Source organism: Oncorhynchus gorbuscha, linkage group LG24 (assembly GCF_021184085.1).
Source record: "Oncorhynchus gorbuscha isolate QuinsamMale2020 ecotype Even-year linkage group LG24, OgorEven_v1.0, whole genome shotgun sequence".
In the NCBI taxonomy this organism is placed as follows: domain Eukaryota; kingdom Metazoa; phylum Chordata; class Actinopteri; order Salmoniformes; family Salmonidae; genus Oncorhynchus; species Oncorhynchus gorbuscha.
In genome coordinates, this window is record NC_060196.1 from 9,786,784 (window position 1) to 9,852,482 (window position 65,699).

A 65,699-nucleotide genomic window follows, 5' to 3' on the forward strand; every position below is an offset into this window, starting at 1 on the left:
TGAGATCTGGTGACTGAGACGGCCATGACATAGAGTTTATATCTTTTTTATGTTCATCAAACCATTCAGTGACCACTCGCGCCCTGTGGATGGGGGAATATTTCATCCTATGAGGGCATAGCCATGGTAGCCAAATAATGGACCAAATCAAATCACATTTTACTGGTCACATACACATGGTTAACAGATGTTAATGCGAGTGTAGCGAAATGCTTGTGAATAATAATAATAATAGTCTGCACAGCATTTGTATACAGTGCCTTGCGAAAGTGTTCGGCCCCCTTGAACTTTGCGACCTTTTGCCACATTTCAGGCTTCAAACATAAAGATATAAAACTGTATTTTTTGTGAAGAATCAACAACAAGTGGGACACAATCATGAAGTGGAACGACATTTATTGGATATTTCAAACTTTTTTAACAAATCAAAAACTGAAATATTGGGCGTGCAAAATGATTCAGCCCCTTTACTTTCAGTGCAGCAAACTCTCTCCAGAAGTTCAGTGAGGATCTCTGAATGATCCAATGTTGACCTAAATGACTAATGATGATAAATACAATCCACCTGTGTGTAATCAAGTCTCCGTATAAATGCACCTGCACCGTGATAGTCTCAGAGGTCCGTTAAAAGCGCAGAGGGCATCATGAAGAACAAGGAACACACCAGGCAGGTCCGAGATACTGTTGTGAAGAAGTTTAAAGCCGGATTTGGATACAAAAAGATTTCCCAAGCTTTAAACATCCCAAGGAGCACTGTGCAAGCGATAATATTGAAATGGAAGGAGTATCAGACCACTGCAAATCTACCAAGACCTGGCCGTCCCTCTAAACTTTCAGCTCATACAAGGAGAAGACTGATCAGAGATGCAGCCAAGAGGCCAATGATCACTCTGGATGAACTGCAGAGATCTACAGCTGACGTGGGAGACTCTGTCCATAGGACAACAATCAGTCGTATATTGCACAAATCTGGCCTTTGTGGAAGAGTGGCAAGAAGAAAGCCATTTCTTAAAGATATCCATAAAAAGTGTTGTTTAAAGTTTGCCACAAGCCACCTGGGAGACACACCAAACATGTGGAAGAAGGTGCTCTGGTCAGATGAAACCAAAATTGAACTTTTTGGCAACAATGCAAAACGTTATGTTTGGCGTAAAAGCAACACAGCTCATCACCCTGAAGACACCATCCCCACTGTCAAACATGGTGGTGGCAGCATCATGGTTTGGGCCTGCTTTTCTTCAGCAGGGACAGGGAAGATGGTTAAAATGGATGGGAAGATGGATGGAGCCAAATACAGGACCATTCTGGAAGAAAACCTGATGGAGTCTGCAAAAGACCTGAGACTGGGACGGAGATTTGTCTTCCAACAAGACAATGATCCAAAATATAAAGCAAAATCTACAATGGAATGGTTCAAAAATAAACATATCCAGGTGTTAGAATGGCCAAGTCAAAGTCCAGACCTGAATCCAATCGAGAATCTGTGGAAAGAACTGAAAACTGCTGTTCACAAATGCTCTCCATCCAACCTCACTGAGCTCAAGCTGTTTTGCAAGGAGGAATGGGAAATAAATTCAGTCTCTCGATGTGCAAAACTGATAGAGACATACCCCAAGCGACTTACAGCTGTAATCGCAGCAAAAGGTGGCGCTACAAAGTATTAACTTAAGGGGGCTGAATAATTTTGCACGCCCAATTTTTCAATTTTTGATTTGTTAAAAAAGTTTGAAATATCCAATAAATGTCATTCCACTTCATGATTGTGTCCCACTTGTTGTTGATTCTTCACAAAAAAATACAGTTTTATATCTTTATGTTTGAAGCCTGAAATGTGGCAAAAGGTCGCAAAGTTCAAGGGGGCCGAATACTTTCGCAAGGCACTGTACATGACCCTAAGCATGATGGGATATTCATTGCTTGATTAACTCAGGAACCACGCCTGTGTGGAACTACATGCTTTCAATATACTTTGTATCCCTCATTTACTCAAGTGTTTCCATTACTTTGGCAGTTACCTGTATATCTGAATCAGTGTTCTGGCATGTTGTAGCTGTATGACACAAAAAGAGGCTACATATAAAGTATCATCATCATCATCATTTGTTTATGAGAGTAGATCTCATTGATGACATTCTCCCCTCTCTAGAGAGTACCCAGCTAGAGGACCCCCGGGCTGAGTGGAGGAAGGAGCAGGAGAGGATGTTGAAGGAGTACCTGACAGTAGCCCAGGATGCCCTGGTCACCCAGAAAGAGCTGTACCAGGTGAAATGGATGGATTAGTGAATGGATGGATGGAAGGATATGTGGATGGATTGATAGGTGAATGAAAGAATGACTGAATGGGTGGGTGGGTGAAAGGATGGATGAATTAACAAATATGATGAGTGAATGGATGAACAAACGAACACATGAACAAGACTTATTTCCATTGTGGTCCTCGTTACCAGGTCAAAGAGCATTGTTTAATTGGGAGATCTGATGACTAAGACACACCCCCTATGCTCCTTTGAGACCCCTCTTTCAAAGTCACTGATACCTCTTCTTCCAGCCATGGTGGCCAAAAAAATGGGCAACTAGGCATTTTTATACATGACCCTAAGCATGATGGAATGTTAATTGTTTAATTAACTCAGGAACCACACCTGTGTGGAATCACCTGTTTCAATATACTTTATATCCCTCATTTACTCAAGTGTTTACTTGATTTACTTGTAGGGCGTTGCTATTCCACCCAAAACTACGATGGCAGTCATTCACCATCCCTGAAGTATCCATCAGCGGAGGCTGGCGAGGGGAGGACAGCTCATAATAATGCCTGGATTGAGCCATCCTCTTCTCAGCAGCATCCACTGGTATCCATTTATCAAATGTGACAGAAGATATGGAAGGAAAGTAGAAGCTTGATTCCAGCCTCGGTCAGCAAATCAGATCAAAAGGTCGGGAATGTCCCTGATCTACCAAATTGAGTTTGGAGATAGTCTGAAAAAATAAAAAGACAAAGATGTTTACCAGCAGCGATGTGAGAATGATTTATTTCATCATATTGCGTAGTCAGCAGCACTGCAGAAATGGCAGTCTTTCCTGAGCTATTCTCTCCTCTCCTCCTCCCTCGCTCTCTCTCTTCCTCCCTCTTTCTTCTCCAACTCTTCTTGATCTATTTCTTGCTTTCATCATCTATCAAACTTCCTGTCTTATTTACCACCCCACTGGGCTCACCACGTCATGGATGGACATTTTTGGTTGAGACGTTGATCAATGAGCCTTTATTCACCCCCTCGAAAAGACTGCCATAAGTTTGTTGAATTCCCAATGTGTTATCACTATGCTTTCAACTATCTGAAAGCACAACCAAATGACCTGGATTGTAGTTGACAATACATTGAAAGGTCATTTGCATGTCATCAGTGCTGTTCGAGATTCTGCGGCAGATATTTATATTGTGAAGCTCCCCAAAGACCTGCGACCTACGCATGCTATCTTGAACATACATACTTTCATAGTTACAGTAACCTCAAAATGTGGCCATGGTTTAGTTACTCATTTTAAGGTTGAATAAAAACTGTTACATTAGTTTGTAAGATAGTCTTAACTTTACAAGTCATATCGAATTGAGTTTGGTTGACAACACAACCAAATATCAACAGTGAAGGAGATGTATCTAATGCCTGGATAGTTTCATCTGAGCCACTGGATTAATCCTATTCTTAAACTTTTTTATTTTTTTGTTTAGTCGGAGATGTGAATCCAACATATCATGTGTTAACAAGTTAATAGGTAAGTTAAGATTACATTTGACATCAACCAAAGCTTGAATCTACGTATATGTATTGTCTGTTTAGTTAAACCCTGGGTTGAATTGAAACAATAGCTGTTGAGGACTCTGCAAATGTTACAAAGGCCTAAATGACTTATAGAGTATGGTTAGATTTCATTTTCCCTATTAAGCCTACCCTTTGGAGTGACTTCGATAGCAACGAAGAATCTATTTAGTTATTTTTTATTATTTTTTATTTAACCTTTATTTAACTAGGCAAGTCAGTTAAGAACAAATTCTTATTTACATTGATGGCCTAGGAACAGTGGGTTAACTGCCTGTTCAGGGGCAGAACGACAGATTTGTACCTTGTCAGCTCGGGGATTTGAACTTGCAACCTTCCGGTTACTAGTCCAATGCTCTAACCACTAGGCTACCCTCTCTCAATAATAATTATCATGATTGCACATTGGTTGTAGTCAGTGACAAATATCAAAGCTAAGCAGGACTGGTTAAAATCCTGGATGGGAGACCAAATGGATAGCTGTAGTAGATTAACTCTCCTGTAGGAGGTGCTGCCTAGCCTATTGTTTTTTTCTGATCGTGTTAGATCTTCAAAGTTATATCCACTATTTCAGAGGTACAAATTCAACATATTATATAAGGGTTGTCTAGAATTGAGGTTACCATGATGACGTAAATCTGTGTTGGAAATTTCACCCTCAAAACAACAGATTACTTTTTGCAAATCCAATGTATTATCCACATAGATTCCAAGTCACAATACGTTGACAAATGACATTGAAACAACATAGATTCAAATAGTTCGTGCCCACTGGGACCTCTCATCCATCTCCTCTCCTCCCTCTCTGTCTCTCAACTTCCCTTTTGCTCATGTTCTCTCTTGAATGTCATATCAACAATATCTCCGGCTCTGCCCTACACTAACCCGTCTTCCATCTATTCTCCTCCCCTCTGTATTACTCCACTGCTCTCTTGAATTTCAAACAATATTTCCAGCTCTCCCCTTCTGACCTGACTGCCCTCTCCGTCTCCTCCCTGGTCTGAATGAGCAGCCTGCGAGGCTGATGAGATGGGGAGGGGAAAGAGAAAGGTGCTGTGTACCTCACATCCGAAAACTACATCACACAGACTCTGAGATAGACATATCCCAGCTTTGTTCAGAGAATGAAGTTTTTATCACAAATCTGTTTCTGAAAAGGCCCACCTACAGGGGGATCAAAGGTTCTCTCATAAAGTAAAAATGATTCATATTGCCATGGCCAGAAGTTAACAAAAAGGCAACAATTAGTTGAGAATGGTTGGGAAAAGTTTGAAAAAGAAAAGAACATCCACAGTCTCTGTATTCCTAGAAATAGATTCTCTCACTATAGTTCCTTTTGAAGGGGAGACGTTTTCCGATTATTTGTCCAGAAAATGTGTCAAATTGCATCCTAGCCCAAAGAGAACAGAAGAGCAATTGAAATTGTATGAATAAAACTGGTGTTTTTCCCCCTGGCCCAGAGTTCACTCAAGGCGATGTCTTGTAGCCTACGTACCCTGTAGTGTGACTCCATAATGCCTTGCAGGATTACAGCTGATGTTTAACCACAGGAGTGAAGAGCAATGTGATTATTTCACTAGCCACAAAAACAATGCTGTTCGTCTGTTACTTTTATTATTGATCTATGCGTGAGAATCAGCAGGTCTCTAGATAATCACGTGTATATCTGTCAGGGCTATATACAAAGCTGAAATATGCACTGATTCACCCATAACAGTCAGAAATATAAAATATAATTATATAACATATGCTTTAACGCTGATATATACTGAGTGTACAAAACATTAAGAACACCTTCCTAATATTGACCTGGTCAGTCTGTCATTGAAAGAGCAGGTGTTCATAATGTTTTGTACACCCAGTGTATAGGTCTATAGGTTTATAAGATGCCCTTTACAAAAAGTTCAGGCACAGCACACTAATGGAGTCATTTCTCCCCCTTATTCTTATCACAATGACCTTTTACCAGTTCAGTATAGACACTAATAAAATACTTTTTTGTATTACAGCAATCACAGATTGTCCCTTTAAAGTTATGCAGTTCTGTTAAACTTTCTCTATTATTATGTTTAAGAATTATTTCCCCCAAGTTTATGTAGATATTGAATTATCTGAGGACATATCATATTTTATCCCTGTCACTGTCCCATCATCCTATCTGCCTATATTTTGCAATGGTGCATATTTCACCATTCCAAAACTTTTTCTCCCAGTTCTTGCATAGAGCGACAGCGGCCGATAACACAACTATTTAACGCGGCGTTGCAACGTGTCCCGCTTGTCTGGAATGGGACCGTGGGTATGGGACCAAATACTTCGATTGAACCAGTGTAACAAGTCGACAACACACATATTCCACTGGTGATGTCTTGGAAAGGGTTAAGCCGCAGGAATGCAACACTCAGGAATGTGCATGCAAATAGATTTATGCTAATGATATGCTAATGTCCCGTTGGCTGGGAACGGAGTCAAGTCTGTCTGTCCCGGTCTGTCCAGGCCTATGTGTTCAGCTAGGAACCCAAGATGGAGGACAGGGGAACGCAAAACATGGATCTTTACTGAGTTTTTCGTCGCTTTTTAGTATTCCACTGGATTTTTTTTCTCTACCGTACTTATGGCGGAACTTATAGAAGATGAGCATGCCTAGAAAGGGGAATGGCCAGCTGCCGTTACCCGACGGCTGGGAAGAAGCGAGGGACTTTGACGGCAAAGTGTTTTATATCGACCACAACACTAAACAAACAAGTTGGATAGACCCGAGGGACAGGTAACGAGCAAGAGTGGCTGTTTGCGAAATTTTGCGAAGTTGACAAGGGGCAGCGTTTGTAAACAGTTCATAAACAGTTTATAAACAGTTTATACAAACGTTTACGTATCGAAACAAAAGGAGTTCGAACAAGTGAATGCCTTGAACAGTAACGTTAACTGTTAACTATTACAGTACGTTAGCTATATGTATTATTATAGTGTGAAACTATCAACACGCCTTTGCTAAGTTAGCTAGCATAGCTATTGGTATTGCAAGAACGTGCAGAACGTGTCATTTGAACATATCTAACGTTAGCTATTGCAAAAACGGTGGTAACTGATAGCTAGTTGCATAGTTTATAGAAATAGAATTTCAGCTGGCTATGCCGGATGTAGCTAGCAGCTAGCTATAGTTTGCTAACTGGATAGCTAACTTTCTCATGCCATGGTTTGGAATAAATTCCTTACGATGCTAACTTTAGCTTTAACTGTTTCACAATTTCAATGAGGATTCAACAAGTCATAGCTAGCTTACGTAGCTAGCACCATTATTCTTATGAGCTAGCAAGCTATCAAACCAACGTGCTCATTTTATGCAACTACAGCAAACTCGTGAGCTCTGTTGTTGCTGAGATTCTAGAACTTCTGGGTATGATTCCAACAGAGAAGCAAATAGGTACCAAATAAAAGCAATACTAAAGTTATTACAGTAAAATAAGCTATAACGTTACATCCATTATCCCAGAGAAGCAAATATGTACAAAATAAAAGCAATACTAAAGTTATTACAGTAAAATAAGCTATTTCATTACAGATGGCTATACTTACGATTTAGTGGTCTATGAAAAAGGCAATTAAAATGCTAAGCAGAAACGCTAGTGAAGACAGTGGAGTCTCCTGCAGTCCCTGAAAGGACCCTGATAATTCATCACTCACTTTGAAATGGTAAAATCTATGGCACTTTTTTTTAAAGCTTCAGCTTCCCTAAGTTACCATTTTGGCTTTTGTAAATGTTTAATTAAATTGTTATGAAAAATATGGGAATCTGAGATTATGGGAATCTGAGTTTAGGGGCTCCCAAGTGGCGCAGCTGTCTAATGCACTGCATCACAGTGCTAGTGGCATCACTACAGACCCTGGTTAGATTTCAGGCTGTATCACAACCGGCTGTGATTGGCCCAGCATGGCCAGGGTTAGGGTTTGGACTGGGTAGGCCATCATTGTATATAAGAAGTTGTTCTTAAGCCTAGTAAATCAAATGAAACGTTTCCTCTGGAGAAGTGAAGGCCTCTGGTGCAGATGTATGTTAACTCCTATGATCAAGTCTGCTCTAGCCCACTAATCAATGATATGCTGTGCCTTGGTATTGGATCAATAAAAAAACATTTAACATGTAAAACACAATCATCTTAAACTGTAGCATATTTGATTGCCATATTATTAAGGGCTAATTTCATGGGGAGGAAGAAACCTAACAGCCCATTGCTTTGAATAATAGGCTAATTCTGTACATTAGCCGATATTGACACGCACGCTTAATTCAATTGAGGTCTTTCTTACCAGGGTTTTATTACATAGGGTTCACCACATGCTACTTATGACAAACCATTAAGCTCTAATTATTAGGATAATTCGTCTGAAAGTCCGGCCGTAATGGAAGGATAATGCCTAGCTGCCCTATGGAATTGCGGGATTCGTTAATGCTAATTTAGTTGTACGTTACAGTGTTGAGTCATGCATAGATAGAACATGGGTAGCTTGATTAAACGCTCAATGACTGAACAATTCTAGTCATTAGCCTAAGTTCTATCATTTAAATCAACTTGCTTCATATCAATCGCAACAGTAGTCCTATATTGTTGTCATATTAACGCCTCATATGTATGTCAGATGTGTGTTGCTGATTGAAACCTGAAGAGTTGAAAGAGAAGGCCATGTGACACTGTGCTGAAAACGGATGTTCCAGTCTGTGCTCACTCAGACCCCCCTAAGCTGAACGAGCAAGGGTATAATTGAAGCCAAATGCTGCTATAATGTGTCTTAATGCCTTATACTGTTAGAAAACTGCTAGCCAATAATAGGTGGCATGCCAGCCATTCCTATGAGACCACCACCAGGCATTGTGAATGATGTTCATCAAGTTGCTCCCACTTAGAAACAAGCCAAATCATCATTATCCACGGTTCCCTCCCTCCACCTGAACTGCGTCTAGATTCTACACATTCTAGAATGAAATGAACTTCCCAAGAATGATAGGCTAATACCTCTAATTCTAGAACAGTGTTAATCGGCAAGAACGCTAGGATGCCGTGTCAGGGTGGAAGGGAATCATACTCAGCCCCTTTTCACAATCTTAATCTTGGCCCAGGCTCAGAAATGCTAACGGTATTTACGACCCTAAGGACCTTACCTTATATGTTCAAAGGGGAAGAAATCATATATTGTAAAACCATATTTGACCCATGGGGGTATGTAGGTCTACTATTAGGCTACTATTGGTCCTGGCCCTGTATTGTCTGTCGATACATTGTTGTGAAGAACATAAATGTTATAAAGATGTGTGTTCTGAGATAAGAGGGTTCACTTGACTAATTACCGGCGGCCGTAGCTTTGGCGGCATGCCCTGCTCTTTCCAACTCTGCTACACCTCACAGTCCTGTTCAGGAGAGAAGTTGCAGGTAGGCACAGATCTAGGATCAGCTTACTCATTCGACCTACTATGCATTTTGAGATAGTGATGCACCGATATTACATTTTTGGCCGATACCGGTATCCATTATTTTCCTTGCCCCCAAAAAACGATAACCGATATTTAAAATTAAGGTGTCCTTTTAAGCATTCTAGTACAGTCAAATAGTTAACACACATGGACGCAGCGGTCTAATGCACTGCATCTCAGTGCAAGAAGCGTCACTATAGTCCCTGGTTTGACTCTAGGCTGTATCACATCCGGCCGTGACTGGGAGTCCCATAGGGCGGCACACAATTGGCCCAGCGTTGTCTGGGTTTGGCCGGGGTAGGCCGTCGTTGTAAATAATAATTTTTTCTTAACTGACTTGTCTAGTTTAATAAAGGTTACACACACTCACACACACCACACTGACCAAAAAGTTAATTTTGTTGGCATTTACGTATGTTACCACTACCAGTAAAACATAATCAAAACATATTTCTTTCACTTACTTGCTGTGCTGTTTCATTGTTAATTTGTTCAGTCGTTTCATTTTCAACCAGGATTTCTGTGGAATGCCGTTTGGGTCTTTGCGTGTCAAAAAAGATACACGTCAAATAACACTATTTGATGTGTCAAATAAGCTTGTTGACCAATCAGGACCTGATTATGACTGCACGTCGCATAATAATTTAACGCGTTCATACATTTTTTATGTAGTTATTACACATTGATTACACTGTCACTCGTATTTCATATGTCACAACGATTCATCGATACTTATGTTATGATGCTGGTAAAGTTGTCTCGCTCACCTACAGTGCAGGTCATTAAAAAAGTTAGCTAGTTCATGGATCCAAACAATGTTCTTCCCCAAAAACATAGCAAAGCGACAATCTGTTTCAGTAGCTATTTGATTAATGGTGGCCGGACCCATCTATATGAAGCTAGCCACAATAAGGATAATAGCCACTAGCCATAATAGTGGATTTTGCCTTCAAAATAAAAGTATGTAATTGACAGTGATGAAAATGCATACCAACAGTATAATTATGCCATAATTGAATTGATCATCCTAAACTAGGCTGGAATGTTGTTATATGAAATCAACAAAAGACAATCATTTGTTAATTTGACAAAAAATCTGTTGAAATCACACTGGATGTATTATACTTGGGGAGGCAGGTAGCCTAATGGTTAGTGTTGGTCCAGTAACCAAAAGGTTCCTAGATCAAATCCCCGAGATGACAAGGTAAAAATCTGTTCCTCTGCCATTGAACAAGGCAGTTAACCTGCTGTTCCCGGGCTGTCATTGTAAATAAGAATTTGTTCTTAACTGACTTGCCTGGTTAAATAAGTACTTTAGAATTGCATTGGGGGCATACTTATTTCACTCTATGGATTGTGGATCAATGGCATGGTGTATCAGTCTACTCAGTGACACCCAGAGAACGTTAGCATCGTAGTTCTTATTGCGGGACTCTGAAACAACTGTAAATTGAGCCACATTTATTGTCAACCTATGTGTATTCAACACTATTCCAGAGGAAAAACAATACTGTGTGGATGTTTTGGAGTCTGATAACTCTGAGGGGGATGTTGGGAAAAATATATTGGTTCTTGAGTAGACTGTTACCCCATTTCATTGATCCCAATCCTTAGGTAAAGCTGTACAGTGCCATATGAATTGGGAGGTGATTTCACGCGATAAGAGCTACAACGCTAATATTTGCGTAAACTCTTCACTGTTGTGTTCTGTGGGTGTCACCTAGTCGACTGATATCCCATTTCATTGCTTCACATTCCAACCTTGTTTAACATGATCTAGTCTAAATATGACATGATTCCACTAATTGTAACCTTCTGCATCAAAGTGGTACTATTATTTTGGAGGCAAACCGCAAATTCCACTATTGTGGCTAATTCTTATTGTGGATAGCTTCACAACACAACCTGGTCAGGTCGAGCCTCACAAGCCAGGTGAAGCTAGCTGGATGCTTATGACGTTAGCTTTGGGCAACAGGTCTAAGTAGCTGGCTAGCTATTTATTTTCATGAACTGAAGTTCAATTTCAGTAGGCGAACAACAAGTGGCTATCTAGCTAATACTTACTCACAAGGATTCCTAAATCATTGCTAAGAATAGTGAAAATGACTGCAGTTTCTACTGGTCATTGTTTTCAGGCTGGTTGTATTGGTGCTAGCTAGGTACCAAGCTAAATCTGGCTAGCTACCCCAGAAGTTGCAGTCAAACAAATAATGCTTTATTACCAACGCGGTATTGTAAACACATCGTTCCTGGCGCCGGTGTTTGCTTGTACAGATTTGACAGTGCTACTGATAGTAGTGGTGGCACTTGGCTTGCACATGCAAATTAAGAACACACAACATTCTATAATAGAACTGTGTTATTTAACGTGTCAAATTAAAAGCTTATTTAACGCGTAAAATAGTGTTATTTGATGTGTATCTTTTTTGACACGCAAAGACCCAAACGGCGTTCCATAGTATGTCATGAGGCTTTCAAATGACTGCTCAATGTGTTGACTGCTCGATCCACACTGCAGACATTGTGGGCTAGGTTAGGAATGCTGTGTTGTAGGTGTAGTGCAAAATTTTATGTGGCGTCATTAAGTCATTTACCAACGTTATATAGGTACAAAGTTAGTTCAGGGCCTGTATTAAAAAAATATTCTCATGTTAGCAGTGCTGAACCAGGATCAGTTTAGCCTTTTAGATCATAATCAATAAGATTACATGGACAGAGTGGACCTGTTCCTAGATCAGTAGTCCTACTCTGAGACTCTATGAATATGGGCCCAGGAGAGATTGTGCTGTCTGGCTTGGAGGGCTGGGAATTGCCAGGGACCTCAAGATACGATATTATCAGGATAGTTAGATGTCGATAACATATGTATTGAGATTCTATATGTACTACGATTTGATTCTGTGATTTAATTTTGATTTGATTTTCCAAACACATTGCTCACTATATGTCTGCTGCAGAGAGACCATGAGAAAAGAGAGACCATGAGAAAAGAGAGACCATGAGAAAACGAGTTTTCATCAGTCAGGGAAATAAAAGTGCTGAAAACATGTTGGCTCACTGTTTAAAAAGAAGTTGGAGAACAAGCTATAGGATGAAAAATACTGGAATTCTGATTAAAAATACTGGAATTCTGGCGCAGGTACAGATGACTTAGAGTCAAATATCAATATAATATCATCCCAAAGTAATATTGTGATGTGTAACTGTATCGACCCCTCCCTCCATCACTACTGGCTGGTAGGAATCTAATGCCACTGTAGGCCTATGTACTTAATGGTGTTAATTGCGACCGCTTGTTGACCGCTTGGAAACATTAGAGCGTTTGCCATTTGACTGCACAATGCAAGGACGGCGACTTGATGCATTTTGCTGACATGTTCTATGATTTCCATCATATTATTTGGTTTGGTTGCGTGTAGGGTTGCAAAGGGTCAGAAACTTTCCGTAAAATTTCCAGAATTTTTCCATGGGAATTTAAGCCCGGGACTTTTGCTTAAGTTCATCCATCAATAAAGTTAGTTTATCACAGTGAACCTTTTTTTGTGGGATAACACATAAGGCAATTCTAGGTCTTGTGGCATATTTTGGTTAAACTATCCCCAATTCAATGGAATTGCAACCCTCTGCATGCACAGTGCACTCTTCCATCACATGTGCAGTGCACACATCCATTACATGTACAGCTGATTCTCAAGATCTTGCACACTAATTAAACGCTATTGTGCCCACACTACTACACTATCTGAGCCAAGGACTACATGCTTTCTGGTAAGTTTTGATTACAATACTGGGTGGGGTGAATATATTTTATATGACATACATTATTTTTTGTTAACTAGTAAAGAGTAGCCTACAGCAAAGTGTGTTTAAATAATTTCTAACTTGTTAACAATTTCTGCTAGTTAGTTTTTGCTACCATGTGGGTTTTAGCTTGCTTGAGCCTGCTAACTGAGGAGTGTTAATTCACCTGTTTCCATATATGTTTCATTTGAAAACGTTTATCTTACAAAGGAGTTGTTTAATCTAACTGCTTAACTATTTATCTGTACATGGAATTGTATTTTTTTACTAATTGTTTTCTAATCTTTACAGGAAAATGCCACGGGCACTATCTGATGTGTGAAGACATTTCACTGCAGCTAATGTAGAAGGAAAAGCTGTGTACATTTACAAATACTGTGCCAAATCATACGTGAAGAATGCAACAAAGATGATGAATCATCTGGCCAAGTGCATAAAGTTCCCTCAGGGCTCACAACAAGCAACCTCTGACAAAAGTCTACTTCTATTTGAGGTGAAAATGATGAGTCAGACACCTTATCGATAGCAACAGCTCATGGTCCTGCTGGAATCAGAAGTTTTTTTGACTCAATGGAGGAACGTAGTCAGAGAAATGCTGATGAATGTCTTGCTCGAGCTGTGTATGCAGCTGGTTCACCTCTGATACTCACAGGCAATGTGTATTGGAAGAGATTTCTGAATGTTTTTCGTCCAGCATACACCCCTCCAACCAGACATTCTTTATCTACTAATTTGCCGGATGCAGAGTTCAACAGAGTTCAAGTGAAGGTTAACCAAATCATAGAGAAAGCAGTCTGTACTGCAATCATCTCTGATGGGTGGTCGAATGTTCGTGGGCAAGGAAGGTGACCAAATAATTATTTTCCACCATAATTTGCAAATAAATTCATTAAAAATCCTACAATGTGATTTTCTGGATTTTTTCCCTCATTTTCTCTGTCATAGTTGAAGTGTACCTATGATGAAAATTACTTATTCTGTCTGATGTTCAGACTCTGCTTGCAGATGTAAGATAAGAAATCTGTACTGCCCTGCCCACTTCACTGTTGCTCCAAGCAGAGGAAACTGCAGTTCTGAAATACATCAAAAAGCATGAAGACTTCTACCTGAAGCCCATACACGCCGCAGCGTACATGTTGGACCCAAAGTATGCTGGCAAGAGCATCCTGTCTGGTGCAGAAATCAACAAGGCCTATGGTGTTATCAGTACCATGTCTCGCCACCTTGGCCTGGATGAGGGCAAGGTTCTTGGCTGTCTGGTGAAGTACACTTCCAAGCAAGGGCTTTGGGATGGAAATTCAATATGGCTGTCATGCCAACATCAGCCACCTGGGGGAGGAGACTTTGTGGATCTGAGGCTCTTTCCACTGTTGCCTCCATCATCCTCCAAATCCCACCGACATCAGCCGTTTCAGAGCGCAACTGGTCCTTGTTTGGGAACATACACACCAAAGCACGCAACAGGCTGACCAATACAAGGGTTGAAAAATTGGTGGCCATCCAGGCAAATTTGAGGCTTTTTGAGCCTGACAACGAGCCATCCTCAACAAGGTTGGAAAGTGACAGTGAAGATGAGGCCTCAGAGTCCAATGTTCAAGAGGTGGACATTGAGGAGGTGGACATCCAGGGAGAACACATGGAAGCTTGAGAGGAAGACAACCAAAGCTTTAGTTTCTAGACTATCATTTAACAGATGTATGTTGAAAATGTTTTTGGGAGATTCAATGGATCATTGGGGATCATTCAATATTCCCTTTCTTTTGTTGTTCAGTGAAATCATCCCATGTGAAGAGTCAACTCATTTAATTAAAGTACAATTCGTAACTAAATGTCTATCGGAAGGATTTAATAATTTGCAATTATGTCTACTGATGATAAGGTAAAATGTTTCTGTCTCCATATGATATGGTAAATATATCCAATGCAAAAATAAAATCTACATTCAAATGGTATTAATATGAATTTGCATATTTCCATGAATTCCCATATATTGCCATTAATTCCCATATATTCCCGTTAATTGCCACGGAAAGTTTCCACCTCTGAATATTCCCCAAAATGTGCAACCCTAGTTGCGAGGTACCGGTTCAGTGCATCATAATAACCATGACGTGATGGATAGATGGAACAGAGACATGCATAGTGTGCCACAAAGAATAACTCACTTCATCCGTATAATTTGTCCTGAAAATGATTCTCCATTGACATAGGATGGAACTTTTTGTGTATGGGAATTGGGAAAACTCCCATTGCCAGATAGCAGCAGGTGTTTCATATTTACAAATGATTCACCCCTGTACTCTGGTATTATGAAGTAAAGTTGGAAAGCACGAACCCTGTCAACGCAATATCCCCCAATTCATCCCAAAAGGATGCGTTTTGAAAAGATTTTGGTGTGTGCGTGGGTGTGTTATACTTGGAATCCAAGTGGACCCTCCCACCTTTAGCATAGCACCCCGCCAAGCTTCGCCAAGACTGTCTCATGCTTCATCTGCACGTCATCCCCTCTCATCCCTATGGTTACAGTCAGGCCAGGGACTAGACCTGTTCTATTCAGTCAAGCAGAGGGGACCCTGGCTGTCCAGTGGAGGAATACACATTTTTGGCAGAAAAAAAGGAATCCCTCTTTTTTTCCCCCACCTTTCTCCCTTGCTTTCCCTCGCCTCTCAAATTCACATTTAAATGAGCGTCATTGGCCAAGGCCTAACTGACAGGAGTGATTTAACGTTGTGAAAACAATGTAGGTTCTACAATATGGTTGACAAATTATTTCAATCTCTCTCGCTCTCCATCCTTCTCTCTTCTTTCTCACTCCCCCTCTCACTCTTCCCCTCTGCCTCCCCCTTTCTATTTCCCTCCTTCTTTCGCTCTCCTCCCCCTGACGTCTGACAGGCCCAGCCATCCAGATCTCGGATTTATGAGAGGGGCTGAGAATAAGAAGCAGTGTCAGAGTGCTGCACCACATTCCTGAGCCCTCCCTCCCTCCCTGTCTAAATCCCCCAGAAAAGAGAGAAATGTAAATGCCTCCCTCCTCACTGCTCCAGCCCCAAAAATGTTTATTTCCAGAAGAGGAGGCATAGATAAGACTCCAGCCCAGGTTTCTCCCCTCCCATACACACACAGGCGCGCGTACACATGCAGACACACACGCACAAATGATCTTGGCCCTCTCAGTTTGGAGCTTGACCTGTTTAATTGGGGCGAATTTGTAAAAGCATGGCCTCTGCCACAAAAGTCTTCCCTCTCGCTCTTTTTTCTTCTTTACTTTTTTTGGCGCTTTGTATGACGTGGTTGGCACGGTAGGGGGGGAAAGAGACAGGAGAAGACCGATAATAAAAGAAGTGATGTAAATCGTGGCTTTTCACAGCTGCTGGCGTCTGAACGAGAGGGAGAAGGGAGAGGAAAGGGGAAATAGAGGGACGACAAAAACAAGAGTGTGTGGTAGCCTTGGAGACCAGAAAACATGGCCGCGTCCTGTAATGTGCGCCACACATGGCCGTCCACAGGCCACGGTTTCCTGCTCCTCCACTGGCCGGCCAACATATTCCTAGGGGCTATGCTGAATGCTTTCAATGTGTCTCTATCTAGTAGCCTGCCACTGTATGTTTTCACTTGTATTCAGCTAACCAAGGTTGTAGCGTTCAGTTGAATTTAGGTGTCAGTGCTGGGCTGGAACAAAAGCCTGCTCACCTGTCACGCCTCTTCTGTAGAGCATCTCTTGACACAGAAGTCAGCGCTCTAGTGTGAAAGTGAATTTCAACAAAGTAGGCCCGTGAGACGTAGCAGCTAGTTTGTATTGTTGTGGTCTGATAGGCTAATTGCTTAGGTGCAAAATTAGCTTTGGCCAGAAAACAAAGCCCCAACTCACATTGTTTACATTGTTAGGACGGTTACAGCTTGTTTCTCACATCCATTCAACCCTTCAACAATCAGCCTGTTCTGTTCTGGAGATGCTGTCAGAGACAGTGACTAATGGGAGTCTCTTTTAGTCTCTTTATGTCCCCTCAGCCGACGCTGTGGTGAGAAATAGGCCCAGGCCTAAAGACATTGGATCATTGTTATCATGACGACAGTGGACAGTGTACCGTCCAATCATCCCATTCCACCTCCCCTGTCTTCCTCTTATCTCTCCCTCACATATCTCCTCTGACGTTTGGCTCCTCTTCTGTTGGTCGGGACGCATCAAAAGGTGCTAGTCAGTCAGACATCTTATCTCAGCCACAGCAACAAGCCCCAGTCCAGGTCTTTGTGTCTGTCCCACTGCTGACTGTGTGGCTGGGAACCTTAATGATTTGTCCTCAGATGTGTGAAGGGATTTAACACTTTTCTCTCTTTTGGACATGACGTCATTTGTAGCCGTCTTGGTTATTGTGCAGAGGGGAAGGAGGTGCCCCGAGGTGATGTATGGGGCTGATGAAGGTGTTGGGCTGGCCGTGTGTGTGTGTGTGTGTGTGTGTGTGTGTGTGTGTGTGTGTGTGTGCGTGTGTGTGTGTGTGTGTGTGTGTGTGTGCGTGCGTGTGTGTGTGTGTGTGTGTGTGTGTGTGTGTGTGTGTGTGTGTGTGTGTGTGAGAGAGAGAGAGAGGGTTCAGAGCATGAATGTGAATGTGTGACATGGCAGTTGGGTGAGGTGAGGACATGTCATTGCGGGGTGGGTAGCCAAGGTGTGAGTGAGTTATCAATTTCTGGAATGTTGTACACACACACACACACACACACACACACACACACACACACACACACACACACACACACACACACACACACACACACACACACACACACACACACACACACACACACACACACACACACACACACACACACACACACACACACACACACACACACACACACACACACACACACTGAGGGGCAGACTACTAGTCAGAAGATTTCTCAATAGTCACGCCATAGTGGAGAGGGAGGAGGGCGGTCCCTGTCCTGTCACTTCAGTACGGCCTCTATTTTCACATTGCTTAGTGTTGCTGCTGACCTGACTGAGTGTTGTATGAGGACATTTCTCGGTGATGGGCCTGTGTCCAAACAGTAAAGTGTTGGTTTGATCAGTGTGATGTTAGTGATTGGTCTACTGATAATGTAGAGGTTTTTAGCTTTTCAAACACTTGGTTCATGCATTCGTTCTTCAGTTGAACAGCCACTCTGATGCTAAACTGATAGCATAGTAATAACTGTAGATAATAGTAGGCCAATACGAGGATGATAGGACAGTGCGAGGACAGCAGACCAGTCCAGAGACTGGCTTCTGAGTTCAAAGGTCGTCGGTGGTGTACGGAGTGCGATAGTCGGCCGACACAGCCGAGGGGGCATACCAGGAATACCGCCTGTCTAATTTTTAACGTTTACAGCCGAGGGAGCGTGCATACCAGACTGACAGCCGCCCAGGCCAAGAGAGTTGGCCTGTGTGTGTGTGTGTGCACCTGTTTGTTAGCATTAGCGTTTGTGTGTCTTAGAGTGCACTGAATAAACACAGTGAAGTACGCCGGGCGGCATGCTGGCTTGGCTTAAACTGCTACGTTAATACCCATTGCCCACATTCTTAGACTTATTCAATATAGATTCTGTCCCAGTTTCTCAAACATTTTTTGGAGTTTCAAAGATACAACACAATCTTCCAAAACCGCTCTCTCCCTCTCACTCCTACACCCGTTCTCCACCTCCATCTTGTCATGACCCTGCCAGTGAACTTGGTTGTCTCTCGTCTACTGTCTACATGGGCCAAGTCATCCAAAATACCAGTAGAAAGGAGAGCGAGAACAATGTTCAGGCAGCCACCCAGCCAGTCCTTGGGCAACGCATCCCAAATAGATGGAACAGTGGTTTAGTGTCCCTTCTCTCTCCCTGTCTAGCCAGACTTCCCCCAGCCCACAGCCAGCCAGCCACACTGAGCTGAGTGAGTGGTACCACAATGCCAGTTTTAGACTTTGGTCCCTCAGGAATGTGTCACTGTTACTGCTGGATGCTCCAGTGGCGTTCTTGTTGTTTAGTGGCTTGTCTTTCTGAACTCTAGTTTCTAAGGTCACTAGGTCTCTCACATGGAACGTTCTAGACAGTCAATGGCCTCTGACGGAGGTCACTATAAACCAGCGTTGTAGTAATGGATGATTCCTTTATGGCTTTTCTTTTTACTCGTCTTTTTATATGAATGAACCACCTTATGTAGTTTATATATTGGTTACGATATGCACTAGCTTTACGTTTCATGTGTTTCTGTGTACAGATACTGTATGCTTCTGTGTACAGATACTGTATGCTTCTGTGTACAGATACTGTATGCTTCTGTGTATAGATACTGTATGCTTCTGTGTACAGATACTGTATGCTTCTGTGTACAGATACTGTATGCTTCTGTGTACAGATACTGTATGTTTCTTTCTCAGGTTGACGAAGCCCCTGTCGTTTGCGGACTGTGTGGGAGACGAGTTACCGTGGGGATGGGAGGCCTCATACGACCCTCAGATTGGCATCTACTACATTGACCACATCAACAGTAAGTTGACAGGTTTACCTCAGTGTTACCCCAGTAACATTATGTCTGTGTCAAAACCATCTGGGCCTTCCACCCGGGCAATCACTGTACTGTCCATCCTAAACAAAGGACCCCAGGCTGTTTCATCCAAGATTACATCTCAGATGTTTTGGATATTTCCCGACACTGGATTTGATTTTCTCAAACACAACACAGAGAAATGAGTAGAACGGCAGAAAGGATGTCGATTTATTTTGGTTTTCTTTCTCTGAATTACCTATTAGTATTTAGGAACTGAAAACCACTGGAACTTAATTTTATTATTTTTAGTCAGAGCGCCATGTTGTTTGATATTGATGAGACGTACGATCATTCACCTAGTGTCTCCGTCGAATGATGAATGTATTATTTGTATTGACTGAACTTTGAGAAATAATCGAGTTAAAGTCGAGTCAAAATCCTTACTGTGGCCAAAATCTTTACCCGGCCCTTTCTTTGCTCGGGAGTCTTTTGCTGAGTTTTATGCTTTTCATTTGTCAAGAGTTTTCAGTTGTGAAAACCTGTTTTCTAACTGATATGGGCTAAATAACACTAATCTGATGATATCCAGAGATATTATGAGTGTGGTGGTTGACTGCCAGCAGTCTTATCAGTGACATTAAGTAAGCATGTTAAAGCTTAAAACATGTTGCAAACTCACAGATGTCATTCTTGGAAGTGTCAGGCCAAGACAATAAGCTATGTTGAATTTATCAAAATTGTCAGCAGGTTGATCTTGATATTAATATTGTCAAGGAATTTTTCATATGAATTGTACATATTGATATGGTATTCCCTCACCTTTGCAACTTATTATGCCACATCATTTCCAGGAATCAGAGTAGGCAAACAGAAGAAAAACTGAATACGGAGAGAGAGAGAGGGAGGGAGAGAGAGAGAAAAGTTTTCAAACTCATCTCCACTAAATTAAATAATTTTATGATTCAATTAGTCACGTTCATTTCAAAATGAGCAGATTAAATTCCACACGGACCGTCTGTCTCCTGCTGATCCCTTAGGAAAACACTCACATTAAAAATAATTTTATTAACTCCATTCAATTAAATCAGATGTTTGTTTTCTCCCAATACAGATTAAATCCATTTCCCAAATGTTTTTCCATTGTGCTGCCTGGCTTTAGCCGCAGGGTTGAGATGTGAGCTAGCTGCTGCTGCTGCTGCTGTTGTTGTTGTTGTGTGGGCTAGAGATTCTATTTATCTGTTGCTCTCACACACATTTCTACTGCGATTTAGCTTTGTTTGTTTGTTTGTCTAACACCGGTGGGTAAACATACCCAGTCAGCTGTCAGTCAGGATTGGATGATTGTGTGGAGACTCCTTAGCTTCGGTGTATTAAGGCTGGCCCTCCTGTGGGTGGTTGGATACAGTGTATTTCTGCACTTCTGAGCAGTTTAGTTTGAATCAGAGTTTGGCTTGTTGCATTGTCTTTTTTTCATTTGGTCTGGTTGGTTTCACATTGGCGAATGTCAAACAAACTAAAATGCCTCAACAAAACCATAAATCATTTGTTTATTGGAGGTAAATGCGTATGTTAAATCCATCTATGATTAGGAAGAGGCGTAACTTGTGTCCCAAACTTCATATTACTTTCGCTTTGGTCTTCCAACAACATGCAGAAGGAAACAGCTCAATATCCCCCCTGACTGCGAGGTGAATAGGCTATATTCAGTAGCCTATTAGTGTTGTCACGATACCAGAATTTGGACATCGATACCAGGTTAAGTATCACGATTCTCGATACCGTCACAATACTCAATACCAAAACGATAACACTGCAAAAAAAGAAGGCATTTGAACCTGAGTCACAGAATGGCACTTGATCCAGACAGATAAACACAGCTCCTGCTCTGTTCAATCGTTGGGCGTCTTTTGAGTTCAATATCATTCCATTTGACATTTTTTTGCATCAACATTTTTCAGAGACAGCCATGCATCCATTAATGAATCAATTATACAATCATACAATCAATTTGACTTTGTTTTTACAATCTAACTACATAACAACCTAATGGTCATTTTTCATTTGAATGGTACATCTCTATTGATAAACTGGGTAAATCAAGATGTAGCCTAGGCCTATTCACACGGAGGCATATAATCAATAGGAGTGTGTGCGTGCATTGAGTTATTGAGCTTGTTTTGGCCGATTTCATGGGGATACAGATGAACAGAACGATCTGTTTCCTTCCCGTTTTTGTTTTATTGTACTGACAGACAACATTCGCATAGGAGTTGCTCGTTTGATAAAAGTGTGCACTGTCTCTTTAACCAGTAATGACCTCATTCACGAGGCAAGAAGGGGGTGGCCTGGGGTCAGTTCACTGAGGAAATAGATCATCTTTGGGAGAGATGCGAGAGAGAGACTGATTAAGTGAATGAATAAAGTTTTGGTGGCAATCAGTGTTAAAAATCGGCATATTTTCCATTATGGTTTGCATATTAAAACAAACAAAGCTGTTAGCTAGCAAGAAAAGTTAGCCTACGAAGCTGGAAGCTACCGGTATCGGCATGCATTGTAAAGTGTTCTATCCTTTATAGACATTGTTTTGCGAACAGTAACGACATTGACAGTAACGACACGGCATGTAGCTTCAACATTTCTACATGCCGTGTCGTATTATTCAAGTGTGTTAACCTCTGTGCAGCATGAGTGGGGAGCTAACATGGTGCAGCCCAGACGCTGAGATCAGGCTAAGTGGACCACACACAGTACTTTCGTACTATAAGGGGGACGTTGGCTACGCTGACAGAGTTCATCTGGTACTGAACCGTTTTTCATGTTCTAGTATAGAAAAAGTTCTGAACTAAGGAGGAAAATGCACCAGAGCAAAACCTCTCCAAACCAATTTGGTGTGAAAGCCTCCTTATCGAAGTGATACACTTTCCTTTCTCAACAAACACCCCAATGACCATTTGTCAATGTACACTACCGTTCAAAAGTTTGGGGTCACTTAGAAATGTCCTTGTTTTTGAAAGAAAAGCAAACATTTTGTCCATTAAAATAACATAAAATTGATCAGAAATATGGTGTAGACGATGTTAATGTTGTAAATTACTATTGTAGCTGGAAGCGGCTGGTTTTTAATGGAATATCTACTTAGGCGTACAGAGGCCCATTATCAGCAGGCCAGCATCCCGGAGTCGCCTCTTCACTGTTGACGTTGAGACTGGTGTTTTGCAGGTAATATTTACTGAAGCTGCCAGTTGAGGCCTTGTGAGGCATCTGTTTCTCAAACGAGACACTTTAATGTACTTTGTCCTCTTGCGCAGTTGTGCACCGGGGCCTCCCACTCTTCTTTCTATTCTGGTTAGAGCCAATTGGATCACAGGACTGATGGTTGCTGATAATGGGCCTCTGTACTCCAATGTAGATATTCCGTTAAAAAAATCTGCCGTTTCCAGCTACAATAGTCATTTACAACATTAACAATGTCTACACTGTATTTCTGATCAATTTGATGTTTTTCTGATGGGCAAAAAAATGTGTTTTTCTTTCAAAAACACAGACATTTCTAAGTGACCCCAAACTTTTGAACGGTACTGTATATTTCATGTCTAGCTCAAGGCCATCATACTCTCTTCAGACTAAACCTCCCTTCACCTGTCTAGGCTGTATCCCAGATACCTGTGAGGTGAGTGGAGAATGTTGACTGATTGATAAGGCCCCAGAGTCTATCCTATGCAGGTCTGGTGTTCTGGGGGGGAAAAAAACTCCTGGCCCTAGTTATGGCAAGACAGGGCGGCTGGGGTGTTAGTCTGGGTGGGTACCTACTTCTCCCTGTCGGTCCTGTCCTAGCTTCTCCCTCCCTTCCCAGGCTGTCCCCCGCCCAGCAGGCCTCACTTCCTTATTATGTAAACCCTGCTGCTGCCCTGTGGCCTCCCTGCATTGTTGGAGTGGAGGGAGGGACGGGACGGGGGTTGATAAGGGTCTGTTATGTGTGGTGATTTGCCTTCTTTTATGTAGCGTAGATGGGCCCAGAGAAGCGTGGTTGCCTAACCTAGTGGGAACTTACCCTGACTTCACATACCCACTCAGGGAGTTGCTTTGGGTTCCCCTGTCTTAGTGGAGGTCCTGTTGAAATGCTGGGTTTATTATACATAGAGGTAGACAGACACATGCTCTCCCTCGCACTCTTATAAGCTCTCATGAAATGGCATTGTAGGCTGTAGGTGGACACACACGTGTGTGTTCTGTATATCAGGCGTGTGTGTGCCAGTCAGGCATTCATTCAGTCAGATATTCAGTCACATCCTGAGAGTTGAGGTGGGTGTGTTCTGCCCGTGCAGGCAGGAGTGTGCTGTCAGATACCAATGACGAAACAATAGACTGACTGTGTCAACACTGTCCATTGTGCTCTAGCCACTACCTCATACCTTTTAGGGTTGCTCATCAGCATGTGGCTTTGTGTTCCCAAGTGTGTGTATATGTGTGTGTGTGAGACTCAAATAATTTATCGTATCATACAACCACTTCTGTAGGACATCGATACAGTGTCTAGCCAACATGATTCACATTGATTCACATTGATTCATTCGATTTGTAGGGAACCGTTACCAACCTCAGAGCGCAAGAGCAACTCCCAACATTGACCACAAGTTATATAGCAGATCAGAAACAAAACATTACTTAGGGCCTAACCGAGGATTATCCTACCCAGCAAACTGGGAACGTTCCCAGTACATTAGCTAAGATTCTCAGTTCTCGTTATGTTTTTTTATATAACATTAGGATGATAGCAAATTATTGTAATATTTTTTTATGGTTTAAATTAAATATATTTGGAATGTTCTCCTAACATTTACTAAAATGTTGTGCACATCTGTAACAACCACATTCTCCAAACTTTCTCATTAGGTTTCCAGGCAATGTAATAACACAATGTACGAGTAATGTTTTTCCAGCAAACCAAAATTGGTTCTGTGGAAGTTCCCAGAACATTCGTTAGGTTTCGTCAAACATTCTCATAACACAGATACTGCCAAGTCGTGCTGATGATTATACAATGTTTGTATCAAATATTTTGTTTTTGCGTTATTAGAACATATGCCGCGAGCTAACAAATGTTCTGGGAAATTTCACATAACCAATTTTGGTTTGCTGGGTAGCCTACACCCTCAGCAGAAGAATACACAGGGCTGAGAGCTCCATAGAGAGAGGGAGACAGAGAGAGCGGGAGAGTGGAGACACAGGCACAGTCACACACACACACACACACACACACACACACACACACACACACACACACACACACACACACACACACACACACACACACACACACACACACACACACACACACACACACACACACACACACACACACACACACACACACACACACACACACAAAATCCTGCTGGAGTGAAATCCGGTTATTCCTCATAGCAGCCAGTCTCTGCATTGCTGACATACTTAGTGTGGCACGGAGGGGGCCGTGCTCTTAGTGTAGAGACTTGTTGTTTTCCACACAAAGGCTGTGTCTCCCAAATGGCACGCTATTCCCTATATAGTGCACTACTTTTGACCAAAGCCCTATGGGCCCTACTCTACATAGGGAATTGGGTGGCATTTGGGACACAGTCAAAGTACAGTAAGGAATGAAGGATTAACCCTTTCCTTCCCTGCCACCGGACAGAGTTGTGGGCTAACCCAAAAGAGAGGGTAAGAGACAAACAAAAGAGGGCAGAGACAGAGAACGAGAGAGGGAAAGGAGTGAGAGAGAGTGGGAGCAAGAGTGAGGGGAAGAGAACGAGCGAGTAGTGTTGTGATTGATTCAGATGGATTGCTTCCTCTGCTCTCCCACTGTGCCTTTCTCTTTCCTCAAAACAACCCACTGTTAAGATGTGGGTGTAGGCCTGCTTCGTTTGCAGTATACATTTCCTTCAGAAAGTATTCACACCCCTTGACTTTTTCCAATTTTTGTTGCGTTAACAGCCTGAATTTAAAATGGATTAAAATGTAATGTTGTGTCACTGGCCGACCCACAATACCCCATAATGTCAAAGTGGTGAATTATTATAATACATTTTTTAAACAAATTAATTAAGAATGAAAAGCTGAAATTACTTGAGTCAATAAGTGTTCAACCCCTTTGTTATGGCAAGAATAAAAAAGTTCAGGAGAAAAATTTGCTTAACAAATCACATAATAACAATACAATAAGTCCAATACAGCAAATGAAAGATAAATATATTGTTAATCTACCCATCGTGTCCAATTTCAAAAATGCTTTACAGCAAAAGCACAACATATGATTAAGTTAGGTCAGAGTCAAGTCACAAAAGCACACACAGCCATTTTCCAGCCAAAGATAGGAGTCACAAAAAGCAGAAATATAGATGAAGATCATCAAAGTTTAGTGATTAATTTTATCAGATGACACTCATAGGACAGACATCATGTTACACAATACATGTATGTTTTGTTTTGTAATGTGCGTATTTATATCCAAAATGGTTTACATTGGCGCGTTACCTGCAGTAATGTTATGATTTCAAAACATCCGGTGATTTTGCACAAATACTCATAATAAACATTGATACAAGATGCAAATGTTATTCACAGAATTAAATATAGCCTTATCCTCTATGCAACCGCTGTGTCAGATTTCAAAAAAACTTTACGGAAAAAGCATAATCTGAGAACGGCGCTCAGAACCCAAAACAGCCCGAGGAATATCCGCCATTTTGGCATCAGCAGAAGCTAGAAAAAACACTATAAATATTCACTTACCTTTGATGATCTTCATCAGAAGGCACTCCCAGCAATCCCAGTTCGACAATAAATGACTGATTTGTTCCATAAAGTTCCCTAAAGCCCATCATTTAGCCACTTGTTGTTAGCATGTTCAGCCCAATAATCCATCTTCATGAGGCGCGAGCACTTCCTCCAGACAAAAACTCGAAAAGTTCCGTTACAGTCTGTAGAAACAAGTCAAATGATGTATGCAATCAATCTTTAGGATGTTTTTAACATAAATCATCAATAAGGTTCCAACCGGAGAATTTCATTGTCTGAAGAAAAGCATTGGAACGAGTGCAAACTCTGCCGGGAGCGCGCATCATGAGACCGAGTCTCTCTGCCAGCCCCTCACTCAAAGAGCTATTATGAGCCCCTCCTTTATAGTAGAATCCTCAAACCAGTTTCTAAAGATGGTGACATCTAGTTGAAGCCCTAGAAAGTGCATTCTCATTCATATCTCACTGGGATTTCAGTAGGCACTGTTTTGAAAATTGATTTCTCACTTCCTGTTTGGATTTCTTCTCAGGATTTTGCCTGCCATATGAGTTCTGTTATACTCACATACATCATTCAAACTGTTTTAGAAACTTCAGAGTGTTTTCTATCCAATACTAATGATAATATGCATATATTAGCATCTGCGACAGAGCAGGAGGCAGTTCAGTCTGGGCACGCATATTCATCCAAAAGTGAAAATGCTGCCCCCTATCCCAAAAAGGTTAATGATATTGATATTTTGATATATGATATTTTAATGACTCCCCCATCTCCAATTATATGTAAGGTCCCTCAGTCGAGCAGTGAATTTCAAAGAGAAGGAGAAGAAAACATGATGGATCAAGAACATTGTAGTTACTCCACAATACTAACCCAAATGACAGAGAGAAAAGAAAGAAGCCTGTACAAAATAAAAAAGATTCCAAAACATTGATCACAAGGCACTAAAGTAAAACTGCAAATAAGTTGCCAGAGAAATTAACCTTATGTCCCGAATACAAAGCGCTATTTTTCAAACAATTCCAACACATCATTGAGTACCACTCTTCATAATTTCAAGCATGGTGGGGGCTGCATCATGTTTTATTTTTTTTGTGAATTTTTACCCTGTTTTTCTCCCCAATTTTGTGGTATCCAATTGTTTTTTAGTAGCTACTATCTTGTCTCGTCACTACAACTCCCGTACGGGCTCGGGAGAGATGAAGGTTGAAAGTCATGCATCCTCCGATACACAACCCAACCAAGCCGCACTGCTTCTTAATACAGCGTGCATCCAACCCAGAAGCCAGCCGCACCAATGGTCGGAAGAAACACAGTGCCCCTGGCAACCTTGGTTAGCGCGCACTGGCCCGGCCCATCGCTGGTGCGCGATGAGACACGGATATCCCGACCGGCCAACCCCTCCCTAACCCGGACGATGCTAGGCCAATTGTGCGTCGCCCCACGGACCTCCCGGTCGCGGCCGGTTACGACAGAGCGCGAACCCAGAGTCTCTGGTGGCACAGCTAGCGCTGCAGTACAGCACCCTTACCCACTGCGCCACCCGGGAGGCCGGGCTGCATCATGTTATGGTATGCTTGCCATTGGCAAGGATTCGGGAGCTTTTTAGGCTAAAAAGAAACGGAATAGAGCTAAGCACAGGCAAAAGCCTAGAGGGAAACCTGATTCAGTCTGCTTTTCAACAGATACTGGGACACAAATTCACCTTTCAGCAATAACCCAAGGTTGTTTACCAAGATGACATTGAATGTTCCTGACTGGCCTAGTTACAGTTTTGACAAATCGGCTTGAGAATCTATGTCAAGACTTGAAATGGCTGTCTAGCAATGATCAACAACCAACTTGACAGAGCTTGAATAATTTTTCAAATAATAATATTGTACAATCCAGGTCTGCAAAGCTCTTAGAGACTTACTCAGTAAGACTCACAGCTGGAATCGCTGCCAAAGGTGATTCTAACATGTATTGACTCAGTGGTGTAAATACTTATGTAAATGAGATATTTCTGTATGGATTTTTAATCAAAATGGAGACAAATTGAGTGTGTTGTATTTTAGAGAGTCTGACTGGTGTCTGATGTGCTTACCTTTTGTGACTAGGGGGAAGTATTTTCATTTTTGGAAAAATAACATTCCCATAGTAAACAGGATATTTTGTCAGGACAAGATGCTAGAATGTGCATATAATTGACAGCTTAGGATAGAAAACACTCTAAAGTTTCCAAAACTGTAAAAAATATTGTCTGTGAGTATAACCGAACTGATATTGCAGGCGAAAGCCTGAGAAAAATCCAATCCAGAGGTGACTCTATTGAGCAGTGAATGGGCTATCAACCAGAATACTTCTTCCTCTGTATTCCCCAAGGTGTCTACAGCATTGTGACGTAGTTTTACGCATTTATGTTGAAGAATACCCGTAAGCGGCTACATTGCACAAGTGGTCACCCGATGGCTCTCAGAGTGATTCTCGGGTAAAATACAGAGGTAGCCATTATTCCAATCGGTCCTACTGAAAAACCAATTGTCCCGGTGGATATATTATCGAATAGATATTTGAAAAACATCTTGAGGATTGATTATAAACAATGTTTGCCATGTTTCTGTCGATATTATGGAGTGAATTTGGAATATTTTTTCTGCGTTTTCGTGACTGCAATTTCCGGGCGATTTCTCAGCCAAAAGTGAAGAACAAATGGAGATATTTCGCCTACAAAAATAATATTTTTGGAAAAAAGGAACATTGGCTATCTAGTGAAAACATCCGAAGCTCATCAAAGGTAAACGATTTAATTTGGTAATTTCGATTTAATTTCTTGCTTTTCTGAATCCCGTGACCAAGTTACCTGCTGCTAGCTGGACAAAATGCTATGCTAGGCTATCGATAAACTTACACAAATGCTTGTCTAGCTTTGGCTGTAAAGCATATTTTGAACATCTGAGATGAAAGGGTGATTAACAAAAGGCTAATCTGTGTATCAATATATTTCACTTGTGATTTTCATGAATAGGAATATTTTCTAGGAATATTTATGTCCGTTGCGTTATGCTAATTAGTGTCAGTCGATGATTATGCTCCCGGACCCGGGATGGGGAGTTACTAGAGGTTTTAAAGGAATAGGAACATTGTGTAAAACACACAGTGAAATGCCATTGTTGTTTGTGTCGATTTTCTTTGGATAGGATTGACCTGATGAAAACGTCAACCATGAAAAAATGTAGTAACTGCCAAAATAAAGGAACACAACATGTCTTAATAGGACGTTGGGCCACTGCAAACCACCAGAACAGCTTCAATACACCGTGGCATGGATTCTACAAGTGTCTGGAACTATTAGAGGGATGTGACACCATTCTTCAAGAAACACAAGAAATTCCATCATTAAATGTTTTGTTGATGGTGCTGGAAAACGCAGTCTCAGGTGCCGCTCTAGAATCTACCATAAGTGTTCAATTGTGTTGAGATCTGGTGACTGAGATGGCCACGACATAGGGTTTATATATTTTTTATGTTCATCAAACTATTCAGTGACCACTCGCACCCTGTGGATGAGGGCATTGTCATCATGTGGGGGCATAGCCACGGTAGTCATAATAATGGCCAAAATAATAGCCTTCACAGCATTTTTATACACAACCCTAAGCATGATGGGATATTCATTGCTTGATTAACTCAGGAACCACGCCTGTGTGGAACTACATGCTTTCAATATACTTTGTATCCCTCATTTACTCAAGTGTTTCCATTACTTTGGCAGTTACCTGTATATCTGAATCAGTGTTCTGGCATGCTGTAGCTGTATGACACAAAAAGAGGCTACAAATAAAGTATTATCATAATCATCATTTGTTTATGGGAGTAGATCTCATTGATGACATTCTCCCCTCTCTAGAGAGTACCCAGCTAGAGGACCCCCGGGCTGAGTGGAGGAAGGAGCAGGAGAGGATGTTGAAGGAGTACCTGACAGTAGCCCAGGATGCCCTGGTCACCCAGAAAGAGCTGTACCAGGTGAAATGGATGAGTGAATGCATGGATGGATATATGGATGGATTGATGGGTAAATAAAATAATGACTGAATGGGTGGGTGGAAGGATGGATGAATGAATGAACAACTATGATGAGTGAATGGATGAACAAAGGACCTCATGAATGAATGAATGAACAAGACTTATTTCCATTGTGATCTTCGATACCAGGTCAAAGAGCAGCGGCTGGCCTTGGCCCTGGATCAGTACACACGCCTCAACGACGCATACAAGGACAAGTCCAGCTCACGCACCAGCCGTGAGTAGTGAACCTGAACCTAGTTCTAAACCCATTGTCACACACAAGTGTGTTCTGTCCTTCACACACTAACGGTCCAGGCGGCTCTCTCTCCTCCAGTGTTCTCGGGGTCTTCGTCCAGCACTAAGTATGACCCTGACATCCTCAAGGCTGAGATCTCCACCACCAAAGTCAGGGTAAGATGCATGTCTCTCTTTCTCTCTCTCGCTCGCACTCACACCTCTTCCTAACTAGTGTCTTCTTATTTATTTTTTGTTTTGTTGTATTTTACCCCCTTTTTCTACACAATTTCGATCTTGTCTCATCGCTGCAACTCCCTAACGGGCTCAGGAGGCGAAGGTTGAGTCATGCGTCCCCCAAAACATTACCCACCAAACCTTGCTTCTTAACACCCGCCCGCTTAACCAGGAAGCTAGCTGCACCAATGTGCCGGAGGAAACACCGTTCAACTGAAGTCAGCCTGCAGGCGCCCGGCCCGCCACAAGGAGTTGCTAGAGCGAGATGAGCCAAGTAAAGCCCCCCCGGCCAAACCCTTCTCTAACCCGGACGACACTGGGCCAATTGTGCGTCTCCCTATTGGACTCCCGATCATATGACACAGCCTGGAATCGAACCCGGGTCTGTAGTGATGCAGTGCCTTAGAACGCTGCGCTACTCGGGAGGGCAACTAGTGTCTTCTTGACTGTCTGCGTTTATGTCGTTCTCAATCTTCGTTCGTTTTCTCCCTCTACCTCTTTCTCGTACTCTCTCTCTTTCTCTCTCTCTCTCTCGCTTTCTTTCTCTCTCAATTCAAAGGGGCTTTATTGGCATGGGAAACGTATGTTTACATTGCCAAAGCAAGTGAAATAAACAAGAATAAACAAGAACAAAACACACCTCTCTTCTCAATGAAAGTGCATTCCTCTGTGTCTCTGTTAATGTGTGTCTGTACTCTGGTTTTAACATTTGTATTTTTCCACTACTGTAGGTGAATAAGCTGAAGAGAGAGCTCTCCCAGATGAAACAGGAGCTCATCTACAAAGAACAAGGCTTTGAAACCTTGCAGCAGTAAGTCCCCTTTTCACATTGATTACACCTGTCTGTCACATGTCTGTCTATTAAACACACGCACACATACAGCTGTGTATTGTCTGTTGCTCTGTGAATGTTGTGATTTTACAACTTTAGTGTTATGTGTCTGTTGGACTTGGTAGTGCCTGGGGGTGATCGTAGAACAGGTTGATTACATTACTCTGGTGCAGGAGCACTAAACTACAAAAATTGCCATGAATCATATTACACATAATAATTCACTATTCCTGTTGCTATAGGGTTATTTTCCTGCTGTAGCAAACTGGCTCAAATTAAGATCCGACATCTGTAGGAACCTCTACAGTCTACTAATGGGAATTCACGTTTGTAGGGAGAGAGATAATGACCATGAGATAGGAGGTAAAGAGAGAGGGAGAGAATGAAGGGGGGAAGGGGGTTGATAGAAGGAGAGACAGAATGAAAGAGGAAGAAGGAGAATGGGAGATGTAGGGAGAGAGAGAGAGTTATGGGTTATGGGTTATGTTGCTCACATGGCACCCTCTGGATTAAGCCCTGTCCAAAGCAGCCACTTTTTATTACAATAATTGAAACAATGAAGCATTGTCGTTCACCCTCCACACACACTCCATCCGCTCAGGAGGCACACACAATAAAGGAAAAGAGTGAAAAGGGGGCAGGAACACACACACACACACACAAACTGCACGTTAGGAAGGTCAGAAATCATGCATGGCAGCTTAACTAAGGCTGCTTGTTATGTCATTTTCTCATACTACACTATTAGACAAACACTCAACACACATCGCTCAACAAAGAGCTTGTGTGTAAGTGAAAATGCGTGTAGACGTACGTATATATCTGAACTTTAACACCCATATAGACATCGATGTGTTCACATTCAAACTGATCTATCCAGAATCCAGATCATTGGAGATTCTGATATTTGTGAACAAAACTTGTCTTTCTTTGGACTCTTGTGTGCGCTCTCTTCTGCAGGATCGACCAAAAACTGTGTGGCGAGCAGAGTGGATACCGTCTGAAGGAGGCCAAGGCCATCGTGACGGAGCTCAAGTCTCTCCGCAGGGCCATCAGCTCTGGAGAGAAGGAGAAACAGGACCTCATGCAGGTACGTGTGTGTGTGGGAAATATTTTGGTCTGTGTGTGGATTCCTATATCTGCTTTTTGAGAGCTCCTGGCAAGGTCATGTTCATTAGGAACCCAACAAAAGGAAACAGACTGAAACAGGAAGGGACTGGCTGAACTTATCCGATTTAGAAATGCTAATTTTCGTTTTTCCGTTTTGGTGAGGTGTGCCTTTCAACCCTGAACTTCCCTCTAGACCCACCCCACCCCTAGAGTCTATACCCACCCCATGTTCTCCTCTCTCCCATAGTCTCTGGCTAAGCTAAAGGAGAGGTTCCACACGGAACATAACATGGGCCGTTCAGAACCAGACCTCCGGAACCCAGTGGGCTCCAGACAGACGCTAGAAGCCGGCTCCCAGACAGACGTCTCTGGAGAGGTGAGCACCACCTCTCATTCTCTCCTCTCTTTCACTCTCACTTTATCTCCCCTTATTCTCTTCAACACTATCTTGCTCCCACTCTCACTCAACAATTTGTGCCTTCCCTCCCTCCCTCCTCTCTCTCTCTCTCTCTCTCTCTCTCTCTCTCTCTCTTACTTTCTCTTCTCTCTCTCTCTCTCTTGCTTTCTCTCCTCTCTCTCTCTCTCTCTCTCTCTCTCTCTCTCTCTCTCTCTCTCTCTCTCTCTCTCTCTCTCTCTCTCTCCCTCTCTTGCTTTATCTCCTCTCTCTCTCCCCCCTTCTCTCCCATGTCCCTTCTTTGTCTTAATAAAATGCCTGTGTGTTACTGAGAGGAATGTCCCCGCCCCCCTTCTGTGGGCCTTCCCTAGTGGGACTCTGGATTCCTCTGTACACACACACACACACACACACACACACACACACACACACACACACACACACACACACACACACACACACACACACACACACACACACACACACACACACACACACACACACTGGATTCCTCTGGTTCCTCGGAGCAGATGATAGCTGCTAGGGGCCCGGCCGGGCAGACTGGGCTCAGGGTTAGAGGTAGAGAGGCAAAGCTGCTTACTACACTGGGGCTTTTCTCCCTCCCTACACACACACACACACACACACAAACAGAGCGAGACATTCACCGATGGAATGCTAAATGGAGGGAGGGCAGAATGAGGGATGGAGAGGTGGAGGTCTCTCTAATGTTATTAAACCCAGTCACTTGAACTTCAAGCAGGTACATGTGATGTTTTTGTTCTCTCTGTCTCTCTCTCTCTCGCTCGTTCTCCCTCCGTTTCGCAGGCTGGTTTGAGGAGCAGATCATCCTTGGCTGAGAAGGTTAGACTTAGTCTCCAATATGAAGAGGCCAAAAGAAGGTAATCTCTCTCTCCATCTCTCTCTCTCTCTGTTTTTTTTACTGCAGACATTCCTTATGTGAATATGCATATCACCTGACCACAGAACTGCAACAGTAAACTCAACTCAATAGAGATAGAGAAAGCCTGAAAGCACTTCAACATGGGCCTTAGATGACATTAACATGGGCCTTAGATGACTTTAACATGGGCCTTAGATCACATTAACATGGGCCTTAGATTACTTTAGCATGGGCCTGAGATCACTTTAGGATGGGCCTTAGATGACTTTAACATGGGCCTTAGATCACTTTAGCATGGGCCTTAGATCACTTTACATGGGCCTTAGATCACTTTAGCATGGGCCTTAGATCACTTTAGCATGGGCCTTAGATCACTTTAACATGGGCCTTAGATGACTTTAACATGGGCCTTAGATCACTTTAGCATGGGCCTTAGATTACTTTAGCATGGGCCTGAGATCACTTTAACATGGGCCTTAGATCACTTTAGCATGGGCCTGAGATAACTTTAGCATGGGCCTGAGATCACTTTAACATGGGCCTTAGATCACTTTAACATGGGCCTTAGATCACTTTAGCATGGGCCTTAGATGACTTTAGCATGGGCCTGAGATCACTTTAGCATGGGCCTGAGATAACTTTAGCATGGGCCTTAGATCACTTTAACATGGGCCTTAGATCACTTTAACATGGGCCTTAGATGACTTTAGCATGGGCCTGAGATCACTTTAGCATGGGCCTGAGATAACTTTAGCATGGGCCTTAGATCACTTTAACATGGGCCTTAGATCACTTTAACATGGGCCTTAGATCACTTTAGCATGGGCCTTAGATGACTTTAGCATGTGCCTTAGATTACTTTAATATGGGCCTTAGATTACTTTAACATGGGCCTTAGATTACTTTAGCATGGGCCTTAGATGACTTTAGCATGGGCCTTAGATCACTTTAACATGGGCCTTAGATCACTTTAACATGTTGCTTAGATCACTTTAACATGGGCCTTAGATCACTAACATGGGCCTTAGATCACTTTAACATGGGCCTGAGATAACTTCAGCATGGGCCTTAGATTACTTTAGCATGGGCCTGAGATCACTTTAGCATTGGCCTTAGATCACTTTAACATGGGCCTTAGATGACTTTAACATGGGCCTTAGATGACTTTAACATGGGCCTTAAATGACTTTAACATGGGCCTTAGATTACTTTAGCATGGGCCTTAGATGACTTTAACATGGGCCTTAGATTACTTTAACATGGGCCTTAGATTACTTTAGCATGGGCCTTAGATTACTTTAGCATGGGCCTGAGATCACTTTAGCATTGGCCTTAGATCACTTTACATGGGTCTCAGATCACTTTAACATGGGCCTTAGATCACTTCGTAATGGGCCTTAAGTCCCATCCGATCTGACTTCAGATCAGAGCAATTAAGGGTCCATGTCCAGCCATTAAATGGTTATGCATTATCAGTCACAGGCGGTGACTTGGACGGCTGTCAGTTTCACACATTAGCGATGTGATCTGGGACCACCGTGGGCAGTTTTAGGCTCAGTGAATAAAAGGCAGGTAAACCCCTCCTCCCCTTATGGACGATAATCCCTGACATTTGGGCTTTGAACCGTTTTCTAATCCGCCGGTATAGAACAGGTGTTTCTACAGAGAGCCGGCGGTAGAGTGTGGCAGCATGACAACTCCCAACTCCCTTAAAGCATGAAAGTCTCGGGAAATAAGAATGAAGATTAATCAGTCATCTACAGAGCTCCATCAGTTCAAGCTTGCTATTGGCTAGCTCATGATTTTATAAGGAAGCATTGCGACCACCAACCAAACAGATTGCAGATTAAAAAGACTGACAATACACTTTATAGCAATGTTAATTCCTTTCGTAGATGTGGGCTTGCTGCTGGCTTTAGATCCCTGAGAGTGTGTGCCAGGAGAAAGGAGTTCAAGACAAGCATTTTCACTGTATTCCCTTATGAGCGCATGTGTATTTATATAAGGGTTAAAATAGACTACATGGCCAAAAGTATGTGGACACATGCTCGTCAAAAAATCATGGGCATTAATATGGAGTTGGTCCCACCCCCGTTGCTGCTATAACAGCCTCCACTCTTCTGGGAAGGCTTTCCACTAGATGTCGGAACATTGCTGTGGGGACTTGCTTCCATTCAGCCACAAGAGCATTAGTGAGGTCTGGTGTTGGGCGATTAGGCCTGGCTCGCAGTCGACGATCCTATTCATCCCAAAGGTGTTCGATGGGGTTGAGGTCAGGGCTCTGTGCAGGCCAGTCAAGTTGTCTATGGAGATTGCATGGCTGTGTGCTCGATTTTATACACCTGTCAGCAACGGGAGTGGCTGAAATAGCCGAATGCACTAATTTGAAGGCGTGTCCACATACTTTTGGTGTATATAGCATCCCTACCCTCTGTTTCTGTTTCTCTCCTTCCTCCCACAGTATGGCCAACGTGCAGGTGGAGCTGGCCAAGCTGGAGAGCGAGGCGTGGCCGGGGGCGGTGGACGTGGAGCGGGAACGTCTCCTCCTGGTATCGGAGAAGGAGGAGCTCCTCAAGGAGCTGCAGTTCGTGTCGCCACGACGACGCACCCCGCAGGACCTCCAACGTCTGGAGGCCCAGAGGCTGCAGCTGGAGCAGGACCTGCAGGCTGTCAGGAACACCCCCAGCCACGCCCTGGCCCAGAGGTGAGACCCACAATCCCTGGCACCTTCCCTTTAAAAACCCGGTAGTTGCCTCGCAGCTAGTCGTAGCCGTGCAGTTCCAGACGTTTAGACAGAGGGAAGTCTAAAAAGTCCCCCGGACGTAGGCGATACATGAGGCCGTGTGTATGTCGTGTTTATGTGTGAGTGCCCCATGTGTTCCTCATTGACATCCATCAGATAACAAACAAATTGATTTGCCCGCCCACGCGGTTACGGCCTTTTGTTTTCCTAATGAACGACGCAAACGCTCCAAAGGGTAAACATTGTGGGTAAACATTGTAAGGTGCCTTTAATTATCGTTCATTAGCATACCAATTGTTACTCACCCACACACTGAACACACACACACTGTGTGGTAATTGTCTTGTTTTGGAAGCAGACTGTGCCACTGCAACATCGCGTCACATTAGAAGGCAGAGCGACTGCCGTAATTGGAAACATGGCGCTTGTATGGGTTGTAATTGTAATTACATATCGTCACACACACACACACACACACACACACACACACACACACACACACACACACACACACACACACACACACACACACACACACACACACACACACACACACACACACACACACACACACACACACACACACACACACACACACACACACACACACTACATTTGAAGAAGCCCTATAATTGTGTCTTGAGCTAATTAGGCTCTGTGTAATTGCTCGATAAATGAAGACAGTAATTAAGGTTAGTGTTCTTGAAGCTTAGTTTGTAGAATAGAGGGGATTCCTACCAGAGGGAAGGGGGCATGTTGTCTATTTAGTATTTATTAGATCAAGAAGTCTCATTGAGGTCAGAAGACCACTTTCCCAATAGATATGTGTTCTGTTCCAGACATAGATATGTGTTCTGTCCCAGACATAGATATGTGTTCTGTCCCAGACATAGATATGTGTTCTGTCCCAGACATAGATATGTGTTCTGTCCCAGACATAGATATGTGTTCTGTCCCAGACATAGATATGTGGTCTGTCCCAGACATAGATATGTGTTCTGTCCCAGACATAGATATGTGTTCTGTCCCAGACATAGATATGTGTTCTGTCCCAGACATAGATATGTGTTCTGTCCCAGACATGGATATGTGTTCTGTCCCAGACATAGATATGTGGTCTGTCCCAGACATAGATATGTGTTCTGTCCCAGACATAGATATGTGTTCTGTCCCAGACATAGATATGTGTTCTGTCCCAGACATAGATATGTGTTCTGTCCCAGACATAGATATGTGTTCTGTTCCAGACATAGATATGTGTTCTGTCCCAGACATAGATATGTGTTCTGTCCCAGACATAGATATGTGTTCTGTCCCAGACATAGATATGTGTTCTCTTCCAGATATGTGTTCTGTTCCAGACATAGATATGTGTTCTGTCCCAGACGTAGATATGTGTTCTGTCCCAGACGTAGATATGTGTTCTGTCCCAGACATAGATATGTGTTCTGTCCCAGACGTAGATATGTGTTCTGTCCCAGACGTAGATATGTGTTCTGTCCCAGACATAGATATGTGTTCTGTCCCAGACATAGATATGTGTTCTGTCCCAGACATGTTGTACCAGTAATTATTTAAAAAAAGATGTTACCTTTATTTAACTAGGCAAGTCAGTTAAGAACTAATTCTTATTTTCAATGACGGCCTAGGAACAGTGGGTTAACTGCCTGTTCAGGGGCAGAAAGACAGATTTGTACCTTGTCAGCTTGGGGGTTTGAACTTACAACCTTCCGGTTACTAATCCAACGCTCTAACCACTATGCTACCCTGCCGCCCCAGTAATGACTTGTCTCTCTAGGTTGAAGGTGCAGGAGAGGAGACGAGTCCTGGTGCAGAGACTGGAGGAATCAACCAGACTGACCACACTGCTCCACTCTCAGCTCAAGAGGTTTGTGTGTGTGTGTGTGTGTGTGTGTGTGTGTGTGTGTGTGTGTGTGTGTGTGTGTGTGTGTGTGTGTGTGTGTGTGTGTGTGTGTGTGTGTGTGTGTGTGTGTGTGTGTGTGTGTGTGTGTGTGTGTGTGTGTGTGTGTGTGTGTGTGTGTGTGTGCTTCACACTTGTATCCCCATACTCAAATACACTCTTGCTCTAAGGCTGCAGTTACAAAGGAAGCCATATTCTGATCTTTTTTCACTAATTGGGTTTTGACAAATTATATCAGTTCTGAGAAAGATCTGATTTCAAAAGATCTGATGTGATTGGTCCAAAGACCATTTAGTGGGGAAAAAGATCAGAATTGGGCTGCCTGTCTAAACTCAGCCGAAGTGTTCCTCCGATACATACTTGTTCATGGTGCGTGTGGCTGTGTGTTTAATGTGTGTTCTCTCTCTCCCTTACAGTTTGTCGGCCAGTACCCTGTCCGTCTCATCAGGCAGCAGCCTGGGTTCTCTGGCCTCCAGCCGTGGCTCCCTCAACACATCCTCCTCCCGCGGCTCCCTCAACTCCCTCTCCTCTGGAGACCTCTACTACACCCCCGCAGAACCCCCCTCTCCCCTGGACCTGGACTACCAGTGTAAACTGGACCTGCTCCTCCAGGAGCCCTTGACCCCCTCTGGGATAACCTACAGGCGGGGAGACCCCCCAGGAACTATCACCACCATCCACGAACACGAGGTGGAGAACCCACACCCACACAACACGTCGCTTCACACACACGCCGTGGGAACCGGTACCACCGACCTGGTCCCATTAGCGCCGCTGGTTGCGGTGTCCTCGAAACCGGCCGAGCCGTCCAAGTCGGTGACATCGCTTTCCTCGAGGTCGTCGTTGTCTTCTCTCTCGCCGCCGAGCTCGCCGCTGGTGCTGGAGGGGGTCGGTGCGTTCCCGTCGGCGGGCCCACAGGACTTTGGGGACGGCGACGTCGGTCTGGTGGTGTCGGACTTTGGCAGTCTCAGCCTGGGATTCTACGACGGCCAGGGGATGGGGATGTTTGAGCCGGAGACGGGGGAGAGGGACAGAGGAGGGGAGGGGGGGAGGGAAGGGAGAGGGGCACTGGCCACCCTCAGAGAGAGTATTACAGGTGAGACGTTTGCTCTGTTCAAATTCTTCCTTTCTTTTTTTTGTGAACAATGTTTTTTTATTGGGTCACAAGGGCAATACAATCATACAAATAAACTTTTACACTTTCCCCACCCTTTTTATTTATTTTGTAATTTTTTTTCTACAATTCCAAACATACCCCTGGTGGACCCACCCAATCCACAACCTTGGACAACCCATTATATATATATATATATAAAGAAAAACAAGTTATTCAAATTAACAACCTGTACTACACTAGAATGTTCTTGAGTCATTTGCTAATACAACACCGTCAAGTAAACATTTGACATCACACACCTACATCATATCCAACAGTTTAGAGATTTCTGAGGCGGCTACTTTCCGTGTTTCCAGAGAACTAGGACTGGCTTTATTCATACGGGGAAATTCTTCCTTTCTTTCTTCCTCCCTTCATTGGAATTTACTACTGATTAGAAATGCCTTGCGCTGCATGGCGCAACGCTGCCACCTAGCAGCTCAAAATGGAGCTGCACTGAAACAGCACACATTCCCATCGCCAGTCCTCCGGTTCCCCAAATACCACACATTTGTATTGTATCCCCGAACAAATACTCTGCATTCAACTCAAGGGCTTGATGATTAGTTGACAAGTTGAATCAGGTGTGCTTGTCCAGAGTTACAGCTAAAAGGTGTACTGGTGGAGGGACTGGTGGAGTGGAGTTAGGAAACGCTGAATCACTCATGCTGAGTTTATAGGCTCCCATCACATCTATGGCTTACGCCTCGGATGTGTCTCATAGATATGCGAAAACACTTAATTGTTTTCCTTTTTAAAACATTGAATGAATGAACCAATGCTCATTGACATATCAACTGTGGTGTCTTACTTCATGTCTTGGTCTGTGTAGTTGTCAGACGTGGACCTCCAGAGGCCGGGGGAGGGCAGGCCCACCTGTGTGTCAGCAGCCCCCCCCCCCCCCCCGGCATATTAACTGTGGTGTCTTACTTCATGTCTTGGTCTGTGTTGTTGTCAGACGTGGACCTCCAGAGGCCTGGGGAGGACAGGCCCACCTGTGTGTCAGCAGCCGTGTCAGACGAGTCCGTGGCCGGGGACAGTGGGGTGTACGAGGCCTCTAATGTCAAACGGTGGGTCACACTCACTTCCAGCTCTTTTCATTATTTCGATCGATCGCACTCGCTCTCTCTTCAGCACTCTCCATCTCTCCCTTCGCCTGCCTTTCATTTTCAACCTCTGCCCCCCCTCGTCCTCCACCTCTTCCCCACCTCTCCTCCCTCTCTCCTTTATCTTGAGGTACTGCTGTTCCCAATAGTGTTGGTCCACTCTAAGGGTCATGATGGATCTTTTAACCTCCTATTCCTCTCCTTTATCTCCATTTAACTGAATGCTTGCGATGTTTGGTGCAAGATGTGATAAGAAAATCACAAGACCTCAATTAAAACACCAATCTGAAGGCTCCTCAACTCACCAGACACACACACACACACACACAATTAGCTTTGTCTCTTTTGTATCACACAGTTGGAGAGAAAGCTAAATCTGATCTTTAATGACTGAATGTAAGGAACCCTGTCTGTTTGTCAAACGATAGAGATGTTTGAGATGCAGACACAGAGTTCTGTTGCCCAGTTGTGTCTTCCTAATTAGAGTGCATGGGCTCTGTTGCCCAGTTGTCTCCCTAATTAGAGTGCATGGGCTCTGTTGCCCAGTTTGGCTGTTCGTGATTAGAATGGCCTCATTGATGTCTGTTTTTCCACACTAAAAATGCTCCTATGGTCAAACTCTTTCATCTCTTGCCCCCTAAAGGGGTGCTTTGATGCTGATCCCTTCAACCAGTGTGGTGTGGACTGTCTCTCTCAGCTAGCTTTTTCCCTCCTTCCCTCGCTCCCCTTTTCTCTCTTTCTTCATCTCTGTCACTTGCTCTCTGTCTCTGCTTGCTCTTTTTTTCATACCCTCTTCTCCTCCTGTCCTCCCTTGCTCTCCCCTTGATTTGATTTAATTAGACGATGAGCCAAGGACACCTTTTCCACTCTCTCTCTCGCTCTCTCCTCTGCTCCCTCTTGTCTCTCTCCTCTCCTCTGCTCCCTCTTGTCTCTCTCCTCTCCTCTGCTCCCTCCTCTGCTCCCTCTTGTCTCTCTCCTCTGCTCCCTCTTGTCTCTCTCCACTGCTCTCTCCTGTCTCTCCTCTGCTCCCTCCTGTCTCTCTCCTCTGCTCCCTCTTGTCTCTCTCCTCTGCTCCCTCCTATCTCCCTCCTCTACTCCCTCCTGTCTCTCCTGTGTCCTTCCTGTGTGCTTCCTCTCCTCTGCTTCCTCTTGTCTCTCTCCTCTGCTCCTTCCTGTTTCTCTCCTCTGCTCCCTCCTGTCCTTCCTGTGTGCTTCCTCTCCTCTGCCTCTTGTCTCTCTCCTGTCTCCCTCCTCTCCTCTGCTCCCTCCTGTCTCTCCTGTGTCCTTCCTGTGTCCTTCCTCTCCTCTGCTCCCTCTTGTCTCTCTCCACTGCTCTCTCCTGTCTCTCCTCTGCTCCCTCCTGTCTCTCTCCTCTGCTCCCTCTTGTCTCTCTCCTCTGCTCCCTCCTGTCTCTCTCCTCTGCTCCCTCCTGTCTCTCTCCTCTGCTCCCTCCTGTCTCTCTCCTCTGCTCCCTCCTGTCTCTTTCCTCTGCTCCCTCCTCTCCTCTGCTCCCCACCTCCGTTCTCTGTTTTATATTCCAGACGTTCTTTTTGATTGGTAATAAGGAAAAACCTGCTGTGTATGTCAGTAGGTCAATGGAGTCTGATGAACCGGTGGTGTATCTGGAGGACGAGCCTGTCCTTCCTGAGTCTGCCCAGGTCCAGATAGGCCTGAAGTAAGAATACAAACACACACACACACATTAAGCTACGCAATGTCTATAACTCCATCCTACCCTGCTGTCGGACAAATTAAAGATAGTGTTGTTGTTTACAGATATGATGCTGCCAACTCCAGTTTTGTCATGGTGATCATGCAGCTGCAAAACCCTGCTGCCCTGTCAGTCCCCTCCACTACCAGAGTGTGAGTATTCACCCATTCATCCATTCATTCGTCCAGTCACTCATTCATTCCATCTTTCCTTTCATTCATTCGTACATGTGTGTGAACTAACTAGACTCTGTCAGTGTTGCGTTGACACAGACAGCATCGCAGCGTGTTACAGACCACGTGGACTTTGAGAGTGCCGCTGGGCTCAGCCTGTCAGTGTTGAGTTGACACAGACAGCATTGCAGCGTGTTACAGACCACGTGGACTTTGAGAGTGTCTCTGTGCTCAGCCTGTCAGTGTTGCGTTGACACAGACAGCATCGCAGCGTGTTACAGACCACGTGGACTTTGAGAGTGCCGCTGGGCTCAGCCTGTCAGTGTTGAGTTGACACAGACAGCATCGCAGCGTGTTACAGACCACGTGGACTTTGAGAGTGTCTCTGTGCTCAGCCTGTCAGTGTTGCGTTGACACAGACAGCATCGCAGCGTGTTACAGACCACGTGGACTTTGAGAGTGTCTCTGTGCTCAGCCTGTCAGTGTTGCGTTGACACAGACAGCATCGCAGCGTGTTACAGACCACGTGGACTTTGAGAGTGTCTCTGTGCTCAGCCTGTCAGTGTTGAGTTAACTTGGCACCTGGAGGCGTTAGAGCTGCTCTGGGTGTCAATGTTGAATCTAGAGAGCTCAATACTGAGCTGGCTTTATTTATGTCATTTCAACTTTATTTAACTAGGCAAGTCAGTTAAGAACAAATTCTTATTTACAATGACGGCCTACCAAAAGGCAAAAGGCCTCCTGCGGGGACGGGGGCCTGAGATAATAAATAAATAACATAAAAATATAGGACAAAACACACATCACGACAAGAGAGACAACACAACATAACTGGTGTGATGTCCTCACACACACACACACACACACACACACACACACACACACACACACACACACACACACACACACACACACACACACACACACACACACACACACACACACACACACACACACACACACACACACACACACACACACACACACACACTCTCTGTCTCTCTCGCTCTCAGAGAAGTATGAGACTGACTGAGATGAGGATAGGAGGGACAGCCTCACACACACCTCTCTGTGAAACACAAACTCTCTCTCACACACACCTCTGTGTGAAACACAAACGCTCTCTATCACACACACACACACCTCTCTGAGAAACACAAACGCTCTCTCTCTCTCACACATACATACACACCTCTGAGAAACACAAACGCTCTCACTCACACACACCTCTGTGAAACACTCTCTCTCTCACACACACTCACACCTCTCTGTGAAACACAAACTCTCTCTCACATACACACACAAACTTCTGTGAAACACAAACTCTCTCACACACACACACCTCTCTGTGAAACACAAACTCTCTCTCACACACACACATCTCTGTGAAACACAAACTCTCTCTCACTCACACACATCTCTGTGAAACACAAACTCTCTCACACACACACACCTCTGTGAAACAAACTCTCTTTCCCACACACACACACACACACCTCTGTGAAACACAAACTCTCTTTCCCACACACATCTCTGTGAAACACAAATTCTCTCTCACACACACACACACACACACACACACACACACACACACACACACACACACACACACACACACACACACACACACACACACACACACACACACACACACACACACACACACACACTTCTGTGAAACACAAACTCTCTCACACACACACATCTCTGTGAAACACAAACTCTCTCACACACACACACCTCTGTGAAACAAACTCTCTTTCCCACACACACAAACACACACCTCTGTGAAACACAAACTCTCTTTCCCACACACATCTCTGTGAAACACAAATTCTCTCTCTCTCACACACACACACACACACACACACACACACACACACACACACACACACACACACACACACACACACACACACACACACACACACACACACACACACACACACACACACACACACACACTTCTGTGAAACACAAACTCTCTCACACACACACACATCTCTGTGAAACACAAACTCTCTCACACACACACACCTCTGTGAAACAAACTCTCTTTCCCACACACACAAACACACACCTCTGTGAAACACAAACTCTCTCACACACACACAAACACACACCTCTGTGAAACACAAACTCTCTCACACACACACACCTCTCTGTGAAACACAAACTCTCTCACACACACACACTTCTGTGAAACACAAACTCTCTCACATACACACACATCTCTGTGAAACACAAACTCTCTTTCCCACACACCTCTGTGAAACACAAACACTCTTTCCCACACACATCTCTGTGAAACACAAACTCTCTTTCCCACACACCTCTGTGAAACACAAACTCTCTTTTCCACACACATCTCTGTGAAACACAAACTCTCTTTCCCACACACACACACCTCTGTGAAACACACACACACACTTCTGTGAAACACAAACTCTCTCACACACACACACCTCTCTGTGAAACACAAACTCTCACCCACACACACACACCTCTCTGTGAAACACAAACTCTCACCCACACACACACACCTCTCTGTGAAACACAAACTCTCTCTCTTACACACACACACACACGGTGCACCCAAATACTACCACTGTCGAGAGCGTCCTGACCAGTTGCATCACGGCCTGGTACGGGAATTGCTCCATCCTCCAGCGGGTGGTGCAGATGGCCCTGGAAACTGAGACCGTGCTTTCACCCATCCAGGACATCTTCTGGAAACGGTGCCCGAGGATGGCCCGCAGCATCATCAAGGACCCCACACAACCCGGCCACCAGCTGTTCACTCACCGTCGGGCAGACGGTATCGGAGCATGAGGTCTGATACCAACAGGCTCAGAGACAGTTTCTATCTACAAACCATCATACTGCTGAACACTTGAACTGGACTGACCACCTGCTCTGATTCTTTGTACCTTGACACACATTCACACATCTACACACACATACACATCCACACACACATCACCACTGCTGCTACCAGACTCCTATTATGATTGCTAAATACCGCACAATTTAAACACTTGCCCCCCCCCCCCCCAAATCAAATGTATATATATAGCCCTTCGTACATCAGCTGATATCTCAAAGTGCTGTACAGAAACCCAGCCTAAAACCCCAAACAGTAAGCAATGCAGGTGTAGAAGCACAGTGGCTAGGAAAAACTCCCTAGAAAGGCCAAAACCTAGGAAGAAACCTAGAGAGGAACCAGGCTATGAGGGGTGGCCAGTCCTCTTCTGGCTGTGCCGGGTGGAGATTATAACAGAACATGGCCACGGTGTTCAAATGTTCATAAATGACCAGCATGGTCCAATAATAATAAGGCAGAACAGAAACTGGAACAGCAGCACGGCCAGGTGGACTGGGGACAGCAAGGAGTCATCATGTCAGGTAGTCCTGGGGCATGGTCCTAGGGCTCAGGTCCTCCGAGAGAGAGAAAGAGAGAATTAGAGAGCGCACACTTAAATTCACAGAGGACTCCGAATAGGACAGGAGAAGTACTCCAGATATAACAAACTGACCCTAGCCCCCGACACATAAACTACTGCAGCATAAATACTGGAGGCTGAGACAGGAGGGGTCAGAAGACACTGTGGCCCCATCCGAGGACACCCCCGGACATGGCCAAACAGGAAGGATATAACCCCACCCACTTTGCCAAAGCACAGCCCCCACACCACTAGAAGGATAACTTCAACCACCAACTTACCATCCTGAGACAAGGCCGAGAATAGCCCACAAAGATCTCCGCCACAGCACAACCCAAGGGGGGGCACCAACCCAGACAGGAAGATCACATCAGTGACTCAACCCACTCAAGTGACACACCCCTCCTAGGGACTGCATGAAAGAGCCCCAATAAGCCAGTGACTCAGCCCCTGTAATAGGGTTAGAGGCAGAGAATCCACGTGGAAAGAGGGGAACTGGCCAGGCAGAGACAGCAAGGGCGGTTCGTTGCTCCAGAGCCTTTCCGTTCACCTTCACACCCCTGGGCCAGACTACACTCAATCATATGACCCACTGAAGAGATGAGTCTTCAGTAAAGACTTAAAGGTTGAGACCGAATTTGCATCTCACACATGGGTAGGCAGACCATTCCATAAAAATGGAGCTCTATAGGAGAAAGCCCTACCTCCAGCTGTTTGCTTAGAAATTCTAGGGACAATTAGGAGGCCTGCGTCTTGTGACCGTAGCATACGTGTAGTTATGTACGGCAGGACCAAATCAGAGAATAGGTAGGAGCAAGCCCATGTAATGCTTTGTAGGTTAGCAGTAAAACCTTGAAATCAGCCCTTGCCTTGACAGGAAGCCAGTGTAGGGAGGCTAGCACTGGAGTAATATGATATTTTTTTGGGGTTCTAGTCATGATTCTATCAGCCGTATTTAGCACTAACTGAAGTTTATTTAGTGCTTTATCCGGGTAGCCGGAAAGTAGAGCATTGCAGTAGTCTAACCTAGAAGTGACAAAAGCATGGATACATTTTTCTGCATAATTTTTGTACAGAAAGTTTCTGATTTTTGCAATGTTACGTAGATGGAAAAAAGCTGTCCTTGAAATGGTCTTGATATGTTCTTCAAAAGAGAGATCAGGGTCCAGAGTAACGCCGAGGTCCTTCACAGTTGTATTTGAGACGACTGTACAACCATCAAGATTAATTGTCAGATTCAACAGAAGATCTCTTTGTTTCTTGGGACCTAGAACAAGCATCTCTGTTTTGTCCGAGTTTAAAAGTAGAAAGTTTGCAGCCATCCACTTCCTTATGTCTGAAACACATGCTTCTAGCGAGGGCAATTTTGGGGCTTCGCCATGTTTCATTGAAATGTACAGCTATGTGTCATTGGCTCAGCAATGAAAGTTAACATTATGTTTTCGAATGACATCCCCAAGAGGTAAAATATATAGTGAAAACAATAGTGGTCCTAAAACGGAACCTTTGAGGAACACTGAAATTTACATTTGATTTGTCAGAGGACAAACCATTCACAGAGACAAACTGATATCTTTCCGACAGATAACATCTAAACCAGGCCAGAACTTGTCCGTGTAGACCAATTTGGGTTTCCAATCTCTCCAAAAGGATGTGGTGATCGATGGTATCAAAAGCAGCACTAAGGTCTAGGAGCACGAGGACAGATGCAGAGCCTCGGTCTGATGCCATTAAAAGGTCATTTACCACCTTCACAAGTGCAGTCTCAGTGCTATGATGGGGTCTAAAACCAGACTGAAGCAACCAGACTGACCCCCCCCCCTTTCCCCAAAACACGTGTAAATATCGGACAATAAATTGTGCCTTCCCGTATTATACTGACGCAAAAATGTCTATTATATTCTACTGAGCCTTTGACCTTATGTTCCTATTCTTATCTTGTATTATTTCTTATTGTTGTTGCATTGTCCAGAAGGAACCTGCAAGTTAGCATTTCATTGGACCTAGAAGCCAGTTCCACTGCATTTTTCATTGTTCCCCTCTAATCAGGGACTGATTTAAACCTGGGACACCAGGTGGATGCAATTAATTATCTGGTAGAACAGAAAACCAGCAGGTTTCGGACCTCGTAGGGTAAGAGCTGAATAGCGCTGGTGTATACCATGTGTATCCCGTACACACGACTAATAAAGCTTGAGACACACACACACACTTGCCCTTACATCACACAGGTGTGTCTTGTCTACTCTCTGCAGGGGTGAGTGTGCTCTGTCATGTTATTATTTATCGAGACCCCTCGCGGCTTTCTCTCCCGCCAGCAGACCCTTTTCCTGTTTCTTTTATGGCCGACAAAAATGAAAAATGAAGTTAATCCACCCTCTCATGTTCCCAGGCTTGAAAAGGCATTCGTGTCCAATCGAACAGCGGGGAAACGCCTTTGAATCCCTCACACAACATTCAGCTGGAATATCTCCCCCCAAAATATGATACAACTTAGCAGGTGGTATCTAGGCGTTTTAACTCTGTTATTTATTATTATGATTTTTTTCTTCAACCAAACTTCCTTCATCGTATTCTCATTCAACTCATTTGAGTGAAAATGTGGTCTCCTTTGTAGTTTGTGAAATATGCATATGCAGATGAGTCTGCTGCGTGGGGGTTCGTTTGCGGGTGAGAGGAAAGGAGTCTTGCAGAGAGCAGAGAGGTTTTTTTTCCCGGGAAGTGTTTGAGTCAATGTTAACTGGAGCAGAGAGAGAAATCCTCAAAGATGCTCGAGGCGCTCTGGCCGGAAGCTACAGAACAGCAGGCAGAAAGGGAAGAGCACACATCTCAATAACACAACACACCAGAGGTAACCAGCCTCCCAACAGTCCCCAGGCCACGTTCACTTTTCCAACCTACTGCCTCTGTCTCCACATTAACTCTCCGAGTTTAAGAATATTATGTTGTTACTGGACGACATGACCTCAACAACATTGAAATGTCTTCTTCTAGAACTCAAAGTTGCTTGTGAAAATGTCTCGGTTTCATTTGAAAGTTTTTTTGTATAACTCGCTTTTCTCTCTCCCTCCTGCCCCCCCCCCCCAAAAAAAAAGATACATCCGGGTGGCGCTCCTCCCATCTTCCAGTGACATCAGCAGTCTGTTCAGGACCCGCGTGGTGCCCGTGGCGCTGCCCGACAGCGTGACGTTCAACGAGGTGTTCAGGGCGGCCGCGCCGCACGGCGTCCTCCGGCACAAGACGCTCCGCGTCGATGCCTGCACAGTGGGTCCCGGACGCACCGAGGACTGTCTGGTACGTACACAACGCACAGCACAAACACACTTACCAACAGGCTTTGAGCACCTACCAACACTCAGTTAACTAAATACAGAGCTGACACTACACCTCCACTGTAGAATTACCACGCAACAACATATTGCTTGCTTATAACAACGTCACCCATTACGACTGGGACAGGGTATAGAATGTGACCAAAGATGGGCAGACGAACTGACAGACACTTTCTCGTGCACACTCTGTCACTTTCTGTCATTATCTTTCTCCTGACCCTCTCACTCTCGCTAGGCTGGAGCCCATGTGAGTCTGGGAGAGCTTCCAGTGAGTGGGGATATGACCCGTGTGTGGTACAACCTGTTGACCAGTGAGAGGACCAGAGAGATAGAAGAGGCCAGCCAGGAGAGACCCGGCCCTGGGCCAGAGCAGCACCCTGCAGGGCCCGTGGACATGGTGAGTCCTCTTCCACCACTTCAGACCACTTGACACTGCCTGCCTCAGTCTACATGTTTCTGGATATGCCCTCTTCACTCTGATTGGAGATGAGTTCAAATTCACTGCTGCATGCAGGTTATGTTATGCAGAATATGCATTCTATTCTACTGAAGGGGAAATGACTAGTGGAGGCCTCAATCGCCAAGCTGTATCGGCCTCAGATGGCAGCACACAAAAATCAAATGGAAAGTGGTTGTTGTAATTTGACCCCCTTTTTCTCCCTAATTTCATGATATCCAATTGGTAGTTACGATCTGGTCTCATTGCTGCATCTCCCCAACGGGCTCGGGAGAGGCGAAGGTCGTGTTATGTGCCCTCCGAAACAGGACCTTCCAGGCCGCGCTGCTTCTCAACACACTGTTCGCTTAACCTGGAAGCCAGCCGCACCAGTGTGTTGGAGGAAACACCGTTCAACTGACGACTGAAGTCAGCTTGCAGGCGCCTGGCATGCTACAAGGAGTCGCTAGAGTGCGATGAGCCAAGGAAAGCCCCCCGGGCCAAACCCAGAGGCTGAAGTGGCGCCTCGTTCCAATATTGTGTTGTGTGTATGTTGTCAGGATGCGGTGTCGGCCCTGCTGCAGAGGACCTCCAGCGAGTTGGAGGCTGTGGAACAGGAGCTGGCCTTGGAGGAGAAGGAGAGAGCGAGCCAGCTGGACATGGACGGACACCAATGGTACTGACCCACTGTCCCTCACAGCCTACTCTTTTTACTACCATTACAAACACCATTACTTTCAGGACACACACACACACACCACAGGTGGAGCCACCTGGGGATGGACAGAGACCAATGGTCCTGACAGCTCCCTCACAGATGACACTTTATAACCATTGCAAACACCTTTTGACTTGGTGGGAGGTCTGTCGACGTGACCTTGGGCAGGGCGCTTGGTCCTGATTGCTCCTGTGGGTCACTCTGGATGGGAGACTGTTAGATGACTGGATGGAATGTAAGTGTTGAGTGGCTTCACTGCAGGTAGATTGTATGTTTTAATATTCAATTAAACGTTTAAAATACTTTTTTTTAAACACCTTAGGGGGACATTTTCCTCTTGTAAAAACACATGTCCGTCTTACTTTCAAGACGTACAACATGGCTACATCAACATTTGACTCAAATATACCAAGCCAGGCAGGTTGTACTGCATGTAACAATATGGCTGACCCCTGACCTCTCCTCTCATGACAGGCTGAGCATGCTTGGAGAGGACAGCCCTCAACTGGTCCTCGGACTGGAGGAGGAAGAAGAGGGGGAGGAGGAGAGGAAGGATTCTGTCAAGGCAGAGAAGAGGTTTGCTGGCTCTGGGCAGGCGTACGGAGGGGAGGAGAGGGAGGAGAAGTGTCGAGAAGAGCCAGCCAGAGAGGAAGAGGAGAAGGAAGAGGAGGAGAGGAGATGTAAAGAGAGACGCCCTCAGGCAAATAAAGGACCAACGCTGGTAAGCCACGTTTGCTCTGGCACACACACACACATCAAGCTGAATGAAGAAATCTAGCCTCAAAGAGGTGTGTTTAATGTGGAACCCAGAGCCGTTAGATCTAGACACACACACACTTCAAAAAGTCCACTTATTTGGTGAACCCACATCTCTGTAGCTGTAATATACTCTAACCTTCTCCAGGTGGATGCGGAGACGAACACAGAGATGTGTGGTGTGGCGGTGAGGCCTAAAGACAGACCCAGCCTGGGACCAGGACCACGCAGCGCTCAGAGAGGCTTCGTACGTAACAGTATGATCATGAGGTCTCAAACCTTCTCCCCTGGGGAGCGCAACCAGTACATCTGCAGGGTGAGTGAGTTGTATACATACAGTGAGCACCATAATTCATTGGACAGTGACTATTTTTTTGTTATTTTGGTTCTGTAGTCTAGCACTTTGAGTTTGAAAGAACACAATGACAATGAGGGTGAAGTGCAGACTGTCAGCTTTAATTTGAGGGTATTTTCATACATATCGGATGAACCGTTTAGAAATGACAGCACCTTTTGTACATGGTCTCCCCATTTTAAGGTACTACAAGTATTTGTTGAATTGGCTTCACAGAAGTGTGTCGTTAGGCAGGTGTATTCATTTGTGTCGTTAGTGAATGCAGGAGAGCTGTTAATGAATAGTATTGATTATAGACTTTGCTATTGCCTTTGGAGGTTGTTGTTGGGGTGTGACAACATGAGGAAGACAGCAGTGTCGATGCAAATGAAGCTGGCCGTCATTAGGCTCAGAAATGAACATCAATCAATCAGCAACATTGCAAAAACCCTGGGCATGCCCAAGGCAACAGTTTGGTTCATCATTAACAAGACAAAAACAACAGGTGAACTCAATTATGTCAAAAGACCCGGTAGACTGAGGAAGACCACTGTAGTGGATGACCGGAGAATACTCTCTATGGTGAAGAAACCCCCCCCTCCCCGACAACAGCCCAAAAGATCAAAAACAGTCTCCTGGATGCAGGTGTAGATGTGTCAAAGTCTACCATACGTAGAAGACTACACCAGCAGGACTACAGAGGAAACACTACAAGATGCAAACCACTGATAAGCCTGAAGAACAGAAAGGCCAGATTACAGTTTGCTAAAAATGCACCTAAAAGAGCCCCAAGAGTTCTGGAAAAAAAGTATTGTGGACAGATGAGACAAAGATTAACATGTACCAGAGTGATGGAAAGAGGAAAGTGCGGAGGAGAAAAAAAAGACATGCCCATGATCCAAAGCATACCACCTCATCCGTGAAACATGGTGGAGGGGGTGTTATGGCTTGGGCCTGTATGGCTGCCAGTGGAACAGGCTCACTTGTCTTCATCGATGATGTGACTGCAGACAGAAGTAGAACAATGAATTCTGAAGTCTACAGAAATATTTTATCTGCTCAGATCAACTCATTGGACGGCGCTTCATCACGCAACAAGACAATGACCCTAAACATACTGCTAGAGCAACAAAGGGGTTTTTGTTGCCAAAAAGTGGAACATCCTTGACTGGCCGAGTCAATCACAGGATCTGAATCCAATTGAACATGTATTTTACATGCTGAAGAGGAGACCGAAGGCAATAAGTCCCCGAAACAAGCAGGAACTGAAGATGGCTGCAGTACAGGCCTGGCAGAGCATCACCAGGGTAGATACCCAGCATGCAAAGGATATGCGACCAAATATTAACAATGATTACTTTATTCTACCTTATGTTAAACTGTCCAATGTTTTTTGATGCCCAAAAATGGGGAGGGACTATGTACAAAAGCTCCTATAATTTCTAAACGGTTAATTCGATATGTATGAAAATACCCTCAAATTAAAGCTGACGGTCTGCACTTCACCCTCATTGTCATTGTATCCTTTCAAACTCAAAGTGCTAGAGAACAGAACCAAAATAACAAAACAATGGTCACTGCCCAATGAATTATGGTACTCACTGTACATGCACACACACACACACACTGAAATGTGTAAGTACTGCATGAATTTTGCTCTGACAGGATTTACATCTACAGCACACAGAGAGGGAAACGGTTCTTAGAAATCCAGTTGAAACCCCAGTTGGAACCTAGTTAAAACCCCAGTTGAAACCCCAGGTGGAACCCAGTTGGAACCTAGTTAAAACCCCATTTGGAACCTAGTTAAAACCCCAGTTGGAACCCAGTTGGAACCTAGTTAAAACCCCAGTTGGAACCTAGTTAAAACCCCAGTTGGAACCTAGTTAAAACCCCATTTGGAACCTAGTTAAAACCCCAGTTGGAACCTAGTTAAAACCCCATTTGGAACCTAGTTAAAACCCCAGTTGGAACCCAGTTGGAACCTAGTTAAAACCCCAGTTGGAACCTAGTTAAAACCCCAGTTGGAACCTAGTTAAAACCCCAGTTGGAACCTAGTTAAAACCCCAGTTGGAACCAATGGGTAGAGGTGTCATTTTTTAGATACAGAAACACACACACCCTCACACACCCCAATCCCAGACCAAAGACCAAACTACCACAGAGCTTTCCCAGACTAACAACAGTGGATGTTTCTGTTCTCTACTCTTCCCTCTCTCTTCCCACTCTCTCCATCTCTCCTTCTTCTTACAGTTGAACCGGAGCGATAGCGACAGCTCCACATTATCCAAGAAGTGCCCGTTTGTCCGGAACACCTCGGAGAGACGCAGCCTACGGGTTAAGAGGGTGAGTTTAACATGTGTCCTCTCTTTATCTTGCACTCGGTTTCAGTTAACTTCATGGTGGTGATTTGGTCAATAAAGGGGGCCATTTTCATCAGGCAAAAGAGCACAGATCTTTGCAATAAATACCATGAAACTCATCATAATCTGAAGAGCAATGTTGAGAATGTTCTTCAACAATGTGCAATATATTCCATACAATACCTCCAATAGAAGTCCAATGTTTTACAAAATATGGCAGCCGATACTGGATAAAATGGTCTAGTCCCGCTTCATAACTGGGCTGATGAACTGCTGCTACCCTGCGCTGTACTCCACTCCATGTTTATTTTGGGTTTAGCTAGACTGATTGTAATTTCTATATGCTGTCTTCTTAACAGCATTTACATTTTCTGGGATATATGAGTTAAGTTTTGTTATGTCCTCTAAATATGCCATTCCAGTCAACAGAACCGTACACTGAATGTCAATGTATCTTTGTCTTCTTTTTTTTATTGGAAAATAATAAACATATTATAAAAATAAAATATGTAGTATAAGGAACTAACTATTTAGGCATTGCTCTTTCATTCTCTCTCCTCCCTCAGACCCTGTGCCAGCCGGTGGTGGTGCGGAAGCGTGGCGGAGCCGGGGAGACAAACACCCGGACCTCCCTGGACTTGGAGCTGGCCCTCCAGGCTTCGCGAACGCGTCAGAGCCGTCTGAACGACGAGCTCCAGGCCCTGAGGGACCTGAGGGCCCACCTGGAGGCCTTGAAGGCCCGGGGAGAGACGGAGCTGCCCGAGTCCGTGCTGCACGACCACCGGTTTCACAGGCTGCTGGAGCAGGCCGAGAGACAGGCACGTGGCTGGATAGACATATGATAGATACAGTATGCACATGCATAAACACTGCTAATGTCCAGCTGTGATAGAAGGACTAGGCCAACGCCATTCGACATCACCATGTTTTGGAATGGTTTGAATGGCACTCAGGATCTGGTGGCTTGTGTAAGGATACCCTCTACCCCCTTATGCCCGTCCAGGCACTCTACCATGCCATGATGCCATCAGCCACTCTCACTAATAGCAGCTAACGGCGGTCAATGCCAGGTCTCTGGCCCCAGGTTCTCTCAAGCTTGATTAGGCACTGAAGATACTTAATGGCTGTATAATCTGGTGCTGTTCGCTTTCACCTGAAGTGACCCTTTTAAAATAAATAAAACGTTGCCCAGGTCGCAACGTGAATAGTAAGATTTGGCATAAAGAATGAAACCATTAGTTTGCAGAATCCACATCAGTTGGAAAACACTGTATCCTGCATTTCAGAGCAACTGAAGTAAAATGCTTTCTTGCTCTCACTTTTATGAAATTCTCTCTCCAATCTATCAGTCTCTCTCATTCAATGAACACTTTCTCTGTCTCCCTCCGTCCCAGGCGGAGCAGTCTAAGGAGCAACAGCGTCAGGAGCAGCGGGCTGAGAAGCTGATGAGGAGGGCCTCCAAAGACGTGTGTCGGCTGAGAGAGCAGAGCCAGAAGGTCCCCCTGCAGGTCCAGTCTTTCAGGTGAGACAGACATTCCTTCGTCCAGCCCTTATTCCTTTATGGACAACTATTTGACCATAGGGTTTGAACTGTTTGTATCTTGTCTCGCCATCTTGGATAACTGACCCTACTGGTCATGTAAGCCCTGTTTATACCTGCCGCTAACATGCGTCCTGATCTTGTCCTGATCTTGTCTGTTTACACTTAGAAGATCTGATCACAATCAGAACACAATACGTATTTTAATCATTTACACATGTCAAAAAATATGGGCACAATCAGAATGTGAACAAGATCATGTTAGAACCAGGTATAAACAGGCTATAGTCTCTGAACTTGTTATGCTCCATCCTGATAGGCCTTGATGGTCAGGTTACTGTAAAAGCACTATGTGAACAACTGCTGGTGTAAAAAGGGTTTTATAAATACATTTGCTTGATTGATAGCCATTTCTTCTCTCTTTGCAGGGAGAAGATGGCCTATTTCACACGAGCTAAGATCAATATACCATCCCTACCGGCTGATGATGTATGATTACATAGTGACACAATGAAGTATTTTTCCAACTTTTATAGCAGAGTATTTTAATAGTGTAGTTTCTTTGAATGAAACCAATCGAATAGTTTGTACACTATAGTTTATGCATTTGTATAATAAGTTGTAATTGAATACTATCTTGTAAAAAAACAAACAAAAAAACTAAATAATGGCTTTCTTATATCAGGAGAAAACCCAAAATAGAGGTGTTTTGGTACTTGTATTCTGCTCGTGATTTTTCTGTACAGTTTTATAAGGTGTGTTGGAGAGTGATGTGTGTGTGGGGTGGAGGAGAGAGTGTGTGTGTGTGTTTGTCGCCCTCTGGTGTCCTGTGGTGGAACTGCACCACGGGGCAGGGTGCGGGGTAGATTGAGTGAGTCTCACTCCCAGTCCCAAATCAACCCCGATCCCCTACGCCCTATGCACTTATGGAGATCTAACAGGATTGGATAGGTGTAAGTTATATGGTAATAACGCCACTTTGCCTTCTGCTAGTCTAGATGGAATGTTCACTGTATTTCATCCATGTATCCAATCCTCTCTGATCTCCAGAGGTGTATAGTGGGTAGGGGCTAGGGGTTGATTTGGTATTGGGCATCAGTGTTAGCTAAGTGTGCGTATGTGAGAGAGAGAAGGCGACCTACTACAGTATATCATATATAATGTCCTCTGTCCAAAGCTGGTGCTCTGCTAATTTTTCTCTCTCATTCAGAACAAAACAAACATAAACCTTGTGAATGTAATGTAACTGCTTTTCCACTTCTATCTATGTCTGAGATACTGCACTGATACTGTTCTGTGGCTTCATGCTTTTTACACCGACCCGCCGCAACGCTAATTATTACTGCGTTCACTGGGCTCTCGTCTCAATTTTATAGTTAAATGTTTTGTCAGTTACTAGCCTGGTCCAGGATATGTTTTTGCACAAACTGATCTGGGACCAGGCTATTTTGTAGTTCACTCTGCAACTTCATTTGTGAGATTGGTTTTCCTTTCCCACCTGTTTCCCAACTGTTGAAGTATTTATTCAAAGGATGAACATAAAACCTCTGTGTTAATGCCTTTTGTTACAGATTGGTTCTCTGGACTAGAGAAAAGACCATGCAGGAAACATACTGGAACCAATTCATGTAATTTCCAGCCTTCCAGTGTTTTTAAGGGGTCCGAAATAGCACCCTATTCTCTATGTAGTCCACTACTTTTGACCAGAGCCCTATGCGCCTTGGTCAAAAGCACAGAGCCATATGGGCCCTGGTCAAAAGCACAGAGCCCTATGGGCCCTGGTCAAAAGCACAGAGCCCTATGGGCCCTGGTCAAAAGCACAGAGCCTTATGGGCCCTGGTCAAAAGCACAGAGCCTTATGGGCCCTATGAGCCCTGGTCAAAAGTACAGGGGTCAAAAGCACAGAGCCCTATGGGCCCTGGTCAAAAGCACAGAGCCTTATGGGCCCTGGTCAAAAGCACAGAGCCTTATGGGCCCTATGAGCCCTGGTCAAAAGTACAGGGGTCAAAAGCACAGACCCTATGGGCCCTGGTCAAAAGCACAGAGCCCTATGGGCCCTGGTCAAAAGCATAGAGCCTTATGGGCCCTGGTCAAAAGCACAGAGCCCTATGGGCTCTGGTCAAAAGCACAGAGCCCTATGGGCCCTGGTCAAAAGCACAGAGCCCTATGGGCCCTGGTCAAAAGCACAGAGCCCTATGGGCCCTGGTCAAAAGCAGTGGGCTATATAGAAAAAGTCAAATCAATACTTTTTTTGGTTTTTATCATAGACATGCAAGCTATAATATTCAGTATACATCAGTTTCTTTGTATAATAATGGGTTGTTATACTCCAGTAATTCATTATATTTATTATTTCCTGCTCTATTTTTCTGAATAATAGGACAACGATTGACCTTTGTGGTTTCTTCTCTTTATTTTGTATCTAATGTTTTGTTTGTGTGTCTGTAAACCAGAGAACAAACAGTATTGTTTTTACTTTGCCTTTGTAACAGCTAATAGCTAAGGAACAATAAGGCTTGTATTCAAAACGCTTCTCAGAGTAGGAGTGGTGATCTAGAATCAGTTTTGACTTTTAATACATAATGAATAAGAAGGGGGATCTGATTCTAGATCAGCACTCTTACGCTTGAACAGGAGCTAACATCTGATTGAACTGTGAGCATAAACAGTATCTGTGGTATCGTACTTAGTTTGTATAGCTACCCCTGGATTCAAGATATATATGGCACTTCCAATTAAATTTGTTCACATCCGTTTAGTTTACCAATACAATGTTGCTTCACAATATCGACAACGAAGATGAAAACATGGATTTGTATTGTGGGTAGGCGGAAAAGTTTGGACTTTATTTTTCCTGTGTATTTATTTTTTGTGTTTGTATTATTTATGTTTTGGTTCTGTACAGACATGCCCCCCTCCGAACCTTTTTAATTAGCAACGTATGGATGGTTCAAATGTTAACTCACTGTTTCCCCGCTGATAATCAACTAGTTTAGAGACACACCGATATCAAATATGTTTTATACAGCTGACCTACAGTGCCTTCAGAAAGTATTCACACCCCTTGGCTTTTTCCACATTTTGTTGTGTCACAGCCTGAATTTAAAATAGGTTCACTTGAGATTTTGTGTCACTGGCCTACAGACAACACCCCATAATATCAAAGTGGAATTATGTTTTTCGATTAATTTTTTACAAATTAATTAAAAATGAAAAGCTGAAATGTCAATAAGTATTCAACCCCTTTTGTTGTGGCAAACCTAAATAAGTTCAGGAGTATGTGCTTAACAAGTCACATAATAAGCATGGACTCACTCTGTGCAAGAGTTTAACATGATTTCTGAATGACTACCTATACTCTGTACCCCACACATACAATTATCTGTAAGGTCCATCAGTCGAGCAGTGATTTTCAAATGCCGATTCAACCACAAAGACCTGGGAGGTTTTCCAATGCTTTGCAAATAAGGACACCTATTGGTAGATGGTTACCAAAAAAAGCAGACATTGAATATCCCTTTGAGCATGGTGAAGTTATTAATTACACGTTGGATGGTGTTTCCATACACCCAGTCACTACAAAGATACAGGTGTATTTCCTAGCTCAGTTGCCAGAGAGGAAGGAAACCGCTCAGGGATTTCACCATGAGGCCATTGGTGACTTTAAAACAGTTACAGAGTTTAGGGGCTGTGATAGGAGAAAACTGAGGATGGATCAACAATATTATAGTTACCCCACAATAGTAACCTAATTGGCAGAGTGAAAAGAAGGAAGTGTGTACAGCAGTAAAGGCTGCTGAGGGAAGGACGGCTCATAATAATGGCTGGGATGGAGTGGTATCAACCACATGGAAACCAAATATCTGATGTGTTTGATACCATTGATGCCATTCCAGGCATTATTATGAGCCATCCTCCCCTCAGCAGCCTCCATTGCTGTACAGAATAAATATATTCCAGAACATGCAGCCTGTTTGCAACAAGGCACTAAAGTAATACTGCAACAAAAAAAAGCTAAATCTTTTACTTTTACCTGTATGTATGTACTGTATGTAGTGCCTTCAGAAAGTGTTCATACCCTTTGACTTATTACACATTTTGTGTTACAGCCTGAATTCAAAATAAAATAAAATTCTCACCCATCTACACAAAATACCCCATAATGACAAAGTGAAAACATGTTTAGACAAGTTCCCTGATTTAGTAAAAGAAATAAAGAAATAAGAAATATCAAATTTATGTAAGTATTCCACCCTCAATACATGGTAAAATCACCTTTAGCAGTGATTACAGCTGTGAGTCTTTCTGGCAAAAGTCTCTTAAGAGCTTTGATTGTGCATCATTTGCCCATTATTCTTTTAAAAATTCTTCAAGCTCTGTCAAATGTGTTGTTGATTATTGCTTGACAACCATTTTCAGGTCTTGTCTTAGATTTTCAAGAAGATTTAAGTCAAATCTAACTCGGCCACAAAGGAACATTCATTGTCTTCTTGGTAAGCAACTCCGGGGTAGATTTAGCCTTGAATGAACCTTTCAGCAGGACAATAACCTAAAACACATCTCTCAGTGTTTGGTGGAAAGCAGACTGAACCAGATTTTCCTCGATTTTGCCTGTGCTTAGCTCCATTATGTAAATGTTTTTTTTATCCTAAAAAACTCTCCAGTCCTTAATGATTACAAGCATACCCATAACATGATGCAGCCACCACTAGGCTCGAAAATATGGAGAGTGATACTCAGTAATGTGTTATTTGGATTTGCCCCAAACATAACACTTTGTATTCATGACAAAATTTATAATATATATAAATAAAATATTGATAACTGAAACAAAAAACCTTGTCAGAGTATTTTTGATTTCACATTTACCAAGTACAGTATTGGTATTAATTCAAATCATAGGAACATTGGGCTTATATCACATCCAGCTTTGAAGAGCCCATAGAGCAAGACTATATGGACAAAAAAGGAAAGTAATCTGGATAAACACCATTTCCATTAGCCTGGCCTAAAAGTACATCACATGACTATAATCCTCTCTTCTATCATTAGCCACCTAGATATGTACACTAGAGGGCTTCACGGAGGAATGAACATAACGGCACTGTCGTGCTTGCGCGTGATTGGCTCATTCCTGCTCAAAACAGATGACGTTACACCCGGGAGTTGTGGTTTCATCAGTCAAGTAAACTTATCTATTTTTCTTTCCCAGGATATGATTCAAATGAGCATTTATAACTGACTACACACCACAACGTCTGAAGGATTCGGTGGACGAATACCAACAATGAATGGATTGCTTCGAATCATTTTGCTTTTCCTCTCTGTAGCTCACATCAGAAGTTGGAATGAAGGCCAGTGTTTATTTCCGCATAATAGCTATTCACTTTCTAGAATCTAGTTCTCTTGCAAAAACGTTTAGGCTACACGATTATAGCTAAAATATCTCTGGTTCTTGCTTATTGTACCAATTTCAGAAATGGCTAGCTAGGCAGGTGGATATTCGTGTTCCTGATCAAGAACAGCTGCAGACCTTTTGCTTTTGTGCCGTAAAGATCAAAGATCCAGAATGCATACAAGGGAGGCTCAGGCAACATCATAATATAAACATATTCTACACATAATAACTAAATTGTTGAGGATTGCCAATTTGCCATACGTTTTTCATCAGTAGCCTATTTGCTTCGCCTTATAATGCCTTGAATGGAGAATAATTCTTCTTCTCTATACCACTCCAGGTAGTGTTTTGCTCCGAGACGTGCAGGTACTCACCCTGTATAAAGGCAAGTACAGTCGTGGCCAAAAGTTTTGAGAATGACACAAATATAAATTTTCACAAAGTCTACTGCCTCAGTTTGTATGATGGCAATTTGCATATACTCCAGAATGTTATGAAGAGTGATCAGATGAAGTCCCGAATCCCCAAAAACATTTCCACTGCATTTCAGCCCTGCCACAAAAGAACCAGCTGACATCATGTCAGTGATTCTTTCGTTAACACAGGTGTGAGTGTTGATGAGGACAAGGCTGGAGATCACTCTGTCATGCTGATTGAGTTTGAATAACAGTCTGGAAGCTTCAAAAGGAGGGTGGTGCTTGGAATCATTGTTCTTCCTCTGTCAACAATGTTTACCTGCAAGAAAACACATGCCGATGTGCAATAATTTGGGTGGCAGGGTAGCCTAGTGGTTAGAGTGTTAGACTAGGTTGCAAGTTCAAATCCCCAAGCTGTCATTCTGCCCCTGAACAGGCACTGCTGTCATTGAAAATTAGTATTAGTTCTTAACTGACTTGCCTAGTTAAATAAAGGTAAAATAGAATTGTTTTGCACAAAAAGGGCTTCACAGGCAAGGATATGCCAGTAAGATTGCACCTAAATCAACCATTTATCGGATCATCAAGAACTTCAAGGAGAGCGGTTCAATTGTTGTGAAGAAGGCTTCAGGGCGCCCAAGAAAGTCCAGCAAGCGCCAGGACCGTCTCTTAAAGTTGATTCAGCTGCGGGATCGGTGCACCACCAGTACAGAGCTGGCTCAGGAATGGCAGCAGGCAGGTGTGAGTGCATCTGCACGCACAGTGAGGCGAAGACTTTTGGAGGATGGCCTGGTGTCAAAAAGGGCAGTAAAGAAGCCACTTCTCTCCGGGAAAGACATCAGGGACAGACTGATATTCTGCAAAAGGTACAGGGATTGGACTGCTGAGGACTGGGGTAAAGTCATTTTCTCTGATGAATCCCCTTTCTGATTGTTTGGGGCATCCGGAAAAAAAGCTTGTCCAGAGAAGACAAGGTGAGCGCTACCATCAGTCCTGTGTCATGCCAACAGTAAAGCATCCTGAGACCATTCATGTGTGGGGTTGCTTCTCAGCCAAGGGAGTGGGCTCACTCACAATTTGGCCTAAGAACACAGCCATGAATAAAGAATGGTACCAACACATCCTCCTAGAGCAACTTCTCCCAACCATCCAGGAACAGTTTGGTGACAAACAATGCCTTTTCCAGCATGATGGAGCACCTTGCCATAAGGCAAAATTGATAACTAAGTGGCTCGGGGAACAAACATTGATAGTTTGGGTCCATGGCCAGGAAACTCCCCGGACCTTAATCCCATTGAGAAATTGTGGTCATTCCATGGTCAATCCTCAAATTGTGGTCAATCCTATAAACTGTCAAATTGAGTCAAATCAGTCAAGTCATCTTGCTAAATTATCATCTAAAATATAAATGTTTGTGTGGATACAGTATAACATATGTTTGTATGACTCATTCATTAAGTTATTCTCAGTTCCACACAGAGTTACTCTGTCCCACATCCTGCCGCTACGTGAGTTTTTGATTCCTTTGTCGTGTCTTTACTATCATCAAATTGAAGACATAGTTTTACCAAAGATTGTCTGTAATTAGTATAACGCGATCAAATTAATTAATTATGTAACTGTAATTAACTAAGAAATAGGGAGCACCAAGGAAAGTATTCAGATTACAAAGTTATAATTTCCCAATATAACCTTTCAGATATTTTCATATCTGATCAATAGTCTTCTGATGAATGATTTATTTATTTTACCTCACGTTAGTCTCATTCCAAACGTCATAAATTGACGAACCCAGTCTTGACTATGAGTAATCCATACATCAATTGTCTTAAATCATTTATTTATTACTAACTAACTAATTCACAGAAATGCATAAACAAACAGTAAATATGGTTACATGAAATGATAGAAAGTTCCCTAGTGGGCTAAACCGACATGGCAGCTTGTTGGACAGAGGGGCAATGGTGGGTCGACTAAGAAGTCCCTACAGAGTTAATTATAACAATTAAAATGCTAATCCCGTACACACCAACGCTCACTCATTCGGGAACATTTGCAATCAATATACATATTTACGCTCAGTGTGTCGTCTTGATCGCTGGTGAAAAGTTCATTTCTTTTGCAGAATTGTCTGTTTCTCTCTCGGTTGTGGTTAGAGGGGAACTGTTGCCGGGGTAAGTCGATCAGATATCTGCTTTATGGAAGTCAGCATCTCCGACAGAAGATGAGAATGTCTAGCCATTAAGGCCTCTTGCTGAACCAGGGCGGCTTCGTGGCGTTGGACAGTCTCCTGGTGGTGGGACAGCATGGCAACAAGGTCCTGGGAACTGGCTGCCTCTGGGTTCATTTTTGGCTCTGTGTATCTGTCAGGACCCGGTTACGAACCCAGGTCTCCGGAGTGAGAAACAGTCACTTAACCAACTGAGCCACGAATAGTCGGCAGAACCCAGAATATGCGGCAGACACAGCAGTACTTGAGACGGTGTATTTAATGACGTAAAAAGTGAAGTCCTTCAGGAAAACATGTAACTCCACAACCTCAAAAGGAATTCCACAAGAACAAAGGTAATCCTCCAAGACAAAAAGGTAAATCCACAAGGTGGTAGGTATAGCATAAAAAGCCTCAAAAGATACTCAAAAATAAATAAACAAGAACAAAAAACAGAATTCCACAAGAGAGTCCACCGGGATCAACAAGAGTTCACAGAATACTAGGGCTGGGTGCTAACATACAAACACAGAGCAAAGAACTGAGGAAAACTAAGGGTTTAAATACAATCAGGGGAAACGAGGCACAGGTGCAAATAATAATGGGGATCAAGGGAAAACCAAAGGTCAAAAAGCACAATGGGGGCATCTAGTGACCAAAAACCGGAACAACCCTGGCCAAATCCTGACAGGCGGTTGTCGTTCTTCTCGTTCAATGATGCCGAATTCCTAGCTGCAGACTAGTAATTAGTATCAAAGACTTATTCTGCCGGTATCGATATTCTAAGAGTTTTAACCACGTGGTATGGTTGAAAGATTCAGCAATGGTCTTCAGCCTTCAGTCCCTCTCCTATTGGAGAAAAACATGGTCTGCCTGATAATTTCTCAAAGTGGGGTTTTATTCAGAGTGGCAGAAGTGGGCTATCTCAGGATGTCTGGCCCTAACTGGGCTCAGGGGCAGTCCTCTGATTTAGTTCAAATCAAAAGGGAATTGTATTTTTCTTCATTAAACAGTCCACAATCATATTACACCATTATTCAAACAGTATCATCCTCACTCATTAATCTTATACAACAATTAGATGTAAACCTCATTTCTGAGGCTATCATATAAACAGTGTTATGGTAATGTGGCCACACCGTCTCTCTTGAGCTTCCCAAGTTGTTTCAAATGCACCATTTCATAGCTGGATTCTTCACCCATCTTTTATACTTTCTCCGGAACATGAAATTTGTTCGTACCTCAAGTTCTGTGAGGTGGAAGGATTTCCTTTGTCTCCATGAAAACTACTCTCAAAACTGTGTGTCCATGAGGCAGGGTCTTCCTTAGGAATTGACGACCTCACTCTGCCCACAGCAGTCTGGTTGTAGAAGAAGAGAGCGGGGGATGGTGCTCGATGTACTCAAGGAGGACAACATCATGACACCTTTTTGTCAGGCTTTGGAAGGACCAAGAGAAGATAGATGTTGAAGATGGCCAGGAAGCCATTGGTAGCTTTCCATGATGCCAGAAGAATGCCAAGTGATGTCATCAGGGATCTGGGACAAGTATAGGTGGAGGTCTGTACTAAATTTGGTAGGGTTGATGTGGAATTGTCAGTATTACAAGATTTGAATGACTCAAGAACTCTGAAATGTTACATGTCTGCGAGATAGGAATGTATAATTGCTTAATAAAATGCAGTTGATACTTCTACCTGTATGGTCGCCCGTGTCCTTAAAATCACTGGAACATTTGCAGTTTAACTTGTTTTAGTATGCGTTTGGATTTAACACGTATTTCCTTGATGCTTTTTTTTGACAAGGCAATTTCTAA

General features: G+C 43.6%; 1 protein-coding gene across 1 annotated transcript; it reads left to right on the top strand.

Annotated features, from left to right (window-relative positions):
- Nucleotides 1–6,263: 6,263 nt before the first annotated feature.
- On the top strand, nt 6,264–57,650 carry LOC124012544 (protein WWC2-like). Its single transcript, XM_046326290.1, has 24 exons — nt 6,264–6,585; nt 19,485–19,594; nt 30,261–30,376; nt 30,566–30,653; nt 30,753–30,829; nt 31,621–31,700; nt 32,682–32,811; nt 33,079–33,207; nt 34,054–34,127; nt 36,591–36,833; nt 38,671–38,760; nt 39,210–39,889; nt 40,908–41,019; nt 42,647–42,730; nt 42,832–42,918; nt 49,478–49,676; nt 49,950–50,111; nt 50,711–50,826; nt 51,343–51,589; nt 51,773–51,940; nt 54,212–54,304; nt 54,888–55,139; nt 55,716–55,843; nt 56,290–57,650. Exons 1-24 carry the CDS (start codon nt 6,452–6,454, stop codon nt 56,354–56,356), a joined length of 3,666 nt encoding a protein of 1,221 aa, XP_046182246.1. The 5' UTR covers nt 6,264–6,451; the 3' UTR covers nt 56,357–57,650.
- The last annotated feature ends 8,049 nt before the right edge of the window (nt 57,651–65,699 follow it).

What these genes read in the sequence shown, in the direction of transcription:
- LOC124012544 (XM_046326290.1), top strand. Translation starts at nt 6,452, where the DNA reads ATGAGCATGCCTAGAAAGGGGAATGGCCAGCTGCCGTTACCCGACGGC. An exon ending in GCAGCCTACGGGTTAAGAGG is followed by an intron (nt 54,305 to 54,887) that starts GTGAGTTTAACA and finishes CTCCTCCCTCAG; the next exon opens with ACCCTGTGCCAGCCGGTGGT. An exon ending in CTGCAGGTCCAGTCTTTCAG is followed by an intron (nt 55,844 to 56,289) that starts GTGAGACAGACA and finishes CTCTCTTTGCAG; the next exon opens with GGAGAAGATGGCCTATTTCA.